General features: G+C 33.8%; 4 protein-coding genes and 1 long non-coding RNA gene across 9 annotated transcripts; 2 read left to right on the top strand and 3 right to left on the bottom strand.

Annotated features, from left to right (window-relative positions):
- Positions 1–3,136: 3,136 nt before the first annotated feature.
- LOC108219136 (uncharacterized) lies at positions 3,137–9,442 on the top strand. Its single transcript, XM_017392425.2, has 3 exons — positions 3,137–3,653; positions 7,511–8,161; positions 8,648–9,442. The coding sequence occupies exons 2-3, from the start codon at positions 7,572–7,574 to the stop codon at positions 9,327–9,329; spliced, it is 1,272 nt and encodes a 423-aa protein (XP_017247914.1). The 5' UTR covers positions 3,137–3,653; positions 7,511–7,571; the 3' UTR covers positions 9,330–9,442.
- A 6,742-nt stretch (positions 9,443–16,184) lies between these two features.
- Positions 16,185–17,739, bottom strand: LOC108215879 (xylulose 5-phosphate/phosphate translocator, chloroplastic). The gene has a single exon (XM_017388488.2). The coding sequence runs from the start codon at positions 17,560–17,562 to the stop codon at positions 16,327–16,329; it is 1,236 nt and encodes a 411-aa protein (XP_017243977.1). The 5' UTR covers positions 17,563–17,739; the 3' UTR covers positions 16,185–16,326.
- A 24,369-nt stretch (positions 17,740–42,108) lies between these two features.
- LOC108217063 (uncharacterized) lies at positions 42,109–42,831 on the bottom strand. The gene has a single exon (XM_017389914.1). It carries the CDS (start codon positions 42,829–42,831, stop codon positions 42,109–42,111), a length of 723 nt encoding a protein of 240 aa, XP_017245403.1.
- A 1,681-nt stretch (positions 42,832–44,512) lies between these two features.
- On the bottom strand, positions 44,513–48,435 carry LOC108216079 (uncharacterized). Of its 5 annotated transcripts, none has more exons than XR_010290979.1 (6): positions 48,169–48,435; positions 47,854–47,936; positions 46,920–47,053; positions 46,348–46,598; positions 44,994–45,391; positions 44,513–44,912 (listed from the first exon to the last, which is right to left on the bottom strand). It is a non-coding gene; the product is annotated as an uncharacterized LOC108216079 (long non-coding RNA). The 5 variants fall into 5 exon arrangements; XR_010290978.1 differs by having other exon boundaries at positions 46,348–46,586; XR_010290980.1 differs by having other exon boundaries at positions 44,994–45,068; positions 46,348–46,586.
- An 8,612-nt stretch (positions 48,436–57,047) lies between these two features.
- Positions 57,048–58,597, top strand: LOC135152267 (protein MAIN-LIKE 1-like). The gene is made up of 2 exons (XM_064092125.1): positions 57,048–58,177; positions 58,360–58,597. Exons 1-2 carry the CDS (start codon positions 57,048–57,050, stop codon positions 58,595–58,597), a joined length of 1,368 nt encoding a protein of 455 aa, XP_063948195.1.
- The last annotated feature ends 13,492 nt before the right edge of the window (positions 58,598–72,089 follow it).

Below are 72,089 nucleotides of genomic sequence, written 5' to 3'. Positions count from 1 at the left end.
ATCACATAAATCACGTTAAGTCATAAGTCATTTTAAGTCCTAAGTTATAAGTTCAGCCAAACTACTCAAATTTCTTACATGTGTTGCAAGGAACTTAATTTTGACACTCTTTTAGTATACATATGAGGCTCATGAAGGTTGAAGATCCAAAAAACTCGCAGTTACAAAAACTTGAAAGAGTAATAGTTGAAGAATTTAAAATAAAAACTATCGCAGCCACCTCCCTCCTCTCCTCTCTTCTATCAGAGTTTGTCTATTTTCAGGTAAATCGAGTGGCTTCCACTGGTTTTCTCCGACAGAAAACCCCAAGTTTTTCATTTATTGTTTACCCTCGTTAATTTCCTCTCAATAAAACCCAATCTTTTGGGTGTTTGTGTGCTTTGTCTCTCTTTTTAGAGTGTTTTGTTATGTTTTTGTGTAGTTGTGATTGGGTTTATTTAGTGTTGGATATGTTGAGAACGAGTTTATTGATATTTTTGGTGATCTGCAAAAATTGTATCGATTCTGGGATGGTGGTGATTATTGCAAGATCTCACCTTTCACAATCACAGATTATTCATCCTTCACGGGTTTACATTTTCGGCATGTCTATAGCTGGTATCCGGCATATAGATAGTTGTGGTGCCTTCGACATGTCTATAGCTAGTGTCCGGCATGTAGATAGTTGTGGTGCTGCTTCTCCAATCTTAATTTAAGCGATTGGTGTTTCTGAACATTGGGCTAACAATGGTTTTTACGTGATATGGTCAGTTGTGATGTTACTATTTCCAGAGATTTTGGTGCAATTTAGATCGCTTGGAATGTCTTTGATTTCGTTTTTACCTTCAAGAATTTTTAAATTCTATGTGTTAAACGATCAAGAAACAAAGAAATTGTGAGTTTGTCCCGGCTGTATTATATTTAAATTAATGAAATCTTCTTGCATTAAAAAATAAGTTTGAAGAATTTTAGAAATCAAGCTTACGTTCTAGAATAGTCTTGCTCTTGCATAATATTTACGAATTATTTGAGAATTTAAATTTTATTTGAAAAGTTGAATTTGAACAAATAACAGGTTTCAGAATATGAATTTTAATTTAATTTGAAATTTAGGAGATTCAAATATTAGTATAAATATAATAAATGAAATAACAATTCAAATCCTGATATTTGTAATCAATTATTTAAAATTAAATATTTGTTTCCAACTGCCCACTTATATTAATTCAATAAATCAAGAAGTTCATTTCGATTGTATTTTATTATATTATTCAATTTATATTTTATATTAGTTTGGAATTCGTCTTTTTGAAAATTTTATTTTATTTTTTCAGAAAATCGCGCAGTTTTAATCTTGGATTAATTTATTTATTGACAAGTTAGTAACCAGGTGGTATTTAGTTTGAGAATTTCTATTTTCATATATTAAAATTTTATTGTCTAGTCGTATGATATTTTGCATGTCCTTTAATTTGATAATTAATTTTCTTGAATGAAATATTTCTCTTACGAAATTACATTCTTATACAAATATGAATATATTTATAAAAAATTAGTATAAATTAACCATAATTCAATTTTTATAGAGCAAAATAAATTTACAAACCTACATTCCCTCTAATTTTTTATGATATGATATTTGACTTTTTGCATACATTTCAATATATCGGACCCTTAAAGTTATTATTTTTGATTTTCTCTGAATTAAAACGAGTGGAAGATAGTTTAATTCTAAAAACAATCTAAAAATAATAGAAATATTCAGTTGAAAAAAATTAAATATGTACAAAAAGATCAAGGAGAAAACGATTTTGGAGAACTGATTTGTATTTGTCATGTTTGAAACCGGGTCGGGCCATTACACGCCCACTGATGAGCCAAGCCTTGCCTCACCCACATGCTCTTGGGAAAACGATTTTGTTCGCTCTCATAGTCATCTAGTTGTTGTTTACAGCTGTTTCCATTTTTCTATCTGTTTATCTTAATCCAAGGTCATTTTGACATTCATATTTTTCTAATTTAATATTAAATTAATTAAATGTAAAATTCTTCTTTCCAAAAATTAGTGTTTGAAGAGCGACTTACTATCCTTTATTTTTTGTCCTTTTTCAAGCTGGTCGAGGGATTTTCATTGATTTTTTTCTCTCGATCGACAGTCCCAATCCATTTATCTTCTTTCACTTTGGTTGATTTTCTTTCAATAAAACTCAATTTTTTGTGTGTTCGTGTGCCCCTCTTTTGGGGTATGTTTGTTTTGTCACTCTCGAGTTTTTCGTTATATTTTTCGTTTAGTTACGTATGTGTTTATTTGATGTTGGATTTATTGAAAATATTTTTGTCAAATCTGAACTGTGGTGATAATGACAAAAGCTCACCTTTCCAAACCAAAGATTATTCATTTATTGGGAGTTTACATTTCATGAATGTCTATAGTGATATCCAGCATAATTCGAGAGGTATATAGTTGAGTTGTTGCTATTCCAATCTCACTTTTATATGATTAGGGTTTTTCAACGCTCATTTTTACGTGACAATGTCAATTATGATGTTGCTGCTTTTTAAGGAGTTGGAACAATTTAAGTGATTTAAAATATCTTCGATTTCATTTTCAGCTTTAAAAATTTTAAATTTATACACCAGATAAATCACGAAACAAATCAACTAATTATTTTCAGCCTGTTATCTCTTTCCAACCTCATTATATGAGTAATTAGGGTCTATCTTGATTATATTATATTCTGATTATTAAAATTACCTTTATTTTCTGACAAAAAAATAAGTAAACATAATAACTTCAAAGGAACAAATTCTATTTTTCTCTCACAATTTAGATGCTAAATCGCGAGTACATGTGCATGAATCTATCTTAATATATATATAATCCCCAACAAGAAAAATACTATATACTAAACACCACCTGCTCATTAAATAATTAGATATTAACTTCCTCAAATTTCATTTTCTTTCTCCTCTTAATTAAAAAATAAGCAAATATAATACAAACTGTACCTCTATATTTTATAATAGCGACACCTTAAAATACAATAAATAAATTTGGTGGTTTCTGGTTTGGTGTATAAGCTTTACACTAAAATTTAATATTTTCCCTTTACTTTCTCCGCCTGTTTCTTCCAAAATAATAATAATGCACTAGCTATTTTTTATTTATCTTATTTCTCTCCCCCTCTCTCTCTCAGCTTCAGTGTGTTTTTATTATTATTCAATTCCCTCTACGTTGAAATTTATATATACCCTGTAGATATACAGACATATACACATGTAAGTGCAAGTATGTGTGTGTATATATGGTGTTTCTCGTGATCTGTGCATGATATTATTGGAGGGTTTTGGTACTTTTACTTCAATTATTCATCACACCTCGAGTCCCAGCGTCAGTTTTCTCGATTTTCCATCATTTTCTTGATTTGGGTGTTTTTCATTTTTCATTTTTATATTGAGAAAATTGGTGGGTCAGAGCTTTTGGGTTGTTTTGGTGGCAAGAAAGGGGGTTTAATCTTGAATGTTGTTGGTTAGCTCATTTGGGTCATTGATTTTTGGTGATTAGATGAAGAAAGTATGAAGCTTTTTTCAGGTTTATGTAGGAATTGGAGTGATTGCAGGTTTGAAAGTGGCTTTGGTTGTGCTTTTGAGGAAGATAAAGCTTCTTAGTAAAGGTACAATATCATTTTTTGACTTTGTTTATTTTGTTGGTAATTTTTTTTGGGTATATTTGTGCAGTTGTGACTATTTTAGCTGCTTGTTTGAGTTCTTGCCTTTTTGGTTTGCATTCTGGAAGGGTATTTGTGTGTGTGTCTGTGTGTGTGGGTATATGTATATGTATGTGTCATGTGCTTTGCTTGCCTATGTTTGGAGACTTGAGGTTTGGGAAAGTCAAGTTGAGTGAAAGAGAAGACTGGGTACTTTATTGATGTGTGTTTAATGTGTGCAAAATTTAGGTGAGAATTTATGGTAAATATGTGATTATGTTTGTATGCGTAAGGATCACCAAATTAGTTGATATGTGAGAGTTGTTTTGTATGTCTCAGAAGATATAAAATTGGGAAGTAGGTAATGGGTAGCATAGATTAATGCATTCTGCAAGTCTTGCTGGTTACATCTTGTAAGTATATATTTGAGTCCTTTGGGTTTTGAAGGTGAATCAGAGAAAGTGAAGCATACACATACAAATACCAGATAACATTCTGTAATGGTAAGAAAGTAGAACTGGAAGAGGCATTTTCGTAGGTTTAGTCATTTATGATAGATCATAGAAGATAATTTTATTGGACAACTTGCAATGAGGCAGATATTATAGAGACTACTCCGTAGAAAACAAGACATGCTCGTTTATAGCGTAGTTTCTCAAGTCTTCTGCCAGTAGTATTATTAGTATCAAACTATCGAATGAAGAAGTTTACTTCACATAAATGACCAGTAGCACTGTCATTATTACTATGACTAGTAGTAATGACATTATTAGTAATTTTGTGGTCTTGTAGTATCTGATTATGCAAAATGACTGGTGGGAGCATTTTATTGATAAATGACGAAGATTACTGTTGTCCTGTTGAGAATTACCTTGTTGAGCAAAGCCTATGATAGAAGTTAAAATAGCTTGGATTTGCTTCATACACCTTTATCTCTTCTTTCCGTCAGCTTGTGATGTTTGAAATCTGGATTATGTATTCATATTGTTCAAAGAAAATCTAGTTTCTTTTCTACCAATTTCCTTGTAATACTTTAAGTCCAGGTCTGCAGGGTCTACTATACATTGGTGAGTCATTATCGCCTTGCTCCGGAAGGGCCCTGTAAAACACAGCTATAATGTTTCTTATTTGGATATCATTTGCTTAATACACACATATAAACTGGCTAGTAACAGTTAGAGCCACATGTGGGCACATGTTCTAGTATCAGTGACTAACAAGGTAAAGCAAAGAACTTTGGTTTGTATATTAGGAACTGGACGCTTTACGGTTTCTAGACTAAGTTACATGCATAGTGGATTGTAGTAAATGGTGTGCTGAGGGTTAGATTACATAAATTCATAGCTGATACGTTTCTATAAACATTTTGTTGTGCACTTGCTTTTTCTTCTAAATTGATCACACTACATAACTTGAGTTTTACGGAAACTATGAAGTAGACAAATATGGCCCCTTAAGTTGTGATAAAAAAGAAGGATCTATAGTGACGTGCGACACAGTCTCTGTTGGAATGATCGGAAGCCTTTAATTTATTAATCAGAATGCACTACTTCATCATAACAATATAATAAAATATACTCGAATTCAGTATATAGCTCTTACATATTGTATTGCAAATTACTTAAATTTTAAAATGGCGTACCTTGGCTATGTCAATTGTCAAATACGACAAAGTTTGCCATTACATTATTATTTTTATTGCCTTTTCTTGCCTATTTGTGGCCATATTAGATTAAGATGGCACAACTATGGTAGTAATGGGTTCCATGACATACATGCTCATGCATGTGTGTGCGTGTTCGTCAAACTCAATCGTTAGTCACTCCATTAATTATCTGGGATGGAGGAGCTCTAGTGTGATTGTGATGTGTGGGTCGAGCAATAGTCGTTGTACTGTTTATTAGTTCAGAACTCGTATGTTAAATCATTCTTTGTAGTAAATTGTCCGCAAACTTGTCGTATTCTAATATTATACTATAAGCTGATTTTCTTACAATTTATTTAGGGTGCTGGAAGTCCTTTATGCTTTCATGATTTGCCGGCTTCATAAACCCACTCTGTGTCATCGATTGGAAACATTGACATTAGGTTATCTTGATTTATTCATCACACTCACTATAGCAAGTGTAAACAAAATCAGCAGATGGTAGCAATAGGAAATTCGGAAGGAAAATATTTAATTTGTGACGTACAGTGCTCAATTTGTAACTATCTGGGTCTAGTGTTACTCTATCAATAAATCAACATAATAAATTTAAAGCTACCCGTGCTATGGTGGAAGCATATATAGTTATGGTGGTTACATGGGGACATAACAAAGATGTTACATGACTGTTTATGGGGCTAGCCAAATACATCATAAATCATCTTGAAGCTCATAAACTCCACTTGTATAAATCTGCATTTGACTCTAGGATAAAACTAGTTGGGACATGGCTGGGGAGTAACATAAAATTTGAGTTTTACAATAATGACGTGTGTAGCTAAACATTAAGCAATAATAATTGATATGAATACCATTTGATTTTAATTCTGCAATTATTGTATTTGTTTGCGAAATAGTCGGACGTTTAAGAAAGCAATTTAGCTAGAGAAGAGTGGAGAATGTCATTTCTGGCAAGTTTAGTTGGTTTTGTAAAGGAGATATTGCTCTGCTGAAATGAGGGAGAGGAGAGGCATAAACGATAATGACTGATAAAATTTGCAACAGGGCTAATACTGCTATGAATGGTTGAGAATTTGTGGAGAGTGCAACTGACACTTGCAAAAATAGAAATGATTGTATGTAATACCGGCTATATGTGTATATCGTAATTATTTGTCCAAGACCATATCATGTAAAATTAGGATTAGTGGTTTTACTTGATATTAAGCACTGGTGTTGAATATACAATAGCAACACAGCATTGTACCAATATATATGGTATATGTACTATTTTACTATCAAGTGATACTTAGTCCTTTCATGCCCTTTTTAGTATAAAATTTTTAGTCAATTACTAAGAAACATTAATATGAGGTGTGGAAGATTGCATTTGATGGGAAGGGCGTGACTCACCCATGTTTGGGAACGAATTTAAGGCTTCTCCATATGAGATAGATATGCATTTGTTAGGTTCTTATAAGCGCTTTTGTTTCTGTTGGCCAAGTCCAAATCACAGATTTCTTTAAAACTCTTCATCATGACATCAGTCAGAAATTGCGGACCGAAGCTAAAAAGTAGCCCTACTAAGCCATCTTCATGTGATTGTGATTTCCTTTTGTGTTGCTGATCTCTTTGGTAATGTTACTACTCAATTAAGTTATCCTATAAATTTACATTCTTTTATGTATGTAAATTGGTGGCTTTAAGTAACGAGTAACCCATATGGAATTCTCCACATGGTAGTTACAAAGTCAAGTAGCGGTGAGAATCGTACTCGTAAACTTGCAATGTGTCACTTCCTTGCACAAAAAGATTCTCATTTGTTATATCTGCAGTCTCACACATTAAAGAATCATTTCATTTCATGTTGACTTTCAATAATAAAAACATATAGTAATATAAATATACACAATAAGATGAAGTTATCTCACTCGAAGATATTGTATTATTTTGGATTAACATTTGCTGAGAATAATTCCTTGAAACTGTCTTTTCATGAAAAAAAAGAGTACAACCTCCTTTTTAGGAGGGATTACACTTTCCTTTGTAGGAAAAACCCCCGATTATACATTGATAAGTTGTGACCCTAACTGTGGAACAAGTTAGTTTTCCACTATCTGCATCTATACCAAAATGGGTTGACCTCTTATGTTTTAAGTATTTGTGACTGACCTGGCAGGTATTTTGGAGCTCAAATAAGATTAAATATTTGAAAAAATGTTGAAGAAATTGTGACTAGAATGGATCCTCAGGCATTTATAAGGTTGTCAATTGGTTCACTGGGGTTAAGATTTCCCGCGGCAACTGTAAATAATAGAAAATCAGGATTGCCGTATTCGTGTGAGATCCGGCTGAGAGGTTTCCCTGTGCAAACAGTACCAATCCCCTTTGTATCTTCTCCTGAAGCTGCACCAGATTCTCCTAGCATTGCCTCTAGCTTTTATCTAGAGAAAGCTGATTTGAAAGCCTTGCTGACACCTGGATGCTTCTATGCTCCTCATGCATGTTTGGAAATAGTCGTTTTTACTGTGCAGAAGGGGTCCAATTGTGGTGTAGGCTCCAAAAAGCAGATAGGAACCTTTAAGCTAGAGGTTACTCCTGAATGGGGAGAAGGAAAGCCTGCAATTCTTTTCAGTGGTTGGACAAGAATTGGCAAAAGTAAGCAGGACAGCAGAAAACCTGGAGCAGAGCTTCATTTGAGAGTTAAATTGGATCCAGATCCGAGATACGTCTTCCAATTTGAGGAAGAGACGAAACTGAGCCCCCAAATAGTTCAGCTTCAAGGCAATATCAGACAGCCAATTTTCAGTTGCAAGTTTACTCGAGACAGGTAATTTACATAATAACTCTGTACTATACGGTTTAAGCTGAAATATATTAAGGAACTAAGCTGTGTTCTTTATTGTAATAAATGCTTAATAATCTGAATCAACTATATTTATGTTGGCAAACGTAAATTTCCTTTGAGAAATGTTGCTCATTTAACTAGAACCCCGGCCCCAAAAAAGGAAGACGTTTATGTGTATATGTGCTAGGTTTTGATGTTATAGCATTTATAGTTTTCTTTTTATATTAATAGGCATGTTTGCAAGCAAGGTAAAGATGCTAAGTGTGGATGTTCTTGTATGTGTATTGTTTTAGTTTTCTATAGTAAACCGATAATTGGGTTTCAAGAGTATCCATTCTGTTCTGGTATTGTGCATTGATACCTATATATTTTTAATATGGTATTAGTGATAGCCTTCTATGAAGAGAACAGTAAATTAACGTTCAGCGAGTTCCTGTTGGGTTGTAATATTGTTAATGTGTTTTTTAGGCAATCTCAGGTAGATCCATTAAGTGCCTATGGGTCAAGTTCTCTCGATGGTTCCAACCAAGAAGCTGATAAAAGAGAAAGAAAGGGATGGAAGGTGAAGATACATGATCTCTCTGGATCTGCTGTTGCAGCAGCCTTTATAACAACTCCCTTTGTGCCCTCAACAGGTTGTGATTGGGTTGCCAGATCCAACCCAGGAGCTTGGTTGATTGTTCGACCTGATGCTTGCAGACCTGACAGTTGGCTCCCATGGGGTAAGCTTGAAGCATGGCGTGAACGTGGTATCCGAGACACCATTTGCTGCCGTTTTCACCTGCTCTCCGAAGGCCAAGAAGGGGGAGAACTTCTTATGTCTGAAATCCTCATCAATGCTGAAAAGGGTGGGGAATTTTACATCGACACAGACAGACAGGTTCGTGCTGCAGCTACTCCCTTACCAAGCCCGCAAAGCAGTGGTGACTTTGCAGCACTAAGTCCTGCCATAGGAGGCTTTGTCATGAGCTGCAGAGTACAGGGGGAAGGCAAGAGCAGCAAGCCATTAGTGCAGTTAGCCATGCGACATGTTACATGCGTCGAGGATGCTGCCATTTTCATGGCTCTCGCTGCTGCTGTTGACCTCAGCATTGAGGCATGTCGACCGTTTCGCAGGAGAATACGGAGAATTAACCGCAACTCCTGGTAAAAGAAACATTAGGTTATAAGATTATTCGCTCGATTAAAAGTATAACCTACTCCTTTCCTTTTCTTGACTGTTGTAACATTTGACGTGTACAGGATCATAGTTATTTTACATGATTACTCCTCTCATCTTTAGTAATTACTAATTAGTAATATCTGTCTTGGTTTTAACCCTGAAATTTGTATTAAGGTCTGCTTTATAAGTTGGTTTTCATTTCAAAAGGGGGTCAACAAGATGGATAGTGAGCAAATTATAAGGTAGGGAAAATTTTAGCTACTCATTGGCACATTTCTTGTCAAAATATGTTTCAAATACTTAAAAGTTGTTGATGTATTCATATAACTATAGATATGAAAATACATTCCTTTAAAGCAGTGTTCTAAAACAAAATTCCCGATCTATTAAATTTTTTTAATAATAAACTTATCACCGATGACATTCTGATTTGACAAAAATTCTCAATTTATCCAAAAATCTCTGATTCATCCAAAAGGTCTTTGATAAATTTTTAATCGATAATTGATTACCGATTTTTACAATTATTTTAACGTGAATACATGTTTTTTCCCCTTTAAGAAAGAGGGTATAAATGTGATTGTCCCTCCTCCCAAGTAAAGAGTTTAACAAGGGGTTAAATATCAAAGTAGTCATTGAAGTGAGGCCTATGTATCAAAAGCTTGATTGTTTTTAACGGGGTCTAAGTTGCACCACTTTAGTATAGAATAATGAGTGTCTCGTTAGTCAAGCTCGTTTGACTTGACGGATAGCTGATGTGGCTTGTAGCCGTTGGACACAGTGAATTGTAACGGCTAGGTGTTGTCCTACGTGGTTTTTGTGGTGTATCTATCGATAGATTACGGTAGTATATATAGTTGTTGCTAGGGTTCTTGTACCAAAACTCAAACCCCCAAATTCATTGTGTAACCTAACTTCAATATCTTATTCCCCAAGCTGAAAGTATCATGACGAGCCAAGAAGGAGGTTCTTCATCTGCTTCAATGAATCCGGAACAGAAGTATTGTATGTGTGGTAAGAGGGCAAGGATGAACACTTATTGGACTTACAGTAATCCAGGAAAGAGGTTCTTCGCTTGTGCTAGGCCCAAGTTATTAATCTTGAAGCTTTTTTGTATTTGCTTGAAGTTTGTAAGTATATACGTTATTAATTTGTGATTTCATAACAAATTCGTAGGAGGTCACTGGTTGTCATTTCTTTGAATGGGTTGTCAAAAGAGTAGTGATCAACATACAAATCTATCCTACCTAAGGGTAGGTGAATAGCTACCATTTCCCTCACAGCACTATCATCATACAACAACTTCACCCCATCCTCAATATCCATCCCTTTTTTATAATAAACCAAATCAGTATTCTCATAACCGTAACTCTTAGCAAAATCATCCAAATCTCTAAATGAAAACTCGTCCGTATCAAACCCAGGAATTACATCTACTACTCCACCTTTGTATTGAATCTAGGGTTCATACAACAGATCCCCATGGTAGTGCACAAACAAACTAGCCAACGAATCCATACTGTGACATTACAATAACACATAAATTAAACTAAACATATACATACGACTCAGTATACATGCGATTCAACAAATTAAAGTGCAACACACATCAATCAAACAAGCAAAACACACACATATATGTTAATACGGAAGGAAATGAGTTCATACCTCTTAGATGGTGCCGAATCTTAGTTAGTCTCGCTGCGATGAGGTGGTTCTTGAGTAATCGCCGGGTTAGGGTTTTTCTCCCCCAAATCTCCTTGGGCTATCCGTAACTGTGTTTGAATTAGGACTGAATCGTTTTGTTTGTTTTTATTTTCATTTTAGATGTTACAACACATCCATACATTTACAGCTGTGAAGCCACGTATGACCTAGTCAGCTGCCAAGTGAGCACCGTAATTTTTTCCACCGGGTCAACGAGCTTGACTAACGGGACACTCATTATTCAATACTAAAGTGGTGCAACTGAGACCCCGTTAAGAACAACCAAGCTTTTGATACACAGGCCCCACTTTAGTGACTACTTAGATATTTAACCCGTTTAACAAGAGTGTCTTGACATTTTGACATCCCTATGCTTCATGCCAGTATTCATAGGAACAAACTATATTATCTGTGGATAAGTCCATGTGGGTAAATTTAATTTTCTATATAAATCTAAACATACCGGACCAAACAAAACTGAAATTATGAAAAATAGAAATATACAAGGGAACTGGAAATGCGGTAGGAGGGAGTAATTGAGTAATGAAGATGGGCTATGTAAGCTTGCCCTTTATGAAATAAATTCCACTGGTAAGAGTTGCGTGTTTTTCAGGTCCATTGTTGCTCACAAGAATCAAGCAACCTTGAAATATACCCTTCTAAAATGACAGTAGCCCATACAAGCACAAACAACATCCACAATATACGGTGATTAATCACGATTAATTACCGAAATGATTAAATCTCCGACTATTCCCCGATCAATCCAATTAATACTTGTTCCGAACTTCACCAATTAGATTAATTATCGAAATAATTAAATCTCCGACTATTCCCCGATCAATCCAATTAATACTTGTTCTGAATTTCACAAATTAAGTAACCCATTAAGTCCGATTTCCTGTTTTAACAACACTGCTCATAACTCACCCAATATTGGTTTCATGGCCAAGATAAAAAAACCCAGCATGTATACCATTGACAGGTTTTTGCATGAAGGTCGCTATAAGAATCGGATAATTTACAACATAAAATAACTGGAATACAATAAAACAACAGCTGTTTATCGCATTAGAGGCGTTTGGCTGGCCATTAATAACCAGCAGCTAGGGATGACAACCGATTGGATCGGTTCGGATATTTGAGATATCCAAATTCAAATCCAAATTATTTTTAAAATCCAAATCCAAATCCAATCGGGTTTCACACATCAAATCCAAATCCAAATCCACGGGTTTCGAATCGGGTTCAGGTTTGTTCGGGTTTATTTAAAACTTGAATTCCGAAATTTATATAGTATTGTAAAAATATTAGTTTTGATTTTTTCGCCCTTAAATTTCATTATATTTAAAACTAAACTACTTTAATAATAAAGTATTACACATTAATAAAATCTTGAACCGTATTTACTAATTTCTAAATAAAAATCTTCACTATATGGAGTATGAAATTTTAAATTAACTCATTAGTTAAACAAAAAAAGTCACTATAACCCAATAATATACACATTCACACTTTACCTATATATATATAAACAAAATTTAGTAGATTTAAAATTGAAAAAAGTATATTAGTATACATATACATACATACATACATATACATATATATATATATATATATATATATATATATATATATATATATATATATATATATATATATATATATATATATAGGGATAAGATCAAATACAAACTTTTTTAAGTTACAAATTTACAAACTTTTTTTTATTCTCCCATCGTGTTAATCCTTAGTTATAGAATGTATTTATGTTGAAAATTCTTGAAAAATCATCACAATTTTTAGAAAAAACACGTAAATAAATCGTGGATTCAACACATTTGTAACTGGGGTTCAACATCGGGTGTTGAACACTAATTATCATTATGTTGAATATATCTATAAAGATGCTTAAACTATACCTCTGGGGTTTGGGTAGGATCTAGAATCATTAATTTTAGTTATATAATACGTTTAACTTAGTTATCACACTGAAAAAGTAGTTTATGTACTTTTCCAACACAATTCTAATCGATGCTCAACAAAATATGTTAAAAAAAATGGTTGAACTTAAATTATATATGTGTTGAACGCATAAAGTTTGTAAGTTTGTAAGTTTGTACCAGAACCCACCCCTATATATATATATATATATATATATATATATATATATATATATATATAGGCCAACATTCAAAAGAGGGACTCCTTATATGGAGTTACATAGCGCGCCACTATAAATCATCAATTTTATTATAAATTCTGTTATAGAATACATATAAAACGTGATTCTAATATAAAATACTATAAAATAAATCTATTTTAAGTAATTTAACACTTAAAATTTGATTAAAAAAAATATATTTTCGAAATTGATTCTACAACAGAATAATTCTGGATGATTATTATTCTGTTATAGAATCATGTTGAGATATTGCATAATTTTAGATGATCTTTGGAATAAAAAAATTGTATAACTTCGTTTTCGGTTTAATAATCAAAATTTGCAATTATATTTCATAAAAAATATAATAGAATATATATTATGTATATATTTATAATGGTGTGCTACGTAACTCCATATAAGAGGGTATGCTATGGAGTGCTACCCTATATATATATATATATATATATATATATATAAGTTTGTAAGTTTGTACCAGAATCCACCCCTATATATATATATTTGGATTTTTTTTGGGTTTCGGGTTTGGATTTCGGGTCGGGTTTCGATACGGAATACCTAGTATCCAAATCCAAATCCAAACTCGTTCGGGTCGAAAAATCAAATCCAAATCCAAAATATCGGTTTCGGTAAGATCCATTTGGGTCGAAACGGTCGGGTATCCATTCGGATCGGTTTTTTCTGTCATCCTTACCCGCAGCTAGGGATTGGCATTCACCCCGCCCCGCTCTACCCTGATCCGATCCCCACCGCGTTCGGGTCAGGGATTCAGGGAATTTTTCGGGGTCGGGGGATACGGGGAAGGTTTTATAGAAAATTCGGGGATCGGGGCAGGGACCCCACCCCGATCCTCGATGGTATATAAAAATAATAATATATTTATATATATTATACTAAATAAATTATTAATAATAGATACTTTTTATAATAATATTAAAATTAAAAATAATCTTTACTTTTATTGATTGATCATAATTATATTGTAATGCAATATATTTTATAACTTTGAAATTGTTGTTTATTTATATTATAAATCAATTTTATTATGATTTGATGTTGAAAATATGAGATAATATCATTTTATTAGTATATTCGGAGTTAGTAGTTTGTTTTTTTTATTAAAAGGTATGTTATATATTATAAAATTATTATTTTTATTAAAAATAAAATTTCCCAAATCCCGCGGGGATTACCGTTCCCCGTTCGGGGCGAAGATTGGAGAGGAAAAAAAAAAATCCCCGTTCGGGATTTAGGGCGGGATCGGGGATGAGTGTTGAATTCGGGTTTCGGGCGCGGGGATAGCACTGCCCGACCCCGAAGTGCCCCCGCCCATCCCTATCAGCAACCAAGCTCCTCTACAATTGACAAGCTGCCCTAACAATTCATTTTGCGCCAGTAAAATTAAACAGCTATTACCAAAGCAATTTATTTAAACCAAACAGACTTAATAATGAACACTAAACATCTTATGCCTACTGGCAAACAAAAAAAAACATCTTATGCCTGGCACTGCCGCACATGTACAGGACTTGTATAATGCTTTCAACTAAAATAAATGGTTGAAGCATATTCATTTGTGTTCCACAGACTTGACAACGCACCCAAAAAAACTTACAAGACCATGTTGAAGATTTGTATAATACTTGACCTGATTCAACAAAAACTGATAGTTCACTCTGATACTATATTTAGACAGCTAATATGCTACTTTTAAGGGAACAAAATCACAAATTTAAAGTGTTGATCAGCAACATTTACCTTATCAGATCAAGAGGAGCCTAAGAAGATAAAGCCGATAATTAGACTAAGCGATATCCAAGATATATGACAGCAAAAGTTCAAGTCAGATTCTCAGAGTATTAGCAAAAGTAAAATACTTTAGCAGCTCCAATATATAAGATCACGTGGACTTAACTACTACACATAATATCTCATGTTCTAATATATAGTGTAATGTCCACATAATATTTCATGTTCTACTATATAGGGTAATGTCCTAAGATAAAAATTCGAAAGAACATGTCAGATGTCAGACGAGGGTTATATAAAACCATAAGCCTTAAGATCACTGTTCCTCCCAATTAAAGTGTTGCTTTCAAACGACATAAGAACGAAGAAACTTGTATGGGCCAAAGACGGCAAAACTGCTCCAAGTAATAGAAGAGGTCTAGTGTTTGATTATCATCTTTCCCTCCACTCCTCTTTAAACTTCAATATTAAACACATTGAGCAATACATCTGGAAACCAAAACGCACAAGTTCTCAGTGTGGCCATGCTTAAGGAGTCGGGAAGGGATTTTCAAAGGTACCCTACATAATCATCTTTCCCTCCACTCCTCTTTAAACTTCAATATTAAACACATTGAGCAATACATCTGGCAACCAAAACGCACAAGTTCTCAGTGTGGCCATGCTTAAGGAGTCGGGAAGGGATTTTCAAAGGTACCCTACATATGGGTTTCTAAATCAGCAAAAGGAGGGGTTGCAGAAAGCCAGAAACTAAGAATTATCTACGGTTAATATCCTATATAACAGTTTGGCATATACCGAAATGATATCGTAATGAGTAATGTACTAATGTCTAGGCTGAATAAATATATAAACATAGAATCAGACATAATAATTTTGACATCGAAGAGAGCATAACATAATGATATGAAAATTTCAACACATCAGGACTAAAGAGAAAAATCAATATTAATATCAGGAATCAAGATGAAATGAACAAGGATGTCCAGAAACATAGAGAATTATTGCACTAGGTAAACATAACAATGTTAGATGCAAATTATGCACATCATCACCCCTGTATTTATAAGGCAACTAATGCTTAGAACTAATTCAGCATCAAATGAGTTCAAAAACAAATACAGCAGAACGTACATGCTGGTTTTGAATGATATGATAAACTCTAAGAACCAGTAAGCATAAAAGTCTTGCAAAGATACTTGACCAAAAGTTTCTCAAAATTCTAAAATTGAAGTTTGAAACATAAAGTAACATATATATTTTGTTCTACTTTGCATTAATCTAAACAAAGGAAAAGTAGAACACGACTTCAAATAGTTTGACAAGGTCTTACAAAAGAGACTATTCACTCTTTTCTTCAACTTTAGGCGTCTTCTTCTTTGATGTTGCCTGCGAATACAAGAAAGTCCCAAATATAGCAATAGCAGATCCAAGAGCGTTCAAAGGCCTAACTGGATTCCTGAAAACCAAAACAGTGGCTATAATAACCACCACTCTCTTCATTGTGTTCCCAACCGAGAATGTCAGCGGACTAATGTCATCCAGTGCTTGATAAGACGACTGGTTGTACAAATGATAAAACAACCCAGACACCATTACCCATAAATATAACGTGGATGGTTTTCCCACAGCTTCAATGGCCTTGTGATACCCACCAATCCATTGAGAACCTTCAACAAAAATTGCAACCGGAAATAGATAACACATAGAGATTATAGTGATCCATCCATACAGATTCAACCCATCGACTTCCTTAAAGTCCTGCAAACTCCTCTTTGAATAAATGTTTCGAAGAACAAATCCAACATTACTAATCATAGCACCCCATAAACCTCCTAAATTAAATGACACCTCTGTTACTGCAGCTAATGAACAACCAAACACAATAGGGAGAATCGAAAGCCAAACTGGTAAAGGATAGGTATCGCCAAGAATAGACGAAAACACAACAGTGAAAACAGGCTCGGCAGATTTTATAACATGAGTAAAAGAAACAGCCACTTTAGAGAATGAAACACAAGCAGAAATGTGACCAATGGTATGAAACAGTGCCGGTCCAAGAAGAGCAACAATAAAAGATTTTGATATTTTCGGGCAAGACTGAATCTTAGTACCCCATAAAATCATCATAAAAATAGACCCACAAAACAGCTGAAATGAAGCAAGGAGCCAAGGAAATGGAAAAACATTCAACACCTTCTTATTATAAATATTAAAAACAATGTTCTGAAAATACCAAAATCCAAAAACAAGGGCAAGCTTGAGTTTTTGATTTGGTTTTGGAACTTGAATCACCTCCCCATCTGGGCTTGACTCCGATGGAACATCTGAAGCAGCTTTCAGGACTCGGGGCTCCGATTTGCAAGAAAACCCAAATGGGTTTTCACTGATCAACCCAAACTTCGAGCTTGATTTGGAGATCTGAGAAATGGGTTTTGCTAAAGATCCAAAAGGGTTATCTTGGACCCTCAAAAAATGAGTTCTTGACCCAAAATTCGAGTCCAAGAGTGAAGCTTGAAGTGGTTTTTTCTTCAAAAAAGTGACAGGTGAGGGAGGAAGAAGATTCATGGAAAGCATTGTGAGTAGAGATTAGAGATTGAGTAGTAGGAATTTTTTAGCCCTAATTTAGAGAATAGTGAGACTAGTGCTGTGGCTGCTCTGAAATTGTTTTATTTGAGTGAAGTGTGCTGGTATGTGGGCTTGTGAGTTGTGAGTGTGATGCTGATATTATAAAATTCCAGATGAGTGTACTACGGCTGCAAGAAAATAAGAACCCACACATGGTGTATGAGGCAGCTGAGTAGGCTTCCCACTGGCCCACCCCTTACCCACCCCCAAAAGGCCACCTCATCCTTGAATTAACAATTTTTTCTCAATTTAAAAATTCTTGATTATTGGAATAAATATAAAAAAATATTGATTTTAATTGGATTTTTTTAATTTTTTCTTATGCATGAATATCTTGAAAATTTATTAGGATTTTAAACTTTTTTAATGTGGAGGTCTTTCTTTTTTGTTTTATTACAAATGAACTTGAAAATTTATTAATTATGTTATTATATATAAGTGTTTGAGATAATGGTCAACAAGATGCAAAATAAAAAATATTAGTAAAAAATTCATGCAAGGAAAGGTCTTCTTGATTAGATGATTTTTAAATATTATATGTTTGTAATTAATTATTAATTTTTTTGAAGTAATGTTTGTAATAAATTATTAGTTGTCATTTTAATTTTACTACAATTTTAAGGATTTATAATTTTATTGAATAAATCTCTGTCAGATATATCATTAATTTTGTCAATTATATATAATTATGTGATTTCAAATATAGCTGTGAAATTTATGTTAAATTTGATATAAGAAAAATAATCACTCATAAAATTATTCATATATAAAGATTTAATTGAATATATGTTTGTTTGCACAAATACGGCACACCTATGCATTATCTATGTAAATTTATACGGTCTTCACTTATATATAATTTATATGGTATTCACCTATGTAAATTGAAAAAGTACGACTTCATATGCACCATAAAGTATTTTTTTTTTTTTTTTTATCTTCAACACTTCAATACCAATCCCTCATATTTTTTCTTGACGGATTTCCTTCTTCTTACATTAATTGAAGCATTGAAATCATTACTACTATAAATTGCATCTCTCTCCCTCTTTGCACTTACCTCCCTCTTGCGCTTTCCGCCGTAACGTCCTCCGGTCACTCTTCATCTTCACTCCCCACCATCACTATTGAAATCACCCTCATCTATTATAGAACCCTATTCCGTTCCTCTCCCATCGCATCTGCTCGCTTGAGTGATGGCGTCGAAAATGTTCATATTCAAGCTCATGTTGTCTTGCGTCAGGCTTGGGATTGAAAAGCTTACGCCTTGTTTGGTGTCGAATAAGATTGACCGGTTGATTTTGAAATGAAATTGACTCTTATGGAGGCCTTTATTAGTTGATTTTGTGATTATTTTTAATTGATTTTGTGGATACTTTTGTGGTATTATTATTGGGTAGGAGCACTAATTTTCGTCATTTGCAACCACTTGCAACTTATTATGCAAATAAATGTAATTTTTAATAAATTTTTCAAAGTTAGCATTTGTGTATGCATATATGATTGCTAGTAGTTGCGGATATAGTTGCAAATGCAATCTCCGTATTTTTATAAATATTTTGTGAAAGATAGTATTTTTATAATTTGTTTTAAAAAATGATTGTTTTTTTTTTGCAAATTTTTTTTTAGACATGTGTATATATGAGAAAATTCCTATATTTTTATGGATAAAAAATCTCATATCATTAATTTAATTTATCCTTTAATATATTTTAAATTCATTACACCATAAAATGGCATGATGTGATGCTCTGTAATGTTGCAATAAGACTCATCTAGGGGTCATTTGGACGGTAGATGGGAATGCGAATGAGGGACATGAGAATGAGTAACCCAAAAGATGTGGAAAGAATGATATAGCCATCAAGTAGAAATGGGGTTACTATTCATACCATAAAATGACTAATCCAAACACCTACACATGAGTTTGAGGTTCAAATTTTCGTTAACTGGTCTCATTAACCATGAACCCGAAGCCTCTAAGTATTATAAACGATGTTTTTCAAAAATAAAAAACAATATTCTACACGTTGTGTTTTAGACTCTTGATACAGTGTTTCGTTCCAATATTGTAACATTGAATAAGCTATTGGCTTTTAGATTTGTAACGCAGTCCTTGGCACGTGATTTCTACGGACGTGTTAACTGGCATATATATATATATATATATATATATATATATATTGGACCATTCTATAACATACTTTTTATATGTTCAATAGTTTTTAACTATCAGAGGGGGACAATGACCCTGTACCGTGTTTAAAAAGCGCTGGACGAGTCCCCATCCAGTTAAAAAGCGTTGACGAGTCCCTATGCAGCGATTAAATATTGCTACAGATATTAAAAAGAAATTATAATCCTGGCCGCTAGATATTTATCCAACGATCCAAAAAATGTAAGTCATTTAACACGTCCCTGAAAATCACATGCTAGGGACCAATATCATTTGGATATAATGCAACAATGGATAAAAGATAGTAACACCAAAATGAGTTGTCTCGACTTTAGAACTTCGAAAGCTCAAATTAGTGGGATCCACATATGGGTTTAAAAAGTGAGGCCCATGGGGTTTTGTGCTACCTTGCATGTGAGTCCCAAATTCTAGGACCCACCTATGGGGCCCACATTTGAAAAGAAAGATAGTTTTTTGATAATGCAATACTAGTTTTTGAAATATATGGAATGGATGCAATACTAAATTTGAAATTAGATCGGTTTGCAAATTATTAACGAAAATATAAAAGTATCCAATTACAAAATTAAAATTAAAATACTTTAAAACTCTACTCTTGTTAGGAATATGTCATGCCTGATGATAAGTAAAAAATACTTGATGTATTTTTAAGTTGTATTGTTTTTTAATTTGTAGCTGATCAACTGATGACATACATGTAGTAATATCCGTTGATCAGACAACCCATCAACGGATGGTGTGGCACTAGAACCAAACTAGAATTTTTTTTCCAGCACTCGATAGTTTTTAGTTGATCAATTGATAATGTAATTGTTTCATCAACGAGTGTGTAGCTAGAATGATAAATTGTATATATTCGAAATCATGTGAAGTGCACAAGTGAGGTGGAGATAAAAAACTAATCAAGACATCAACGAATGAGAAATACAGTCTCTATCAACTACTAATTCGACTCATCAACGACTGAGTCAGATGAACTGTCAACTGATAATTCAAAAAATCCATCAATAACTACTAAATTAGTATATCAACTGCTAATTTGGTAATTATCAATTGATAGCAACTAGTCAAGAAAAGGACAGCAGTCACATGGGTTGAACAAAGATTTGTTGCAACAGTTTTGGAAGCTACGCTATAATAGGGCTTAGTTTAATATTGAAGACCTCGAAACCTACCAATTCTAGCAAAACACAAAGATATATACAATAATAATTTTTGTCACAGAGGACAAATATTTCCCGAAAATGTGGATGCAAAGAATGAAGGAGGAGCATGTTGTTGTAGACTAGTATAGAATATAACTAATCTTCCTTAGTATAAATTAACATTGTAATATTTTTCAATGTATCTATTACATAAGAACTGAAGATCAATCAAGATAGTTTAAAAAAGAATTTTGTGAGGTTAAGCTTTTCAGTCTTTGTAAGTAGCCAGGTATCTTTTTACTTAAAAGGTTCTTCAATATAAAAATCCTCAAGTGGACAAAATAATCCACTAGAAATTTTGAAAGCCTCGAGTTCTTAATTTATGTTTTGATAATACTTATTATTCATTAGTACAAACTTGACTTTCAGCGTCGGTCAAATAACCCCAAAAGCGTCAGTTAAGTGGCGTAGCAAATGTAGGAGATGCTATAGTAAGCAGGCGACGCTTTTGGTTGATTATTAACGTCGGTGGTCAATAAAGTGTTGGAATAATCTTAAATATTTTTATTATTATTATTTGTTTAGTTATTTATTTTGAGGATTAATTTTAGATTGTAGTAGTTGGATGATTGTTGGAGTTATAGAGAGTTTGTAGGAGGTATTGAGTTTATCTTATTTTAGGAGATTTATTAGAAGTAGCAGAGTATTGTTAGGAGTCAAGTACATTTGTTATAAATATGGATGTAATCTCTTTTTTAGAGGAACAAGAATTAATAAGAATCAGTTTTATATTCTACACTTGGTATCAGAGCCAGGTTTTGTTGTTCCGCCGCAGGCGGTGGTGAAGCCGCCGCCGGTAGCGGAGGCGCGGAATAAGTGTCCGACGAGGTAGTTTCATGTTGGCGTTGCGGAAGGATATATGGTGGCAAAGCTACATGTGTAGTATGGGATGCATGTGTAGTATGGGGCTGCTGAGAAAGACGTGGCGATGCTGGAGAAGCCTGTTGAAGGCAGAAAATGAGATGGATCTTGCGTTTTCTTTTTGACGGAGTAGAGGGGAGAACCTCTCCTTTAGAATCATGGGTGATTATATGCACCTGGAATAAACATTAGAATTATGGGTGATTATGTGCACCGGGAGAGAAGTGCTCCAGTGAATTTGGTGTTGATGAGAAGTGCATCAACAAAATTGATGGTGGTGAGAAGTGCATCACAAGATGAAGAGAAGTGCTTCATAACTTCTGTTAAGTAAATTTAAGATTATGGGGGTGATTGTTGGAATAATCTTAAATATTTTTATTATTATTATTTGTTTAGTTATTTATTTTGAGGATTAATTTTAGATTGTAGTAGTTGGATGATTGTTGGAGTTATAGAGAGTTTGTAGGAGGTATTGAGTTTATCTTATTTTAGGAGATTTATTAGAAGTAGCAGAGTATTGTTAGGAGTCAAGTACATTTGTTATAAATATGGATGTAATCTCTTTTTTAGAGGAACAAGAATTAATAAGAATCAGTTTTATATTCTACATAAAGCCGACGCTATTGTTCAACCAATTGCGTCAGTTCTGAAAAACGCCGACGCTATTAATCTTATTAATTGTTTCGGTCCTGAAAAATACCGACGCTGTTGATCTACCATTTGCGTCGGTTCTGGAAAATGCCGACGCTGTTTGTCTGACCATTTGCGTCGTTTCTGAAAAATGCCGACACTGTTGGTCCTTCCATTTCGGTTATATAAAATGCCGACGCTATTACTTGTTAATATATATATATATATATATATATATATATATATATATATATATATATTGTTTTTCAAATACCTTTATATAAACATGTTTCTTTAAACTAATACACCTAACATCACACAAATACAATACGCCCACCAATTAAATCACAACAAAGCTTAGAAATAATATTTAAATAAATTTAAAAAGATTTAATTCTATCCAAACTTCAAACAAAAGTACATTACATTTAAATTTAAATACTACAAAGTCTTGAAATTTTGATTGCATTCTGACTACTCAGGATAGGATCATTTTGTCGATGAGTTGAAACAAAATCAACAGCACCAGTGCCACCACTGCCTCGATCATCCTTCACCAACTCTTCATGTGTTCTGAATATTACATGAATATAATACATCATCAGTACAATACATAAACTGGCTCCTGCTGTATAATATTTTCCTACTGATAACAAACATAGAGTCCGGTTAAAATTGATTGATTGCTCGATGGTAATCCAACGGCTGAGAAACTAATTGATTGCTCGATGGTAATCCAACGGCTGAGAAACATAGAGTAGTTTAAGCCGGAAATACCTTCACTTATATGCAGTACCCATATATTATTACAAGATCCTCATAATGCATAAGCAGGCATTGCAGTCGAACAATCTTGTTAGACTAAGGTGTGGTACAAATTTTAGACTATAATCTAACTCTCATCTTAATAAGTCATTAACAAGATGATTGATCATATATCATATTTAATCACAAGAAATTTTTGTAATTCATGTTTCCTAGGTTAAGCACAAAACAAATACATAAGCTGAAAACATCTGGTATACCTGTTTGAGAAAACCAGCGCCAAAAGCTCTAGTAACCTTCAAAAAATCTTTCACACGATCCTTTATTATTGCCGAGGAATCATCCCGATGCTCACTTTTAATCCTTTGAACTTCCTGAAGAAGTTAGTGATAAAACTAGTTAGACAATTGAAAAGGCCAAAGAAAATTGCAATGGTGAAATGGAATAAAGGAAATAAAATGTCACCTCTTCCACTGATGTACTATGATCAACCGTTAACTGCGATGAAGCCAAGCTAGTGAAACTGCAAAATTCATCAACATCAATCCTATCAAGATCACTCAAAGTTTCCTCACTTATTCGTTCTAAATCAACCTTCTGAGCTAAAATAGCTCGACTATCTCCAACATTCATCAAGTAAACATCATCCCCCTTCATCAACATTGCCAAAAGACATGATCCCATCTAACTCGCGGTTTTCCATAACCATCATATCAGCAATTTCCAAATATGCCTCCTCTGTTTTCCTCAAGGCCTCAGAAAGTGCTCTCAACATATCAGAATGATTAGTGTTCCCCACTCCATTTGAACCACAACTCGAAAATTCCGAACTAGACTCTCACCAGATGCAAAGTTTTACTATGAAAAACAAATGCATAATTTCAGAAATGCAATGAATATGCATCTGATGTGTGTAGAGACAAAATGTCACAAAACTATTGAATACACATGAAAAGGAAAAATTTACTATTTATAAAATAGGAACCCTGTGTCAGTTGCATACAAAACATAATCACGAGTTATCATGAGATGACTAGGACATATCTAACAAATATGCAAAGACTGATAACAAAATAATTATTTGCAAATGATCAGCTATGCGGAAAGAAAAAAATAGGATATGAGAATGCAGATCTACATTACTAGAAATTCAGCAAATTCCCATATGTGGGATTACATGTACGTTTGTCCTTTTATTCCTTGACAACTTATCTTAGATAACAACCTTGGAAAGAAAAGTCTGCATTACCCCTAGCTATATTACTGGATAAATAGAAAGAGTAGATGGTCCCCTACTATAACAGAATAATAAAGTAATTACTGGAAAACATGTGCTCTTCTTGGGTCTACTTGTGCTCTCCTTGAGTCTTTCTTATGCTGGTGCAAAGATGGCATTCCCATCAGCATTATTTGCATTGTCAGCTGCATTTTCATCATTACTCCCCCTCAAGTGGAGCGGAGGTGAAACTGAGGCTCCAATCTTGTTAAGCAGATAGTTGTGCTGCTTCACAATCAATGGCTTCGTAAGTATATCAGCTAACTGCATGTAGGTAGGAACATAATAAGTAACAATGGAGCCATCAGAGATCTTGTCCTTTATATAATGACAGTCCAACTCGATGTGCTTCTTGTGCTCATGAAGAACTGAATTAGCAGCGATGGATAAAGCAGCTTGGTTGTCCGTCTTGACAAAAGTTGGTGGGAGATTTGAAAGTCCCATGTCTTTGAGCAATGAAGAAAGCCATGTGACCTCACAACAAGTTAAACCCATAGAACGGTACTCCGCATCAGCAGTAGAGTGAACAAAAACCTCTTGTTTCATTGTTTTCCACAAAACTGGTGATGAACCCAGTAGAACACAGTAACCAGTGGTTGATTTTCTGCTAGTGGGACAACTCGCCCAATCGCTATCATAGAATGCAGTAAGTGTGGCTGAAGAAGAAGAAGCCAATTGTATACCTGCTGGATTTGTGAAAAGATAGGAAGAATTCTTTCAGTAGCCTGCATATGGAACGTAGTGGGTTTGTGCATGAATTGTGCAAGATTATGCACAGGATATGACAGATCAGGTCTCGTGAGAGTAAGATAAATAAGTTTCCCCATCAAATGTTGGTAAGGCTGTGGATCATGCAAGAAATTCCCCTTTTTCAAAGTCAACTTGACATGCGGATCCATAGGTAACTTGAGTGGTGTTGCCGATTGCATGCCAAACTCGTCTATCATGTCCAATACATACTTTCTTTGGGAGACAAAGAAACCACTCACACTTCTGTCAATTTCCAATCCCAAAAAATAGGTGGCTGGCCCCAGATCTTTCATATGAAAGGCTTGGCATAATGACGCTTTAAGTTGAGCAATAGATTTCTCACAATTGCCAGTGATCAAAAGATCATCAACATAAACAAGTATTAGTGTAATAGTGTCCGATTATACCTTCATAAAGAGACTGTAATCTGCTTTGGAATGCACATAATCAGCAGCAAGCAAGGTATCAGACAGGTTGTCGAACCATTCTCTTGGCGCATGCGTAAGGCCATACAAGGTCTTTTTCAATCTACACACCAGATGTGATGTAGTTTTCAGATTGAACTCCCCGTGAGAATGGGGGATCCAACTTCCAATTCTCGAGTACCCTAGAGGCATCCCTATATAAACAATCTCATGCAGTGATCCATGCAAGAAAGCATCCGAAACATCCATATGATAAACAGACCAGTTTTGCATCGCCGCAACAGCAAGTATGGCCCTGACAGTTGTCATCTTGGCAACAGGAGCAAAAGTCTCCTTGTAATCTATACTATAGGTCTGCCTGCACCCCAAAATTACTAATCGAGCCTTGTATTTATCAATCGTTCCATCTGGTTTAAACTTTGTTTTATATACCCACTTGCAGCCGTTTGCTTTTCTGTTAGGTGGTAACTCAGTAATCTCCCATGTGTTATTCAGCTCCAGAGCGTCCAATTCTACATTCATGGCATTGATCCAATGATCATGGGTCACGGCTTGATGAAAATAAACATGATCTTTGTGGTGAGTAATAGATGCAAGAAAACAACTGAAAGATTTTGTAAGTAAATGGTGAACAACTGTAGAAGCAGTCACAACGGTGTTTGACACAAAAGTTCCCAGCCATTGTGGGGGTTTTGATTGTCTGGTGGTTCTGCGGAGAATGAGGGTTGGTCTTATAACAATTTGTTCAGTATGGGTGGGACTTTCAGTGGGTTCAGGAGTAGGTGATAAAGTAACACATGGGTGTTCAACATTTGTGTTGGAGTTTTGAGACAAATCTTGATCAAAGTCAAAATCAAGATCATCAGAATAAGTAGATGGGTTAGGCACATGCATATTAGTAGGTAAAGGGTGCACATATGTATTTGCAGAGTTTGTGTTTAGAGGGAATATAGTTTCATTAAAGACAACATGTCTAGAAACAAAGGTTTGTAATGTGACAGGGTTTAAAAATCTGTGACCCTTTGTGGAACAAGGATAGCCAATGAATACACAGAGTACCCCTCTTGCTTCAAATTTATCTCTGGTATGATCTAGATTCACCACAAAAGCTAGACATCCAAAAACTTTTAAGTGATCATAGGTAGCAGGTTCTTCATGCAATTTTTCATAAGGAATTGCAAAATCTAACACAGCACTAGGCAAACCTATTAATTATATGTACTGCAGTAACAACACGCTCACCCCAATATGAGAGTGAGAATCCAGATTGAAACCTCAAAGCTCGAGTAACCTCTAAAATATGCCTATGCTTACTTTCCACCCTAGCATTTTGCTGTGGTGTATAGGGACATGACTTTTGATGCACAATGCCATGCTTAGCCAGGAATTCATTACATGCTTTATCAGAAAATTCAAGTGCATTATCAGAGCGTATGGTTTGGACTGTACCTTTGAATTTTATGTCAACAAACTGCTTGAAAGTGACAAGAGTTGGCAAGTAGTCAGACTTCCTCTGCAATAGATAGACCCAAGTCACCCTGCTGTAATCATCCACCAAGGTAAAAAAGAATCTTTATTTTCCTCTGGTTGCTACCTTGTACGGTCCCCAAATATCCGTGTGAACAAGTGCAAAAGCCTTCTGTGCAAGAGAATGACTGAGCTTAAAAGGCTGTTTTGTTAACTTTGCCATTGGACAAGTAATACACACTTCACCTTGCTGTCCAATAAAAGGTTTAACACACTTGAGATGCTGCAATTTAGAATGTGAGGCATGTCCCAATCGTTGGTGCCACATGGTATATTGGTTACTTTTAGCAGTCAAACACATAGGCATGTCAGCAACCCTTTTATCTTGCAGATAATACAAGCCCTTCCTTCAGCTCTCCTATAGCCACCACTTCTTTTGACACAGAGTCAACAATAACACAACCTTTTAAATGAAATGTCACATTACAATTTGTATCTTTGGCCAGCTTGTGAATTGAAAGCAAATTATGATTAAATTGGGGAAAATATAAGATATTGAACAATTTTAGTCCATTAGGTAGCAACACATCACCTATATGAGTAATAGGAGTGCTAGCACCAGTAGGTAACTTTATAGTAAAAGAGGATGGGGGCAGCCTTGACATTTATCATTCTGTCCAAAGAGGAAACCATGTGGTCTGATGGCCCTGAGTCCATAATCCACTCAGATTTAGGGACCTTGACAATGTTGACATTGACCATTCCTGAGAAGCCAAAGTCCAACTCCTCATCTGTTTCTGATCCTTTCAGCACTGCACACTTAAGAAGAAGTTGCATCAATTGTTCAAGTTGTTGAGGAGTTATTTTCAAATTAGACTGTTCAGACGCACTCCCCTGCACATGATTAGCTGCCTTAGGAGAGAATGCTTTATGTGTCCTAAACCATTTACCTTGTTGAGAGTTAAATTTTTGACCAGGCTTTCGATACTTATGATGCCACTTAGGGTAGCTTGTAACAGTCCAACACCATTAGATGCTGCAGATTGGTTTAAAAGATCCCTCTGTGATTCCTCTTGCTGCATAGTAGCACATGCCATTTCAACAGAAGGCAAAGGCACACTCATCAAAAGTTGACTGCGTTGAGCACCATAAGTATCATCAAGTCCATTTAAAAACGGAAACAGCCCAGCCTCCTCTTTTACAGTCGCTATAGCCTGTAGTAGTTTTGAAACGTCGGGGGTCATAGTTGTGACTACATGAAGGATATTTAGAGATTCTAATTCTTCCCACAAACAGCTCAAGCCAGTAAAATAATCAGAAACTTTCATTCCATTTTGCTTAAAATCAAACAGATCCCTGCTTAACTTATATTCTGGAGAACCATTTGTCAACAAAAACTTTGTTTCCAACTGCTTCCATATATCACTAGCAGTAGTGATAAACAATACAGAAGTTTTAATAGCATCAAAAATGTTGTTGTGAATCCAAGAGATTACCATATTATTGCAAGTGTCCCATTGAGCGGCTTCTGCGGCATCAGATGTGCTCCTAGGAATAGATTCATCAACAAAACCAAACTTTCTTTTAGCTGAAAGTTGGATATCAAACTGTCTTCGCCAAGCTCTATGATCAACAGGCCCTTGCAGCTTGGACACACTCACTGAGGTTGGGCCATCTGAAGGGTGTAAGAACAAAGGGTTTTGGAGATCTGTGTATGTGAATTTACTACCTGAGGCCATGATTTATGGAAGACAATTGATAAGAAGTGCAAGAAACAAGAATGCACTGTACTAGAAATTCAAAACAAACACTCAGGATTTGTATAAAAAAACGATTCTCTTTTTTATCACAATCTGCTCTCCAGCTTTCAATCAATGCAGCTCTGGTACCATGATAACAAAATAATTATATGCAAATGATCAGCTACGCAGAAAAAAAGAGAGGATATGAGAATGCAGATCTGCTTTACTAGAAATTCACCAAATTCCCATATGTGGGATTACATGTACATTTGTCCTTTTATTACTTGACAGCTTATCCTAGATAACAACCTTGGAAAGAAAAGTCTGCATTATCCCTAGCTATACTACTGGATAAATAGAAAGAGTAAATGATCCCCTACTATAACAGAATAATAAAGTAATTGCAGAAAAACATGTGTCTTCTTAGGTGTGCTTGTGCTCTCCTAGAGTCATTCTTATGCTGGTGCAGGTGCAGAAGTGGCATTCCCATCAGCATTATCATCATTAAAGACCCGTGTAAGAAGTTGCAAATCCACAAGACAATTTGAGCTTGAAAACCCATACTAAGATCAATTCAATTCACAAGCCTCTAGTCTACAAAAAACACCACATAAATTCAGGTTTAAAAATCATGAAAACAGGGCAAAGAACACAAAAATTCATTATAGCATAGCCAAAAGAATCATAACCCTTTGTAATTTGAGTAAATCAAAAGTCAAAAACACAAAATAAACAGTATATATATTAAAATTTGAATTAATAATGTAAACATATTAAACAAAGTTGAGTACTCTCCAACTTATTTTTATTTCATTTTTTAAATTAAAACATAAACAGTGTTTAGATATTGAAGATGAAAAATAAAAAATAAAAATAAAAATTTGTTAGATTAAATATAGGAGGGTGTATTCAACTGAGATTTTAAAGGATCGTTTTTAATCAATGAATTTTAATGGATTGTATTTAATTTTAATTTTGTGCGGATTCATGATAAAATATCGTAGAGTTGATATATATTCTTTAGGATTTAAGCACAATACTTCAAAATCTCATGAATTTTGGCGGGATTTCAAAAAACTTAAAATACAATGAACAATCCCGTCTGATCCATCATTTTATTAAATCAAAAAATACATCACATTTGAATACCATCAAATTTTATGGATTTTAAGCAATCCCAATTGAATACCATCAAAATTTTAATCATAATGTAAAATCCTGATTGAATACCACCAAATTTTATAGTATAATTTAAAGTCCTAATTAAATACCGCAAGATTTTAATGAATTTTAAACAATCCCAATTGAATACCTTCGAATTTCATGAATGACCCTTTAAAATTTCAATTGAATACACACTACATATTATAGAATAGTTAGGATACTTTGCAAAAATAGTATAATGTGCATTAAATTATAAAATGGGTTAAAATATCATCTCTCTCAAAATTTAAAATATAACATCTTGCATTGACATTTCTGCCTTTATTGTTTATCCCTCAACCATAAACAAACCAACTATTCAATGTTACAGATAGGATTTTTGTCTTCTACCATATATTTTAACTTGGCTAAATGGTGCTCAAACACCTATATAATTCGTCATATTCAACGATTCAGCAAGCTAAAAATTAAGAAACTTGAAAAATTCATGGCCTCTCCCAAGTTTCTGCCTTTGTTTCTCTTCTTGGTCTTCTTTTCACAGTTTGCCATTCATGAGTGTAAGTACATTCCTTTCAAGTATTATCCACAAGAGTCTCAAGACCTTAAAATTAATGTAATCTATTATGCAAAAGTGTTAAACATTATCTTTCCGTTTATAAATATATATATATATATATATATATATATATACATATACATATATATATACATATATATATATATCCAATATATATATACATATATATATATCCAATATATATATACATATATATATATCCAATATATATATATATATATATATATATATATATATATATGATGTGCTGAAAACATGACAAATTGTAAAACCATATTTGTGCTTCCCCACATGTCTGCATATTATACTAATATTTTTGTGTTACAAACAGGCCGCACTTGGGTATGCATACCAACTCTCTCATGTTTCAAACTATTTCAACCATGTTGGTGTTGCCAGTGGTTCCCAGAGCAAATAACTCCAAACAGGGGTAAATGTTTCCATACAAAAGATGAGTGTCATGAAACTTGTAAATAGGCCAATTCTGGAATAATAATATGCGAATTTCAAAATAAAGTTGTATGCTTTTGTTTGATTCTATGCTTTTCAACGGAAAATATTTTCTAATTTGATGTGGCTCTGTTATATAGTTGAATGTGGAATAGATCTAAGTAAAAAATAAAAACAACATTAAGTTCAGGCATATTTTTATCAAATTCTAGAGTTTTGGTCAACTATATCATATATAGTAGTGAGGAAGGAGTAAAAAATATAAAACACAACATTTTCAGATTTGGAAGATCTTTGTTATTACTAAACATTGCGAGTCAGCCATATTATTGATAAATTATCATGTTATGTAAATTAATTTAAAATATTTAAGGAGGAAGACTTACCATATTACTCTCTCTGTCTCTTTATATTCTTAATATTATATTATATTACATAATATTATTTTAAGATGTACCTAAAATATAGTTTCATAACTTATTCTAATTTTTTAATAAAAATTTGAACATTAAATTTTTATTAAGAAAAAATTTAAAATAATTAATAAATCTACCATATTGGAGTTTTAAAATACGTGCCGAACTTTCTCTAAAAAATATTAACAATCCAAAGAGACGGATGTATTATATATTATTCAACATCTTTTCTTTAAGGATTTTTATGCACAAGTTTATGTTTAAACTCCATATTACAATTTACTACACATAATATGACACTATTTTATATATTACGACTATAAATAATATTGATTCATCGTGATTATATATTATGATTGTAAGCCATAATGTAATGTAGATTGTAATAACGATGATCCAACAATGTAAAGATAAAAAATGATAAATAAGTATGAATCATGAATCGACAGAATGCCGAACATGTACATACAGACTCAGAAAATCCGGTAACTGGAAAAATCATAGAATCACTGAAAAAAGTTCATTATATTTGAAGGTCTCGGTGAATAATAAAATGAAACTTATTTCAGGGATCAAAAGTTGTCTACCAATTCAATATGAAGTGCTAGTGGATTCCTGTATAGTCAACCTGATTATTCGTAATGAGGATTCGAAACATTTCGTCTAACCCAGGATTAACTTATCATAGTTAGCTGACAAAGATGATATGATATTCAATTTCAATCTTAGTCGTTTGTGAACGAGACCTGTATACTAAATTTCAATACGTACGAAGTTATTCGTCATCCTTATTAATCGAAGAATTGATCAAGTCAAAGTAAAGTCAAGGGGTCCAAGTCAAAACCAAGCATACCGAATGTTCTAGGAGTCAACAAGCTCCTATATAAAGTGAAAGCAAAAGGAGGCACAAAGAACTCAAATCAACATTTATTTAACTAGGAGAAGTAACAAGGGAAGCATGCATTAAATATATAATGGTATACATGACATATACATTAAATGAATAACGATAGGCATGACATATGTTACTAACTAAGACATGCTTTTTATCCTTAAAACATTATTAAAAAATATAGGTTTTGAATTTAGTTGAAAAATACTCACTCCGTCCCATGGGGTTGTTAACGTTCAATATTTGCACTCATGTTGAGACTCTTATAAAGTATAGTTATATAATATTTTTTTAATTTTTTTTCTAAATAATAGTTTAAATATCAAACTTTTTATTCAGATTTAAAAAAAAAACATCATGGGACTGTCTTTTAAAGAGGTCTTAAAAAGCGTGTCAAAAAGTGATGTTAACAATACAACGGGACCGAGGGAGTAGTTGATTAATTCATCCACATTTGTATACAGACTCTTGAGAATATAGGCTTCGAAATTAGAGACTTTAAAACTTCGGAGGATATGCTCTAATTCTAACTGATACAGTGTATGATATATGCTCTCGGATTTCTACCCTCTTTTTGATTATAGGAAGATAAGAGATGCTATTATATTTTTCTGTAGACTAAATTATTACAATTGTTTTATCAAATCTTTTTTTTGAAAGAGATCGTGAGTAATGCTTCCTTTTTCCATCAAAAGTTGCTGTCCCTTGGATTTTTATGTTGCTTTAGGTGTTAGAGGGAATATGCTTTTACTCTTTTTGTGTACTAGACTTGAGCAAGATTCATCTTGTCTTCTGCTTTTTGTTATAGTGAAGAAACCTTTCTTAGCTCTTGGTTGGTTTGTGGAACTTTTTCGTTATTTTGATTTAATAACGAATATAATGACTGGGTACAAAATATTTGTCATTATATATGTTAGTAATTTTCATCGACATTATATTTGTTAGTAATCTCTCTTTTCGGTAATCAATACTAACGATATATCTTTTAGCAAATAACAACAACAACAACAACAACAACAACAACAACAACAACAACAACAACAACAACAATAATAATAATAATAATAATAATAATAATAATAATAATGTCATGAGGAAAATAGAATTTTGGTTTTACCATTTAGAAGACAAATATTTACTCTCAAGGACAATAGTGTAAATGCAATAGTCCTTTAGTGAATATGTCTATAATCTAACTCTATAAATAGTCAAGGAAAAACATTGAGAAAGAGGAAAATGGGAGAAAAAACAAGAAAGAGAAGAGAAGAAAAAGGAAAGGAGGAGCGACTTAAAGGGAAGATGAAGGAAATATTAAAGGTAATTATTCTTCATCCACTTTGTTTATTCTTTAGAATTAATAAATGAAAGTGATTTAAAGAGAAAGTATTTTGATGCATCGACATGGATCCACTTTGATACTTTTGCATTAAATGTTTGTAAAATTAATTGTCCTAGCTAACAATAAATTTAAGCTTTATTTTCTTGTGAATGCATCTGATTGAATTTACAGTTAGTTAATCAGGGTAAGGGTTTTTACTTAAATCAGGGAAAAGCAATGAATTGATTTTATGTGAAATTGGTGTTGGATATGAGTTGTGGAGGTTGAAAGGTGGTGGGAGGAGATGCTGATTGAAAGGAAGGGAGAAAACGAAACCCCGCCGAGGCCACCTGCCTGTGGCGGTGTCCAGTAATAGTTAATGTAGAATAAGACTATTGAAGAAAAGGGTGGAGAGAAATGGAGGATTAATGGTGTTTTTTGTGTGTGTAGTGTAAGAAGAGGTTCATGTGAGTGCGGGGGGTCTGCGTGTGTTACCGTCGATGGGGGCCGCGCCACCGCAACGACAGGGAGGAATGGGGGGTAATGACATTACAAATTCAACACATGTGTCGATAGATCCTCATTTAAGTCATTAACGACAACTTCCATTTATCCAAACAACACCTTAATACTTGTAAACGTTTCTGTTATGTTGAGTGTGTTATCTTAAGTATTGTATATATAGACATCAGTTGTATCATTTCAGAGCAAATGGATTCAAGAACAAGTTCACTGTTTATCTTGTTTTATTTGTTCTATATTTGCGTAGTTAAGTAGAATAAAGTTCATATGTATCAGAATTGATTGAATTTCGTCGTAAATTTCCGCACCGGCTCATGGATTATCTAGCTTTCATTTCTCGTCTCTCGTCAAATTCAGATATGTGTTTCTTGTGTTGATTGTGATCTTCAATTCAATAGAGTTTTATTTTTGACTGAATAATTGCCTGATTGTTCGATTGATTGATGTTTCGATTTCTCAATTCTGTGGTTGTAGCGATTACTAGTTCGCTGATCTGAAGTGTTTTTTAATTTTCACTACAATTAAGTTTTTGTTTACTTATCGCGATTACAAGTCTTTTATTTGGATTTGTTGATTATTGATGTCATGAGGATTGATACATATGCATCAACTGTTTTGAACGGTGGAAATCACATTGAAACAATTCTCGTATGTACAAGTAGTGTTTCAAATATACTCGAACATATGAATTAATTAACATATACAATTCAAAGACAAAGATCGACATTATGAATAAATGTTATTTGAACCGATTGAATATTAGTAACAACACATATAATTAATATTTTTAGCTAAAATTGAATAATTTTTTTACGAATTATTACCTTTTTCAAATTTTTTGAATAAAAATAATATTATTATTGTCCACTTAATGAAACATAGCGGGGAGGATAAACACGATTATTCTCCCCACAATGAAACATAACGGGGAGTATAAGGACAATTATTCTGCCCTCAATGAATCATGGGGGGGGGGGACTTTATCCTCTCTATGATTCATAGAGGGGAGTATCTACAAGTGGTCATGATTTTTACCTGAGGCCATGATTTATGGAAGACAATTGATAAGAAGTGCAAGAAACAGGAATGCACTGTACTAGAAATTCAAAACAAACACTCAGGATTTGTATAAAAAACGATTCTCTTTTTTATCACAATCTGCTCTCCAGCTATCAATCAATGCAGCTCTGGTACCATGATAACAAAATAATTATATGCAAATGATCAGCTACGCAGAAAAAAAGAGAGGATATGAGAATGCAGATCTACTTTACTAGAAATTCACCAAATTCCCATATGTGGGATTACATGTCCGTTTGTCCTTTTATTACTTGACAACATATCCTAGATAACAACCTTGGAAAGAAAAGTCTGCATTACCCCTGGCTATACTACTGGATAAATAGAAAGAGTAAATGATCCCCTACTATAACAGAATAATAAAGTAATTGCAGAAAAACATGTGTCTTCTTAGGTGTGCTTGTGCTCTCATAAAGTCTTTCTTATGCTAAGTGGCATTCCCATCAGCATTATCATCATTAAAGACCCGTGTAAGAAGGTGCAAATCCACAAGACAATTTGAGCTTGAAAACCCATACTAAGATCAATTCAATTCACAAGCCTCTAGTCTACAAAAAACACCACATAAATTCAGGTTTAAAAATCATGAAAACAGGGCAAAGAACACAAAAATTCATTATAGCATAGCCAAAAGAATCATAACCCTTTGTAATTTGAGTAAATCAAAAGTCAAAAACACAAAATAAACAGTATATATATTAAACTTTGAATTAATAATGGAAACATATTAAACAAAGTTGAGTACTCTCCAACTTATTTTTATTTCATTTTTTAAATTAAAACATAAACAGTGTTTAGATATTGAAGATGAAAAATAAAAAATAAATAAAAATTTGTTAGATTAAATATAGGAGGGTGTATTCAACCGAGATTTTAAAGGATTGTTTTTAATCAATGAATTTTACTGGATTGTATTTAATTTTAATTTTGTGCGGATTCATGATAAAATATCGTAGAGTTGATATATATTCTTTAGGATTTAAGCACAATACTTCAAAATCTCATGAATTTTGACGGGATTTCAAAAAACATAAAATACAATGAACAATCCCGTCCGATCCATCATTTTTTAAATCAAAAAAATACATCACATTTGAATACCATGAAATTTTATGGATTTTAAGTAATCCCAATTGAATACCATCAAATGTTTAATCATAATTTAAAATCCTGATTGAATACCACCAAATTTTATAGTATAATTTAAAATCCTAATTAAATACCGCAAGATTTTAATGAATTTTAAACAGTCCCAATTGAATACCTTCGAATTTCATGAATGACCCTTTAAAATTTCAATTGAATACACACTACTTATTATAGAATAGTTAGGATACTTTGCAAAAATAGTATAATGTGCATTAAATTATAAAATGAGTTAAAATATCAACTCTCTCAAAATTTAAAATATAACATCTTGCATTGACATTTGTGCCTTTATTGTTTATCCCTCAACCATAAACAAACCAACTATTCAATGTTACAGATAGGATTTTTGTCTTCTACCATATATTTTAACTTGGATAAATGGTGCTCAAACACCTATATAATTCGTCATATTCAACGATTCAGCAAGCTAAAAATTAAGAAACTTGAAAAATTCATGGCCTCTCCCAAGTTTCTGCCTTTGTTTCTCTTCTTGGTCTTCTTTTCACAGTTTGCCATTCATGAGTGTAAGTACATTCCTTTCAAGTATTATCCACAAGAGTCTCAAGACCTTAAAATTAATGTAATCTATTATGCAAAAGTGTTAAACATTATTTTTCCGTTTATATATGTATATATATATATATATATATATATATATGTATATGTATATATATATATATATATATAATGTGCTGAAAACATGACAAATTGTAAAACCATATTTGTGCTTCCCCACATGTCTGCATATTATACTAATATTTTGGTGTTACAAACAGGCCGCACTTGGGTATGCATACCAACTCTCTCATGTTTCAAACTATTTCAACCATGTTGGTGTTGCCAGTGGTTCCCAGAGCAAATAACTCCAAACAGGGGTAAATGTTTCCATACAAAAGATGAGTGTCATGAAACTTGTAAATAGGCCAATTCTGGAATAATAATATGCGAATTTCAAAATAAAGTTGTATGCTTTTGTTTGATTTTATGCTTTTCAACGGAAAATATTTTCTAATTTGATGTGGCTCTGTTATATAGTTGAATGTGGAATAGATCTAAGTAAAAAATAAAAACAACATTAAGTTCAGGCATATTTTTATCAAATTCTAGAGTTTTGGTCAACTATATCATATATAGTAGTGAGGAAGGAGTAAAAAATATGAAACACAACATTTTCAGATTTCAGATTTGGAAGATCTTTGTTATTACTAAACATTGCGAGTCAGCCATATTATTGATAAATTATCATGTTATGTAAATTAATTTAAAATATTTAAGGAGGAAGACTTACCATATTACTCTCTCTGTCTCTTTATATTCTTAATATTATATTATATTACATAATATTATTTTAAGATGTACCTAAAATATAGTTTCATAACTTATTCTAATTTTTTAATAAAAATTTGAACATTAAATTTTTATTAAGAAATAAAATAAAATAATTAATAAATCTACCGTATTGGAGTTTTAAAATACGTGCCGAACTTTCTCTAAAAAATATTAACGATCCAAAGAAACGGATGTATTATATATTATTCAACATCTTTTCTTTAAGGATTTTTATGCACAAGTTTATGTTTAAACTCCATATTACAATTTACTATACATAATATGACACTATTTTATATATTACGACTATAAATAATATTGATTCATCGTGATTATATATTATGATTGTAAGCCATAATGTAATGTAGATTGTAATAACGATGATCCAACAATGTAAAGATAAAAAATGATAAATAAGTATGAATCATGAATCGACAGAATGACGAACATGTACATACAGACTCAGAAAATCCAGTAACCGAAACAATCATAGAATCACTGAAAAAAGTTCATTATATGTGAAGGTCTCGGTGAATAATAAAATGAAACTTATTTTCAGGGATCAGAAGTTGTCTACCAATTCAATATGAAGTGCTAGTGGATTCCAGGATAGTCAACCTGATTATTGGTAATGAGGATTCGAAACATTTCGTCTAACCCAGGATTAACTTATCATAGTTAGCTGACAAAGATGATATGATATTCAATTTCATTCTTAGTCGTTTGTGAACGAGACCTGTATACTAAATTTCAATACGTACGAAGTTATTCGTCATCCTTATTAATCGAAGAATTGATCAAGTCAAAGTAAAGTCAAGCGGTCCAAGTCAAAACCAAGCATACCGAATGTTCTAGGAGTCAACAAGCTCCTATATAAAGTGAAACCAAAAGGAGGCACAAAGAACTCAAATCAACATTTATTTAACTAGGAGAAGTAACAAGGGAAGCATGCATTAAATATATAATGGTATACATGACATATACATTAAATGAATAACGATAGGCATGGCATATGTTACTAACTAAGACATGCTTTTTATCCTTAAAACATTATTAAAAAATATAGGTTTTGAATTTAGTTGAAAAATACTCACTCCGTCCCATGGGGTTGTTAACGTTCAATGTTTGCACTCATGTTGAGACTCTTATAAAGTATAATTCTATAATATTTTTTCTAAGTAAAAGTTTAAATTTCAAACTTTTTATTCAGATTTTGAAAAAAAAAAACATCATGGGACTATATTTTAAAGAGGTCTTAAAAAGCGTGTCAAAAAGTAATGTTAACAATACAACGGGACGGAGGGAGTTATTGATTAATTCATCCACATTTGTATACAGACTCCTGAGAATATAGGCTTCGAAATTACACACTTTAAAACTTCCGAGGATATGCTCAGTGTATGATATATGCTCTCGGATTTCTAAGCTCTTTTTGATTATAGGAAGATAAGAGATGCTATTATATTTTTCTGTAGACTAAATTATTACAATTGTTTTATCAAATCTTTTTTTTGAAAGAGATCGTGAGTAATGCTTCCTTTTTCCATCAAAAGTTGCTGTCCCTTGGATTTTTATGTTGCTTTAGGTGTTAGAGGGAATATGCTTTTACTCTTTTTGTGTACTAGACTTGAGCAAGATTCATCTTGTCTTCTGCTTTTTGTTATAGTGAAGAAACCTTTCTTAGCTCTTTGTTGGTTTGTGGAACTTTTCCGTTATTTTGATTTAATAACGAATATAATGACTGGGTACAAAATATTTGTCATTATATATGTTAGTAATTTTCATCGACATTATATTTGTTAGTAATCTCTCTTTTCGGTAATCAATACTAACGATATATCTTTTAGCAAATAATAATAATAATAATAATAATAATAATGTCATGAGGAAAATAGAATTTTGGTTTTACCATTTAGAAGACAAATATTTACTCTCAAGGACAATAGTGTAAATGCAATATTCCTTTAGTGAATATGTCTATAATCTAACTCTATAAATAGTCAAGGAAAAACATTGAGAAAGAGGAAAATGGGAGAAAAAACAAGAAAGAGAAGAGAAGAAAAAGGAAAGCAGGAGCGACTTAAAGGGAAGATGAAGGAAATATTAAAGGTAATTATTCTTCATCCACTTTGTTTATTCTTTAGAATTAATAAATGAAAGTGATTTAAAGAGAAAGTATTTTGATGCATTGAGTACTGATTATTGACATGGATCCACTGTGATACTTTTGCATTAAATGTTTGTAAAATTAATTGTCCTAGCTAACAATAAATTAAGCTTTATTTTCTTGTGAATGCATCTGATTGAATTTACAGTTAGTTAATCAGGGTAAGGGTTTTTACTTAAATCAGGGAAAAGCAATGAATTGATTTTATGTGAAATTGGTGTTGGATATGAGTTGCGGAGGTTGAAAGGTGGTGGGAAGAGATGCTGATTGAAAGGAAGGGAGAAAACGAAACCCCGCCGAGGCCACCTGCCTGTGGCGGTGTCTAGTAATAGTGAATGTAGAATAAGACTATTGAAGAAAGGGGTGGAGAAATGGAGGATTAATGGTTTTTTTTGTGTGTGTAGTGTAAGAAGAGGTTCATGTGAGTGCGGGGGTTCTGCCTGTGTTACCGTCGATGGGGGCCGCGCCACCGCAACGACAGGGACGAATGGGGGGTAATAACATTACAAATTCAACACATGTGTTGATAGATCCTCATTTAAGTCATTAACGGCAACTTCCATTTATCCAAACAACACCTTAATACTTGTAAACGTTTCTGTTATGTTGAGTGTGTTATCTTAAGTATTGTATATATAGACATCAGTTGTATCATTTCAGAGCAAATGGATTCAAGAACAAGTTCACTGTTTATCTTGTTTTATTTGTTCTATATTTGCGTAGTTAAGTAGAATAAAGTTCATATGTATCATAATTGATTGAATTTCGTCATAAATTTCCGCACCGGCTCATGGATTATCTAGCTTTCATTTCTCGTCTCTCGTCAAATTCAGATATGTGTTTCTTGTGTTGATTGTGATCTTCAATTTAATAGAGTTTTGTTTTTGACTGAATAATTGCCTGATTGTTCGATTGATTGATGTTTCGATTTTTCAATTCTGTGGTTGTAGCGATTACTAGTTCGCTGATCTGAAGTGTTTTTTTAATTTTCACTACAATTAGGTTTTTGTTTACTTATCACGATTACAAGTCTTTTATTTGGATTTGTTGATTATAATTGATGTCATGAGGATTGATACATATGCATCAACTGTTTTGAATGGTGGAAATCGGATTGATACATATGCATCAACTGTTTTGAATGGTGGAAATCACATTGAAACAATTCTCGTATGTACAAGTAGTGTTTCAAATATACTCGAACATATGAATTAATTAACATATACAATTCAAAGACAAAGATCGACATTATGAATAAATGTTATTTGCACAGATTGAATATTAGTAACAACACATATAATTAATATTTTTAGCTAAAATTGAATAATTTTTTACGAATTATTACCTTTTTCAAATTTTTTAAATAAAAATAATTTTATTATTGTCCACTTAATGAAACATAGCGGGGAGGATAAACACGATTATTCTCCCCACAATGAAACATAACGGGGAGTATAAGGACAATTATTCTCCCCTCAATGAATCATGGGGTTGGTGGATACAAAAGGCTCCCCACTATGATTCACTGAGAGGAGTTTTTCCCCAAAATATATCATGTACAAATGTAATTATTAATTTCAATAATAAATGCATTGATGACAAGTTTATTTCATATTAATTTAATGTAAAAATAACAATGTTATTGATGGCAATTTTATTTCATATAAATTTGACCCTAGAAATATATGTTATTTTATTATACATATGCTATAAATTTGTTTAATATTTTACAATATTTATTGATCTAAATAATTCAATTTTCTTATATATTGAAATTAATTATGTAATTTCATTGTGGTTACTATTCATCATCACAATGATTCATTGCGAGAACTTTGATTTTACTATTCATTACCGCAATGATTCATTGCGAGGAGTTTGATATTCTGACACGCAAACATAAATTTTTACATAGATCAGTAGGTATGCCAAAACACAACAGTTTCGAGTTTAAGCTAGTAGCAAGTTTGTTATCTATATGAATAAAAAAGTTTGTTATTTTACAATTATATTTTAAATTTAAATTTATAATTATAAAGTTAAAATGAAAATATCAAAATAAATTTAAAATATAATTGTAAAGTTTTTTTGAATAAAGGAGATTTCATTAAGATCAAATATCCGACACAAGTGTCTCCAACATACATGACGGAGGACACAATAAATCAATGAAACCATTGAGCATACAAGGTAGTCCAGCCATCAAGTGAGCTACCTTGTTAGCTTGCTTCTTTACAAAACCCAACTCAATCCAATTCCTACTGCTAATGAACTCTCGAGCTTGCTCAATGAAGATCCCAGCTTCCAACAGATTTATGGATTTTCCATTAATTGCCTGGACACTTGGCAGCGAGTCGTTTTCGATAATAACAGAGTAGCCTTGGATGTCTTTTATCCACTGGAGAGCTTCCAGAATACCAATTAATTCAGCTTCTATAACTTCAACTTTGCCAGCTATCTTCAGAACTCTTCCTTTCACAAAAGTGCCATGATGATCTCTTAATACCATTCCCACCGAGAAGAAATTAGCTCCGTCTAAAACAGAGGCGTCAACATTGAGTTTTAGTTCTCCATGATTTGGCACTGACCACCTGGTAGTGTAAGCATTTCTGTCCCTCTCTAGCTGGTTACGAGCTGCCTTCCTTTTATCTTGAGCTTGTCTCCAGTTAGTGATTTGTTTCGAGCTCCAATGCATTGCTATAGCAGGGGACATCTTTTGACCATCCCATACGCATTTGTTTCTCGCCCACCACACTCCCCAGATCACTGATGCTACTTTGATTAGGTTATCACTTGTTTCTGAACAAAGTCTATTGAGAAGCCCATTCACGGGCATCCTCAACCTCTCTCATGTCGTAAGACAACCCTGCCTGCTGCCAACAAGACTTAGCAAAAGGGCAATCAAAAAATAAATGCAGCAAGTGCTCAACGTCTCCTGTACACATCACACATTCTATCAGAACAACAACTCCTTTGCCTCTCAGCCTCCATCTAACTGGTACATTATTGCGACATAGTCTGTAGAGCAAGACTCTGATTTTGTGAGGAATATCAAGGTTCCATAATCTACCACATCCCGCTGTTTGCTAAACTTCTACATTGTTTGACATGATTGCTTGCCAATAATGATAGCCAGATTTCACAGAGTATTGCCCATTGTTTGAATGGGACCAGGCTACCCTGTCACTTATATTACTTTGCTAAATCCTGACTTTTAAAATGGTCTCAGCATCCACACTATTAAACATGCTTCTGACTTTACTCTCATCCCAAGCTTTGCGACCATCTAGAAAGAAATCACAGACCTTGCATTGGATTCCATAACAGCGACATTGTGTGAATAGTCATCCACACGTAAATTATTTTTTCCTCGTAACCACCTATCGTGATAAATTTTGATTGATCTTCCATCACCAAGAACCTACCGTAGATCATTTTTGACAAACTCCTTCGCGTCCCAGATCCCAGACCACGTGAAGCTTGCTCCTCCTGTTCTTATAGCTTGGACAAAACTACAGTTTGGATAATAACGTGCTTTCAATATTCTCGAAACCAACGAATCTGGATTTTGTAAAAGATGCCAGCATTGTTTGCTCAATAAAGCCAGATTGAAACCGTGAAGGTCTCTAAATCCTAGGCCTCCTTTCTTCTTTGACATGCTCATACGTGACCAAGAGAGCCATTTGATACTTTTATTACTAGCAGAATTAGAGCTCCACCAAAATGAATTCATCATCCTTTCCAGTTCCTGGCAAAGAGAATTCGGAAGTAAAAAGCACGACACCGTGTAGGCAGATATGGTTTGAGCAACATTACGTAAGAGTACAGCTTTTCTAGCTCGTGACAACAGCTTTGTACTCCAACCTGAGATCTTTGTCCAAATCTTGTCCTCAAGATAATTAAAAACTGTTTTTTTCGACCTACCAACACTACTAGAAAAACGTCAATAAACATCAGTTAAAAACCGATGTTTATGAAAAAGAGAAACCGATGTCTTCGTGGGTGATGTTAAAGATCCCCCCATTTAACATCGGTTTCAAACTGATGTGAAAGATGTCATATGACATCGTTTCTTAATTTGAAACCAACATCTATATCTTGATGTTAAATTTTTAATGCACATCTATAATTTATATATTATTATAATATGATATTTTTATCAATTTAAAGATATGCAAGACAAGCAAAAATCTTCCATTTGCGTAGTAAACTGATGTTACTAACATCTCTCACATCAGTTTTCGAAGTAAACTGATGTTAGGAGAGCTTTTAACATCGTTTCTTAATTCAGAATTGATGTCACTCTATGATACACTAATGTCTATAAGAATTAATAACATCATTTCCTTTTTATACACCGTTGTGTAAAGTCATATTAATTTAACATTAGCAGAGCTTTTAAAATCGATTGCTTTGTAAAAAATGATGTCTGATTACCTGCTTTTTTTATGCAAATTTCAAAAAAAGAGGTGCCAAAAAAATTACCAAAACCAAAATACTGCAAATTAACAACCAAATTTAAAATCCAAACAATCTCCAAATATATACCAATTGTCATATTCTCCTAACCAACTTCTAGTACACATCCAAACATCCACCAGCATCCAAATTAACATCCACCAATCTCCAAATATCATCCACACTAATATATCCCAACATAGTAATACTAAACCATCAAACATCAACTACTACTACTTGACATTCATTCATGATCTTTTCTAACTTTATTAGCTACAATATATGAAAAAAAGTTCTTAGCTACAATAACACAATCCCCAGGTTGATATACTAGTGGCATAAGAACTTGGTTTGGATGTAAATTGACGGGACTTGAATATCTTCCGTTAGGTCCAATATTTTCTGGACAGTCTGAACAACAGATCACACCTTTTTCCTGCTTGTAGCCCTTGCGTAAACCTGTAAACCCATACTTAGTTAAAAAATTTAAAGAGAACCATCAGAAGCATCGATATGTAACTAAAATCGGAAACACCACACCTTTTTTTAGCGAGCTCTACAGTGTCCCCCCCCCCCCTCTTCCCTTCCCGACTAGTACTAGTACAAGACTTTGGCCTGCAAAGAGAAAGGAGAACAATTGCAGGAAGTAATAACTGTTAATGTGGCAAACAGGTTTATTTTTCAGAATAACAACTCAAATAAAAAGTCTCATAATAACACATATAATGCAAACATTTGCACTCAGTAAATGCAGGAGCTAGTCCCTAAAATAAGATGCAAGTAAAAGAAAGGAACACAATTACTCAGCAATAAAATTTATAGAGTTCAAACTTCAAGACAAGACTAAAAATAGGAAACGTATCTGTAGTTCCTTTTCCGAACCGCATCTTAACTTAGCAAATTCTCTCATAATCTTCTAGTCATCTCTGTCTCTAATTCTTGAAAAGCAAGGTCAATAATACGAGATTAGCATTAAATGGAAGCTTCAGATAAATGGTTTAAAGTGAAAATTTTGTATCCTAGTATGTAGTGGTTGTGTCAGAGTGGTATGGTGTTGAATGAATGTCAAGGAAGCATGCTGCATTGTATAGTGTCGGGATATACATGTAAGCCTCTCTTTCTCCCTTCTGTGTCATTTTTATTTTATGCTTAATTATCATGAATAAATGGAGCAGAAGTAATATGTGACCCAGTTGTGGAGACTTGATATTTTCTTGAGTACTTTTAGATATGTTTGTTCTCAATGCCAAGAAATAAGGTAGGCAACTTGAAATTGCAGGCATATGTCAAAGATAAAAAGCAACAATGTTCCTAGTCATTAGGGTGACTATTAGGAGGGTCAAATTACCTTATAATAAATATAGCAAAGTAAGCCATGACCTCATGTATGTTCTGAAGCCTGTAAATAAGGCTGGCCGTCCGACGTACGTAGTAAAAGGTAGTGAGATATATAGCAAGTAAAAATAATTAGAAAGGAAGGTCGTATTCTTGTGACTTGTGAGAAAAGAGCTGTAGCTCCTGGAGAAAATAGACGTGTGGTTTTTGCGTTTAAAACAGAACTGTAGCTTGTTGCTTATGAAATAAAATTTTGTTCGGTGAGTGTGTTTTCTTTTATATAAAAGTTTATGGTTTGACACGCCTATAGATATAATATATAGTAAATTTTATAGCAAATTTTATAGTAACTTTTTCTACTTGACCCCCGATGGATTTAAATCTTTGGTCACCCCAGCTTCTGCTAGTCAGTAGAATACATAAAAAGCAGTGTCGTAATTATAGTGAACACAATGTATTGTTTTGCTAGTGAATATCAACTAAAGCACAAAAGAAGCAAGTTGGTTTAATTATCTTCTCCTACAAATAGAACAAACCAATCATGTAAAGCCGACGTTACCTATCACCATATACTCCGGAGTTGCATAACCATAGGTTCCCATAACTCTGGTAGACACGTGGCTTTTACCATCCTCCGGTCCATCCTTTGCCAATCCAAAATCACAGAACCTTGAGTAACAAGTTCTCATTTTATAATGGGATTTCAAGAACTCTCTGAAAGATAGGTTCAAGACTTTTAATTCAACATTTGAAGAGGTTTGCCAAACGCAATCAACACGGCTTCTGCTGGAGCTTCACCTGCGAGATGATCTTCAAAAGTTGATACTAAATAAGCTGATCCCAGTTTATGAAACATTTTTAGAGAAATAAGGTAGCCGTGTATAGAGTGAAAGAGTCAAAGAGAGATACATCAAGTACTCATCCGAGGACCTCGAGAATTACATAAAAAAAATTGTTCTCAAAACACTAACTGTCTGCAATGGTGTTATAGACAGTGGCATATATGCCAAAGATTTCTCACAAAAATTAAATGCCAACTTAGTAGTATCTACATTGTTTCCCAAGTATGCAAAACATATTACTTATAACAGTATATGACTTCATTGAGTTTTATGTATCGCAAAATATTACCTTCAGGTTCCAGCCTCTCGAGTCTCCACTCCAAGGATGTAAGAATTGCATACATCTTAACCTCCCCTCTCAGTCTGTCTCAATGACTAGTATACACTTGTTTTGTTTACATAGCAACATTTTTCATTTCATCTCTAGAAAATAAAGATAGGAAGAAGGAAACCTTTAGAACTGTGGAACAGCCTTTCATAAATTATGTTTATTTGCCAAAAAGCAACTCACCCATGCTAGGAACAAAGAAAAATAAACATCCAAACATCACAGACAATAGGAATTGAATTCTCACTTTCTTCCATATTAGTTATAGGAAATCCACATTCTCACGCACTTTTAGCATTCAATCTATTAACCGGATCCATCAGGTCAATGGTAGCAGTTACTACTATCACTTGGCATGGCATGTTCTGTTTTGAGCTCTTTCATTATCATATTTCACAGCAATGTAAATATGAATATGTGATATACATTTTCACACTTGATGATGCAATTTTCATTGATTATGAAGTTGACATCACATCTTCTATATCTAACTGGTACACAAATTAATTTTACTGTCTTCATTACTCTAGCATTCTAAACTTATACATATCAGATACCCCTCTTCTCTAGGCTCTTATAAAAAAAATTACTGAAGTCTTGCCACTAAACCTGATTATTAAAATCAATCCAATCAACCATGACCCAGACAATCAAACATAACGTGTATATATAAACATAAATTAGAATAATATCGCATAACACATAAATCAAAACCCTAAAATCTAAAAATCCAACAAGTTAAATATAACTCAATCAAAATAATTAATCACAATCTGAATATAATAGAAGACAATTGAAACACCTTGAATATACACATACAAGTTAGAACAATACCTAATGTCTTTGATGAATGAAGTTGATTCGGTAATTGTAGACACGGAGAATATAAGGTTACCTTGTGTTGGAGTTATTCATGGCCAAAAACTCTGTTACAATCTTCATATGATGTAGCCAATTTTTTGTTCTGGTGGAGCGATGCTGCACAGATCAAAAAAATTTGTCAAAAGGCTAAACAAGATTATTAACAAACAGTTATAAGATTATACTCATCTCTCTCAAAACTCACCTTCATAATTTAACTATCTCTGAGTCCCTGAGTTAATTAGTAATTAGTAATTTAGGATAAGAACAATCACTCAACTAATTACAAATTAAAAATTAGGGTTTCAAATTGAAACCCCCAATTCTAAAATTAGGGTTTAAAACTTACCCAATTCAAACTTTAACCTCCGAATTAGCTCTAAACTCTGACTTGAACTCCGACTTCAGCTCCGACGACCCTTTAACTTTTAACCTTTAAGTCCCGACTGGAACTTTGACAGAGAGAGAGTAGACAGCCCAGAGAGAGAGCAGAGAGCAGACAACAGTGGGAGGAGAGTTTAGCAGTGAGGTGAGAGTGAGTTCTTCAGTCGACAAGATCGAGTGAGAGAGGAGATCGAGTGAGAGACAGCAGTGGTTTACGATTTTTGATTTTATGTTTTATGTTTTATGTTTTATGTTTTATGTTTTTGATTTTAATTTTTATTTATTTTTAATTTTTGATCCCTAAAAATAAAAAGGGGGGGGGGGCGGGGATTTTGCTAAGGCAAAAAACGGGGGAAATTTTTAAGAGGGAATGAATTATTTGGTTAAGGGGGAAAACGGAGAACGCGCGCTTGTTAAAATTTTAAAACAGACTAATAACATCAGTTCTTCTAAAATACCGATGTGTATATTAACCAAAGACAACAGTCGTTCAAAACCGATGTGAGAAAACCCTTTTACATCGGCTCCAGGAGCAACTGATGTCTAATAGGCGATGTCTATTCTACTTTTTCTAGTAGTGCAATGAGAGAAGGTAGGCCAAGATAAGTGCTATTACCAATCTCATTATGAATCTGAAGTATGTTTTTTTATCTCGAGTTGTTTGTCTCTTCGCACGTTCGAACTAAAAAACACAGCTGATTTCTGATAGTTCACTGCTTGGCCAAATAACAACTCATATCGGTTTAGGACTTCTTTGACAGCACTGGCCTCACTAGACGACGCTTTGAAGAATAGAAAACTATCATCCGCAAACAGGAGGTGAGTGATAGGTGAGTAATTTAGAATATTAATTATATCATATAAAAATAAATAAAATCGTTAATTTATTATTATAAATAAATGAAAATTATAAAAAAAATCTATTAATAATTTAATATTACTATACATTCAAAAAATAGTTTATTTTAATATGAATAATATGATAAAGAATTTCATTTAGAAAGTAATTATAAATCTTTTGCATTTAATATACACTTTAAATTAAAGATGGTATAATTTTAAAGTTAAAATGAAAATAAAAAAATAATTTTAAAAGATTATTGTAATGTAAAAATGAAAATAAGAATATAATTTTAATTTATAATAGAAAGAAAAAATGTTGAATGTAACAAAAAGAGATGTCGGGGTGGGCAGTTTGGGAAGAGCAACAAGCAAAAATCCCCGCAAGTCTCCTCAATGAAACATTGCGGGGAGTTTAGTCCCCTCAATGTTTTATTGTAGGGAGTTAGTATCATTAACAGCCACGTGGTTCACTATCCAACGGTGGCTGTGTAACAGTCCATGTATACAGGCTCATGATCAGATAGAAACCACTCTTAAAACTAAAACTAAAAACCACTATTTAAACTCTTTTATTACTAAATGCGCTCAACCAAAACAAATCTACATCCAGTAAAACAATCCATCTGGCCACCCAGATCTGCCCGATCAAATCTCACGCAGGCCAACACCACTACCACCCACCTAATGCCATCATCTGCACCAACTTTGTCTCTCCCTCTCCTCGTCATCAGTATCCTCGCTCTCGCTCCACTATCACCAACTCTGTCTTCTCTCCGTCATCACCACCTCTTTCCTTTCCCTTCCCCTCCCCTGATCATTTTTCGACGATCTCTCTCCCTTAATCTCGTGAACGACCAGATTCTGTAATTTTATAATGTTGTTAAAGTTTTGATATACACGTCGATATATTTACAAGAATTGATGATTTCTTCTGTACAAATTAGTGATATGCGCTTCAGAAATTAGTGATATTCTCTTCAGAGTTTAGTGATTTGTGTTGCAAAACTTGGTGAAAGCTCTCAGAAATTGGGAAAATCTGCAGATCTGTTCTTGTATTTGATTCTGGTGGTGGAGGTGGCGGTGTAGATGAAGGTGAGGACGACGGAGACGGAGGTGACGCAACTGGAGGTGGTGGAGGAGGTGAAGACTGAAGAGTAAGAAGGAGAAGGTGGAGGTGGGTTGGATTCGTTGGTTGTAGATATAGTGGAAGCGGACATGGAGGGGTGGCAAACATGGATGGGCTGGCGGCATGAAGTTGTTGGAAGTGAAGATGGAGGCAGGCTGGGTTGGAGGAGAAGGTGGGGTTGTGAGAGAATTTAGTGATATTCTCCTTAGAATTTAGTGATATTCCAGCTGGGTTTTTAGTTTTTAGAATAAGGAGGTTTGTAGTGGAGTAATACTCTATATAGGCTCATGATCAAATACAAACTAATCTTAAAATAAAAACAAAAAACCACTATTGAAACTCCCTAAATTACTAAAGGCACTCAGCTACACTAATAACCCACCATAGCAACCCCCAGGTCTGCCCGATCTTTCCCCTCCTTCTATGTCTACATCACACCCAGGCAAACGCTACCACCCACCTCACAACCCTGGTCCTCTTCACCAACTCTGTTCCTCCCTCTCCCCACGATCCTCGCCATTTCTCCACCATCACAACCTCCATCCGCTTTCCACCATCACCACCTCCGTCATTTCCCTTCCGCTTCACTAATGTTTTTTTGACTATCTCTCACTCTCTCAATCTCGTGAACAACTAGATTCTGTCATGGATTATAACGTTGTTAAAGCTTTGATATACCTGTTGATATATTTACAGAAATCGATGATTCCTGCAGTACAAATTAGTGATACGCGCTTCAGAAATTAGTGATATTCTCTTCAGAATTTAGTGATTTCTGTTGCAAAATTGGTGAAAATTTCCAGGAGCTGGTGAAAATCAGTGGATCTGTTCTTGTACTCGATTCCGATGCCGGTGGCGGTGGTGGAGGTGGGGGTGGAGATGAAGACGACGGAGATGCAGGAGGTGAGGCATGTGGTGTGGTGTAGGAGGAGAAGGTGGAGGTGGAAGTGGGGTTGTTGAAAGATTTAGTGATTTAGTGTTTATGTTTTCGTGATATTGCAGCTAGGTTTTTAGTTTGTAGAATAAGGAGGTTTGTAGTGGAGCATGACGCTATATATATATATATATAACTACTCCAATAGAAACTACTAGAATAGAAATTAAATAGAAACCAATGCCATTAAGTTGAATGATGCGGGTTTTAAGACCGGGGATGGACATCGAGATGGGCCTAGACGGGGCCTAGTAGGGCCGGGTCGGGGCCTGGTGGGGCCATGATTTGGCTCTTTAAGACTGTCTAGAGCCAGTCCAGGACCTGTAAGGAGCCTTGGCGAGGCACTAGCGGGCCCGAGGTGGATTGAGTGGGGTGAGGGTGGGCCTAGGTGGGTGATGACATATAGGGGGTGGGTGATGACATATAGGGGTGGGTGAGATCATTTAGGTATAGTTTCTCTTGGTTTCCATTTTAGTCTTTATTTTGGTGGTTTCCATTTGAGCTATTGCTTATATATATATATATATATATATATATATATATATATATATATATATATATATAGTCCTACTCCAATACAAACCAAATTAGCCTAAAAACTAAAAACCAGAATCTGATCCGTTTTTTATCACTAGTTTTAACTACAGAAATCACTAATTTGTAGATAACATATCACTAATTTATACATAGCATATCTCACGAATATAAATATATATACACACACATATATACAATGTATATGACCATCATCTTCCCCCGAACCGGCATAATGGACCTATTACCACTATAACCAGACGTTTCTATGACTTACCACCATTGTCTCCGATCACCAATAGTCACATACAGTTTCTATCATAACTTAGTAAAACTAACGACTACTTATCACCATCATATGACTTCTCTTGCGACTTCCTACTGCCAAAAACCTTCCTACGACTAAAATTGATCATCTATAATCGATTATCAATAGTTTAGGTAAGTAGATTTTCTCAATTTTGATGGTAAAAATCGTTGTTTATATACTGTACAAAAACAGTGATTAGTGTAGTATAAATTAGTGATACCCGTAGTTATAAATAGTGGTAGAGAAACTGGTTTTTAGTTTTTATTTTAATGGTGGTTTCTATTTGATCACGAGCCTATATATATATATATATATATATATATATATATATATATATATATATATATATATATGTAGATTCCGATTAAACTAATGGTCAAGATCAAATATTACATTTAAAATTGGCTATTTACTATTGTTTTTATACATGATTGTAGGTAATTAATGCATGCATTAACTTCAACAATTATATGTAGAAAAATTTTAAATTACCTTCTATAATTAAATGGCTGGTATATTGATTGATACAATATTTTCAATGTACTGCAGTAGTATCAGTATAATTATAAAATAATATAAGTATGATATTTGACTTCCTATAGCAGTATTTCTATTGTTTAAAAAAACTATATGTACTGCAATAGTATCGGTATAATTATTAAATAATAAGTATGATATTTGACGTACTATAGTAGTATTTTTATTTTTTTAAAAAAATATTGTATTGTAATACTATCTCCTTTTATATTAGTACAAGTACTGCAACAGTATCACGTAAATCTTTTATACATTTACATTTATAGAATTAAATCACGCAAATCTGTTATGCATTTACATGTATGAAAATAAAATATTTGATATTTTTTATTTTATTATACTTATTTATATACTTGAAATTTAATTGGGAATTGTATTAATCATGGAAAGTAATAAATCTGATCATTAACTCTCATTTATAATTGTTTTAAATATGCACACACATAAATGTCACATAAATATATGACATGTGATTAATACTAGTAATAATCTTAATCACACATCCTATTTACATCTAATGGTAATTTATAGGATCTAAGTTCTAAGTATAATGTGGTTCTAACTGGAACCTGACCCTATATATATGTGTGTGGGCGCGCGTGCTTGTGTATTAATAATTCAATATTTTGATGTTAAGTATATTTGTGAAAATAGTTGTTAAGCACATTTAATTAATTGTACTCAGAATAATTTGTAAGTTGTTGAATATGAATTATTATAAAATGTGGTTGCAACAAAAAAAAAATTGTCAAGCTAAGTCAATTGTGAGATGTTGTGTTTGACTAAGTTTTTTAAAATATAAAAAGGAATCAAATATATTATTTATATATTTGAAAATTAAATATATTATATATGTGGGAGTTACAAATATGTGTGTGTGTGTGTGTATTATGTGAATAAATTATTGAGGTTACAAATCAATATATTTAATATATTCATGGTGATATTAATTTGGGCTGAAAATATCCCTCTTAAAATTATCGAAAAACAAGATTAGACTCTCACAATCATAACTATATATCATTCTCTGAAATTTGAGTTTGGGAAGTATTTTAAACTATTGTTTTAATAGCTCATAAAATATTACTATATATATACATCAGTTTTCAAAATAATTCCTTAAGTTCATTTTTATTTCATTGGGGCCACCCAAACTTAGCCATTTTTATAATTAGTCTATCATTTTCGCTTTTGATGCTAGCATGCTTGTGTGTAAATGGCACATTTATAAACCAAGCTCAACAATAGTACTTTTAGAACAGTAGACATATCGATAATAGATATTATAGGAGATACCTAAGATAATTGAGTAGTAGTCTCTGTCGAGTCTAGCACTAATTCGTAGTTACTCTGATAGGTAGGTTCTTTACCAGAGTTTGTATCATCCCAGATTCTTTGCTCAGCAATGTATGCCCCTTCCTTTATGCTTGGCAATAATTGCATTAAACTTTAATTTCAGCTTATCATGCTCCTATTTCAGATCTTCATAGGAGTTCTTCTTCACATAAAGAACATTATCACTACTTTGTACATCACATATCAGTATATAACATATCTCGAATATAAATATATGCATACATATATACCACTTCCGGCGACCACTATAAAATCACCACCGGAAAACACAAAATGACCACCATCAAATTGAAAATCACTACCGAAAACAAAAAACCACCACTGGAAAAATGAAAATCACCACCGGAAAGCGAAAATCACTACACCCAGCTACTATCCATGCTCACCAGATCCAGCCACCAGCTCCATTCATCAACTCCAACCACCAAAATCATAATAAAATCATCAGATTTAAATATAAATCATTACAATAAAATAAAATCACCACCTCCACCGTCTAACCAAAAATCACCAAAATGAAAATCAACACCAAAAAACAAAAATCACTAAACCCAGCCACTATTAATGCTCACCAGATCTGGCCACTATCTCCGTTCATCAACTCTGATCACCAACATCATAATAAAAATCATCAGATTTAAATAAAAATCATTACAATAAAATAATATCACCACGACCACTTTCATGTACACATTCAGACTTCTCCTTAGGCACCAAACTACAAGAACTTAACTACTTGCACTGATCTGATTAATATCCACCACCCGTAGTTAAACGGTCTCCTCTTTCGAATGCTGCGATAGATCGTACAGCGTCGTTGCCGACTTAATCTCCACCGCCGACGCATTTTTGCTCACTCTGAAAATGTGGTACAGACTCGGAGGCCTCATGATCGACAACACCGGAGACTCCGATACGTCGACGACGTGAAGTGATTGGAAGAGGAGAGAGAAAAGAGCGGCGAAGGAGGACGGGATGGGCTGTGGGTAAGGATGATGGCATCTGGGGAGGATGATGGCGGCCGGAGATGATGGAGGGAGACAACCCCATTTAGCGACCAAAAGAGAGAGAAGGTAGGGGTAGTGGGTGGGTGGGTGGGTTATATTTGTGTGGTTGTGATTTAATTTGAGGATAAAAATTTGTGGATGAGTTTAGATCTCATATCTCACATTAGTTGGGGTTCTCATGTGAGCACTTGCCTATATATATATAGGCTAGTGATCAAATACAAACCAACTCTTAAATATATACAAACTAAAAACCAGTTTCCTTATCTTTATTTATAACTCCGGGTATCACTAATATATACTGCGATAAACATTGTTTTTACACAGTATATAAACAGCGATTTTTATCATCAAAATTCAGAAAATCTACTTACCTAAACTATTGGTAATCGATTATAGATGATCAATTTGAGTCATAGGAAGGTTCTTGACGGTAAGAAGCCGTAAGAGAGTTGTATGATGATGGTAATTAATTGTTAGTTTTGGTAAGTTATAATTGAAAGAGTATGTGACAATTGGTAATGGTAGACAATGGCGGTAAGTCATAGAAACGTCTGGTAATGATGGTAAGAGGTTCATTATTACGGTTCGGATGAAGATGATGGTCATATACGTTGCGTATATGTGTGTGTGTGTATTTATATTCCCGAGATATGCTATATATATAAATTTGTGATATGTTATGTACAAATTAGTGATTTCTGTAGTTTAAAATAGTGATAAAAAATTGAGCAGAAACTGGTTTTTAGTTTTTAGGCTAATTTGGTTTGTATTGGAGTAGTACTATATATATATATATATATATATATATATATATATATATATATATATATATATATATATATATATATATATATATATGGCATTGCTCAAAACAGAACACCCTTAAAAGAAGAACACTTTGGAATCGAATATAGAATCTCATCTAAAACTTGAATTAAATTCTAAATTTAAGCTAATTAACCATTTATTATAAATAATAATAGTATCTAGCATGTTTAACCACAATTATGGATTAAAAATAACATGATTCTATGTGATATTAGTCATGTAAAGAATATATACATGATTCTATTCTGGATTCTGTTTTGGATTCTGTTCTGGATTCTATAATATTTCATATTAATAATTTGGATAGATTTGGATGTTAGATTTCATATATTAAGTTTAGTTAGTGCTTAACTATGTAATTATAATCATAACAAATTATTTTTTATGAAAGAAAAAGTGTTATGATAGTGTTATGTGTTGTTCTTTTTTTAAAGTGTTCTATGTGGAGTGCATCCCATATATATATATATATATATATATATATATATATATATATATATATATATATATATATATATATATATATATATATATATATATATATATATATCACCTTCTGTAAACATAATAATGCTTCCCAACTTCGACTCTGCGAAAACTAACTCGTAGTCTCGAAGTTGAAATATATTTATCTTATTATATATCTTCAAAATTTATACTGGAATAATGTATAATAATCCGAAGTGCGTCTATCGAACAAATAATAGAATTTTGTGGTGTAATGTGCAGTTTAGGTACTTCGTGACCCATTTTATCCCTATCAATATGCTTAATAAGAATTTTTACAATCCACATAAAAAATTTATATGACAAGTCAAATCAATTGATCACATAGAACTCAAACTTCCGACTTCCTACGCATATAATATCAACAAATTGTTTTTATAAAATATTGATTTTCCTCTAATTTGTAATAGAGTAGTTGCCATACCACCCTTTCTGTATCTTAAAATAATTTAATATTTTTACTCAAATACATTTTTCGTTTCAAATCGTTATTCAAATATTTTCTCTATGAATTTTAATTCTTTTCTCTATGATTAAAATAATTTAATTTTGATTTTGATTTGGATTTGGAGTTTAATATTGTAGAATTTGGTGAAGTTGAATTTTTCTGTTGGATTTTTTGTTGGATTTTGAGTATGATAGTGAAGATTTTGGAAAAGTTGGATTTTGATTTTGATTTAAAGTTTAATATTGTATAATTTGGTGAAGTTGATTTTTTTTTGTTGGATTTTATTTGGATTTTGAGTTTGATATTGTAGATTTTGATAAAGTTGGATATTTTAGTTTGATTTGGAATTTAATTTGAAGTTTGGTTTGTTGACGTTGAGAATAATGACATGATCTAATTTTATTTATAGATATGACGAATGATGATTGTGGCCCAGTCGATGATTCTGTGCTCTATGGCCAAGCTAATCACATAAGCACAACAATCTGGAACAGGGAGTTAAGAGAAAAGCTGACAATCCGTCAGAGTACATCTAATCTCGGCCAATGGAGATTAAATGATTATCAAGTCCACCTATTGCAGCAATGGGGATTTGGGAAGTTTGTAAACCCAAAGTCGGTTATGCAGAACGATGTTTGCTTGATCACAGCTGTAGTGGAGCGCTGGAGGCCCGAGACCAACACCTTTCACTTCACTTTCGGGGAGATGACTGTGACCCTTGAAGATGTATACATGTTGATGGGTCTACCAGTGGTTGGAGAGCCAATTAAAGTCGATGATGAAATTCCGGGTAAGAAGACATGGTTTCTAAGATGGCACGATCCAGCACTTACAGACGAAGAAAGGAAATCGGCCTTGGACCGTGGTGGTGTGAAGTTGAATTTTTTGAGAGAGAAATATGGTACTTGCCCTTCGAGTACAGATCGAGATATGATGGTGATATACATGCGGGCATATGTTCTCTACTTGTGTGGGGCAATATTGTTTCCTACCAAGTCCAACAATGCCGTCCACCCTCGATTGATCCTATATCTAGAGGATTCGAACAAAATTTATGGATATGCTTGGGGGGCTGCAGTTCTTGCATATCTATATAGGAATTTGAAAGAGGCAAGTAGAAAGGATGTCAAGTCCATATCTGGTTGTACAACAGTTTTAATGCTATGGTCTCGTGAGAGGTTGCGCCCGGGACAACCTTTGATAGCAGCACATACGAGGATGATATGGCCTAGGGCATTAGCATGGGCGGTTGCTTTGGTCTCTGCAGGAAGGTCAAAGTACTACAACATTCATCACAACATCGATGCATACAGAGGGATGTTCGATAATTTCTATTTGGAATGGTTGCGTTGGAGGCCATATGAACGTTTCTATCGGAGGGATGATGAACATTTCGAAAGAGCTCTAATTGCCGGCATTGCCCGTGTACCACTCCATTATTTTGAGGATGTAGAGTACCAACTCCCCGAAAGGGTTCCAAGGCAATTTAATATGCCGTTTTGTATACTGCCATATCCCCCTACAAACATGAGAGATTTGAGGTATGAAAAATGACAATCCTTTCATACAAGTGCATCCATTTTACCGCTAGCAGTATGCAAATATGTGGAATAACTGCATCCAAAATATCATATTTCCATTTTACCGTTATTTTGAGTTTATTGCATTGTGTATATATGTTGATGAATGGTGGCCTTTTATTATTTTTTGTATAGATCATCAGGACTGCCCGAGGTATGAGCGAGCTTTGTCTGCATGAGATGCCCCCGGTTTTCCATGATTCCATATTACCTACATTTGTGAGGGGTTATGATGAGTTCATGCTAGAGACGTTTGGTCCGACCTATGAGAGGCCCGACTTCAAGAATGTGCCGCCTAAAAGGAAGGCAAGAAGGACCATGGAGTCAACGAGTCAACCGTTTGAGAGTGAATACTTTAAAGAGTACGAAGCCTATCAATAACCTACTAGTGCTCCTTTCGAGACTACACATGTTGATGTCGGGCCCATTGCACCTCAGTATGATGTCGGGCCCAGTGCACAGTATGATGTCGGGCCCAGTGCACCTCGTTTTGTTTATCGGCCGATAATAGATTTTGGTGAGGATCTTAATGTACCAATTTCACATCAGGATCCTATTGTTCCAATCGAGGACTTCAGGATGGAGGTGACGATCTGATTTTAGTTTGATTTTGTGTCACTTGTAGCTCATTTTCTCATCTTGTCTTTTTAAGGATTTTATCTCGATGCCGGTATCTCGATATGAAAAGGGACATCTTCTTAAACCCCTCAACCAAAGTAAGGTGGACTGGTTGAGAGCACATTTGTGAAGTGGAGAGCCAATTGATAAGGCTGATATGCCGACACACTACAACCGACTTTCTCTAAAATCAATAGAACCGGGCAACCTAGTCAAGGACTCAATCGTTGTTGAGTACTGTAAATTGCTCATGGAGAGGGATAAGATGTATTATAGTCAATCAGAGAAGGCGGCAAAATTTTATTATATGAGTCCATGATTTGGTCCATTAATGTGCTCATATCATATCAAAAAGAAGAATCTTTTAAAGAGGACGACCAGTGAATGGATACTGTTTGATAGTGATTGCGTGTCATATGGCACAATGGACAAAGGAGGGATGAAGTGTTGCGATTTTGATTACACTTTAATACCATTCACCACGGGGGGACATTGGATACTATTCTTATGGTCCGTAAAGGACTTTCGAATTACCTTGTTCGATTCTCTATATGACGATGCCGTGTGCATGTCTCTAAGAGAATTATATAAAAAGGAGTATCTTGTTGTGGTAAATTTCTAATCCTCTCTGTTATCTTTTGATTTACTTTCAAGTGCTTCGTATATTAATTAATATGGTTTAATTTCTTTCATGTATATTATAGGAACAATTGATACCTATCATGTTTCATCGCTTGGCTCCGGAGAGATTCCCGGAAGATGGTATTATATATCCATAAGTAGAGCATGTTGTGGAACGGCCCAAGCAGAAAAATTGTATTTATTGTGGCGTGTTCCTCATGAAATACGTGGATTGCATTTTGACTTGTAATTCTCAAGACTAGCTTGGGGCGGAATGGAATTAGAAGTTATAAAGAATTTCCGTCATCGCATTGCACATGATTCATCCTTTGAAATCATTGTGTGATTGTGTTTTAAATTAACCAATGTCACTTCCCATTTCTTCAATTTTTGCCTATGAACAACGTACATCCGCGCCAAGCAATGCGTTCTACCAATAGAATCCCTGTTTCTCCTTCTTTTTTTGAACATCCGTGTCTTCATCCAACGACTTGGGTACTATTCAACCACCCTTTCGACATATATATAAACGCGAACAAATTCTCCTACTTTTCACACGCCTATGTGTGGTCTAAATTATCACCTCAAAACCAACACGTCTACCATAATCTCTATAAAACATCTCCGCTTCATCTAAGATATCGAACAATTGACCAACACAAGGACAACTTTCATTCATATCATCATCTTTTGAATTTTGTTTGTCACAAAATCATCAAAACATTCATCGACAACCTCCTCCACATCATCATCACCAACCTCCTCAACATCATCATCACCAACCTCCTCAACATCATCATCACCATCATCAACATTCACTATTGGGGTCTTTTCACTAACATTTTCTTCTTCAATCTCAATTCGAGGTTTATTAGGTGTAATGGGCTTACTAAGGGATGTTAATTTTGAAAATATGTAAGATGCCATGAGATTGATAAAAATCTAACCTTAATAAAGAAGTTCAATAAAGCTCCAAGCTCCAAGCTCCGAGCTTCAACCTATAAGCTTCAAATTTTAAGCTTTAAACTCCAGTAAAGATCCGAGCTAGCTTTCAAACTCGAATATAAGCTTCGAGCTTCGTGTATATTGTGTATTTTGTGTGTATTGGGTTTGTATGCTCTAAAAATGGTGTATAGGAAGAAGAGGTCGTGTTTTTGAGGCTGTGGATCTGGACGCTATATAATGTAATGTATGTGTCTTTAAAACACAATATTGTATAGCGTAAACTGTTTTTACGCTACATTATATAGCGTATATGCTATATAATGTAGCATATATGCTCTTTGAAAACGCGTGAGTCCAGTATCTTCTTTGATTTCTGTGCGTTGATTGCCCTTTTTTGGACGGCTAGAGATCAGTTGGATGGATAAGCTAGTTATCCACCTTTGATTGTGGCACATTTTCCATATATATATACATATACATATACATATATATATATATATATATATATATATATATATATATATATATATATATATATATAGGCAATTGCTCAAATACAAACCAATAAAATAGAAACTTAAATACAGACCAAGAGAAAATATACCTAAATGACATCACCCACCCCCTATGTGTCATCACCCACCCCCTATATGTCATCACCCACCTAGGGCCCACCCTCGTCCCCATTCAATCCACCTGGGCCTAGGGCCTTGCCAAGGCTCCTCACAGGCCCTGGACACCCTCCAGAAAGTCTTAGGAGCCAAAACTTAGCGCCACCATAGTCCCACTAGGCCCCACCCCAAACCTACTAGGCCCACTTAGATACCGTCTAGGCAATATCGGGATCAATCACCGGTCCAAAAACTCTTACCATTCTACTTAATGGCGTTGGTTTGTATTTAGTTTGTATTTAAGTAGTTTGTATTGGAGTAGGACCCTATATATATATATATATATATATATATATATATATATATATATATATATATATATATATATATATAAAATATCTAAGACCGACTCATGATCATATTATAAAATATAATTCTGGTAATTATATATTATCTATTCTCTTCTTTCTCTTCTTGGAGATAAAGAAAATCCAAGCTTGGACCATAAGTAGATTTTATGACATCAACTTGTAATCTGCGCATTAAATATCTTCATGGAAAAAATCTACTATATATATATATATATATATATATATATATATATATATATATATATATATTTATGTATATATATAGGGTCCTACTCCATTACAAACCCTTCTTAAACTAAAAACTACAAACTCAAATTATCATTGAAATATAGCATATATGATATGGAAATCGATTGTTGGGAGATGGAAATATACAGTGAAGTCGGATTTTAAAAAAGGTTCACCTATTGACGAGAAAATTCAAATTAAAAACGTAGGGATTCTTTGGATCTGGGAGGGTGCATGTTTATTGTGTGTGGTGTATTCTAGACGGGGCAGGCTGAGATTAATTTGTAGATTTTAGTTTATTTTTTGTTTGTATTTGAACACTTGCATATATATATATATATATATATATATATATATATATATATATATATATATATATATATATATATATATATATATATATTTATATAAGCAATTGTTCATATACAAACCACTAAAATAAAAACCAAAATACAAATCAAGAGAAACTATACCTAAACAACATCAGCCACCCCTATATGTCATCATCAACCTAGGGCCCACCCTCGTCCTCACTCAATCCACCCTGGGCCCGCCGCTAGAGCCTTGTCAAGGCTCAGCACAGACCGTGGACAGGCTCTAGACAACCTTAAGAGTCAAAACTTGCCTCCACCATTGTCCCACTAGGCCCCACCTCGACCCATCTATAGACCCGTCCAGACCCATCTCATGGTCCATCCGCGGTCCCAAAACCATTACCATTCTACTTAATCACATTGGTTTGTATTTAATTTGTATTTTAGTAGTTTGTACTGGAGTAGGACCCCCTCTCTCTATATATATATAAATATAAACAATACAACAGTAATTATATATTATCTGTTCTCTTCTTGGAGATAAAGGAAATCCAAGCTTGGACCATATGTAGATTTTATGACATCAACTTTTAATCTGCCCATTAAATATTTTCATAGAACAAAGCTACTATATAGGTATATATGCATGCTTAAATTCATAGCATTCTTCAGTCCAAACCACTATTATATCCAAACCATATTCTTAGACAAGTACTCATGGCCTCCCGCAAGTTCTTTTATTTGTTTCTACTTGTCATTTTGGTTTCGGAGCTACCTACACATGAAAGTAAGTAAGTAGGTTGATTTTCAAGTTTCATGTCTTCTCTTGTCATGTTTCAATGCATGTTATAATATTAGTATACAAATTATAAGACAAACTAATTTATTAAATTCGAAATACAGGTTTATCATACTGTAGTAGGAAACTATTTTGCTCTAATACTTGTTGGTGCTGTGGTCATATTGGAGCTGAGGGAATTCATGCTCAACTTGGAGTGCAAGGACCCCATGATGATAAATGTTATGAAACAAGGGGCGAGTGCCGAGATAATTGCAAGGACAATGACAATATGTTAAAACCATAGATTTTTGTACTTAGTATGCATAATAAAAAAATTATCATTCAATTCTTGCTTGATCTCTTAGGAATTTAAATAAAAGGTTAACAACTTTCATCAGTTTTTTTCCACATCATGGATAAAATTTGATACGAAATTACCATGTATGTTTTCCATATGCCAAATAGACTTTAAGCTAATCACTTAAAATCTTCATTTTGAAATTCTTTTCTAATGAAGAGCCCTTTAGACATTGTGAATAATTGAAATAGATATGATATCTGATGAAACGATAAATTATTAAATTAATTTAGTGAGATGAGATAATATATAAAAGAAAATAAAATAATTTATCTAACTTGTGTAAATAGTCCTGATTTCACTTTATTTGTAATTTTGTCTCGAGTAGATTCCGAAATTTGACTTTGACATTGAATCAGTAGAAAAGGTTATGCGAAAAGTAAAAGGATATGTGTTTAATCATATTTTTATAGATATCAACAAATTAATAAAAATTTAGATATTTTAATGTATTATAACTGGTTTTGAATTAAGATGAAATCTGATGATGTTTGGCTTTTAAAATATAAGTAATTTTTGTGAAATCTCATTGATCTTATAGAAAATCATTCATTCTATAAATTTCAAAAATTAATTTAGCCTCACAAAAGTTTTTTATTATCTGTGATACATTTTTCGAATGATATTAACATTAATGTATTAAAATATTTTTTGTATTTTTTGTTCGTGACATTTTGAAGTACAAGCTAATCTTTAATTACCTGATATAGATATAGATATGACAAGCTAATATCACTACAAGAAAAACGGTTATTTTCGACCGGACACTATTTTCGACCGTTTTTGGTCGAAAATAAAGTCGGTCGAATATAGTTGGTCAAAAATAATAATTTCGACCGTATACTTGGTGGAGGGAATTTCGACCGTTTCTAGTCGAAATTATATTTTCGACCGTTTCTGGTCGAACTTATATTTTCGACCGTTTCTGGTCGAATTTAGCCGCAAAAAAAACAAAACTGCTTTCCTTTCCAGTAGCCGTTTCTAACTTGTCTTTCCCCCATTCTCTATCCCCTTTTGCTCCCCCAAGCTCATGGATTGCATATGAAACCTTCATAAATCATCAAGTAATTTTTTTTAGTCATTTATAGTCTCTATATACTTGTCTTTGTTAATTTTTGTAATTGTAGGATTTTTTTCACATATTTATGACTTTTTCTTGTTTCTATAGTTGTGATATATTTGTACATTTTAATTAGTGTATTTGTGTTGAAATGCATTAAAAATATTCAATGTATGTATTTATTGTAGATGGCATCCGATCGTAGTTGGATTAATGAGTCAAGACATTTAACGAATGAATACAAAAATGGTGTTAATGATTTCATTAAATTTGCTTGTGAGAATCTTCAAGGTGGGGTTATTAGGTGTCCGTGTGGAAATTGTAAGAATAAGCATTACAAGAATCATGTTGCCGTTAAACTTGATTTGTATCGGTATGGTATGATGCAATGGTATACTATATGGACTGAACATGGGGAGAAAATACCGGAAGAAAATATTGGGACGAGTACTAGAAATGTTGGTGATGAGGATGATGATAATTGATATGTATTATGACGCTAATGATATGTTAAGAGATTTTGGGGAGGGAAATAGGTATTGTGAGAATATGAATGCTGAACCGTATCCAGCGGCAAAAGAATTTTATATATAAGATGCTGCACAGTGCTTCGGAACCAATTAATCCAAGTAATGTCAACTATACAACCTTTGAGTTCGTAAACGAGTTACTTCATTTCAAGAAGAAGCATAATTGTAGTAACAATGGCTTTGATGAGTTGCTTAAGCTCATTGGACCAGTCTTTCCTGACAATCATAAACTGCCCCAAACCTACTATGCTGTGAAAAATATGCTTAAAGGATTGAATTTGAGATATGAAAAGATTGATGCTTGTGAGAATGGCTGTATGTTATTTTACAAGGAAAATAGAGAGAAGACGCGTTGTGATATATGCAATGAAAGTTGATACAAAGAACCAAAAGATCTTAACAAAAAAAAAGATGCCACGGAAGATCTTGCGTTATTTTCCTCTCACCCCGAGACTGCAACGTTTGTTCATGGCTGGGAAAACTGCAAAATGTATGAGATGGCATCATGACATAAATGTGGTTGAAGGTGAATTAAGTCACCAGACAGATGGAGATGAGTGGAAACAATTTGACCGCAGGTTTCCAAAGTTTTCAAAAGAGATTCGAAATGTGAGACTCGGACTTTCTACTGATGGATTTGATCCCTTCCGTGATGCGCATGCGAGAGATTATACAGTATGGCCTGAGGTGGTTGTTATTTACAACCTTCCCCCATCTATGTGCATGAAGGCTCCGTACATGTTTATGCCTCTTCTTATTCCCGAGCCTAAGGATTCGACAAAAGACTTGCATGTTTATCTTAGACCATTGATTGATGAATTGAAAGATATATGGCAGAATGGGGTGGAAACCTATGATAGGTTCTCACATTCCAATTTTTTAATGAGGGCAGCATTGATGTGGACAATCAGCGACTTTCCTGCACTTTCCATGCTTAGCGGGTGGTCAACTAAGGGAAAGTTGTCATGTCCAGTTTGCATGGGAGAGGTAAAGGCCAAACAACTGAAGTATGGTGGCAAAGTTACCTTTTATGGCACTTCTAGATATTTTTTAGAATCATATGATCCATTAAGAAGAAGTACGAGATTTGGAAGTGTTGACATACGATCATGCACATGTCGTCATTCAGGAATAATTGCAAAGGCCATGTGTGAGCAAATACAATTCCCCTCTCCAGGAAAGTCATCCAAGAGAAAAGGAAGGGATTATGGCGTGACACACAATTGGACTCATTATTCTCCATTTTTTGAGCTTCCGTATTGGGAGACCCTTAGTCTTCGTCATAACATTGATATCATGCACACGGAGAAAAATGTTTTTGACAACATATTCTACACAATTCTTGGTGATAAGCAAAAGTCAAAAGACAACTTAAACTTGAGATATGATTGTCAAGAATTACGTGTGCATCGTAAGCTGTGGATTCAAGAAGATGGAGCCAAACCACATGCACCTTATGTGCTTTCGAAGGAACAATTAAATAAGTTGTTCAAATGGATTGACACATTGAAACTTCCAGATGGGTATGTATCAAATCTATCTAGATGTTTGAATTGGGAAAAGAATTGTTTACATGGGATGAAATCACATGATGTCATGTTTTCATGCAAAAGTTGTTGCCAATCGCTTGTCGTGACTTGCTCCCAAGACATGTAGCAGATCCTATTATCGAGTTGTGCAACTTCTTTGAAGATTTGTGCTCATCTACTTTGAAATACTCCGATTTGGTCGAAATGGAGAAAGATATAGTGAGAATTATGGCAAAATTTGAAACAGTCTTTATTCCAGGATTTTTTGATCCAATTGAGCCTTTACCACTTCATTTGGCCACTGAGTGTAAGTTGGGGGCCCCGGCTAATGGTAGGTGAATGTATTTTATTGAAAGATATCTGCACAATTTAAAATTGAAAGTGAAAAACAAAGCTCGAGCCAAGGGCTCAATGGAAAAACGCTATATCAAGGAGGAATGCATACACTTTTGCTCATTGTATTTCAATGATGATTTCAATACGGTTCATAATCGTCTCCGTCGAAATGAGGCACCCCAATCATTTCATGATCCCAATTTGTTAGAAGTGTACACGTATCCGACACATCCTATTCTACGAATTGGGAGATAGGATCTTAAGTGATGATGAGCATAGACTTATAACATACTATATTCTTATCAATTCGCCGGAGGTCGGAAAATATTTACGGTATGATTTCAAATTATATCCATTACTAATAAATTTTTAAATTTAATTATTTATTAATATTTGTTATATGTGTAGTGGATTCAACAAGTTGGTGGATAGACATCACCCAAACTTGAATCATGCCGAAAGGAAACAATTTCAAAAAGATCAATTTCGAAGGTGGTTCCAAAAAGGGTGCAAGATGATGAAGAGCTCAATATTAAATTTATAGATTTAATCCTAAGATATGGCTATCTATTTTGACCTATTGGAATTTGGAAGACACCAAGAAAATGTCAAAAAATGTAAAGGAAGCACGGAAACAGCTTAAATGTTACTCGCGCAGCGGGGCATTGTCGTATGATGTGAGACGCGAGGTGTACTTTTACTTCTGTTTTCACATTGTTTTTATTTGTATCACCTGTCAAGTAAATTGGTGCCCTGATTTTATTTTATTTTAATATTTGTCCGGCAGAAAATTAATAAAGAAAGAGAGGCGAAAGGCTTGCCACCACTAACATGTCTAGAGTTTGTGGATATCGTATATAATCCTGAGGAACCAGCGGTGGAAAAACTGAAGGTTTGTTCATCTTTTAGCTTTCTCTTTTGTTGTAGTGAAATTTGTGCACAAACTTTAAGTGTCACATTAAAACTGATGATGTTACTGTTGTAGTCTCACTGTATTTGCCTCTGCTCATGGGTGGGACTACTTTGTTGCTCATCTTTGTTTCTGATTTCTCCTTTGTCTCGGATGATCCTTGCTATGCAGTTCCCTCCTCTTCTATGATCATTATTCTGAAGAAGAATGATATAATATGTCTATTACTTTCTATATATAAGGCAGGAGTTTGAAGAAATTATGAATAAATATAAGTACATTTTTAATTACTGGTAAACTTCTTTGTCTTTGCCTTATTATTTTTTTTTTTTTGAGAATATTTGCTTCTAATTTGTTTGCATTGAATTGTTCAAACAAGACACTGATTGAGTTGATCAGCATGCAAACGCGGGGGGATGATAGTTGACAAAATATTTGAGAGTTTATTATGTCGAGTTTAATTTTAATCAGTTCATCGTAATGAATTGTTTTTTTAATTTCTGTTCGTGTTTGTTTGACTTTGAATTCTAGCTGGGCAGCTTTTTAAGCATAATTTAAAGGAAAATGAAATGACAGTACTTTTGGTTAAAAAAAGAAAATTTCATATGTATTATTATATATTTATTATAATTGTAAGGAGCTCATTTGTCAGGAAACTCACAAAAAGAATAAAATAAATACGAGATTAATTTCTTTGTTGGAGTTTGTGTGATCCAGGCTCACTAGGAATATGCTCCATTATTAAAAATAGAAAAATAGAATAGCATATAAATTATTTTTGAAAATTATGCGATTGAACCTTACTGTTGATTTCTTGCTTGTTACATTGTAGGAGAAAATGCTTGAGGTCCAGTCTTCTCTGCCTGCATTGCCTCGAGATGGTGGAAAAATTTCTAAAGAAGTGCAGCAAAAGCGAGATCTGTTGGTGTTGCTCAAGGCTAAACCTCCGAAAAAGGGAAACTTAATCTTTTTCCCCGAAACAGCTTGTCAGAGCTTGTCGGAAGAACAGAGGCGGCACAGTATGCTGAAGGACAGCGCGAGCAAGTCAATGAGGTTTCCGATCATATTTACGGGATGATGTTCGAAATGTTGGGTGATTTGCAGCTGATGGTACTTGCGTTGCCTACACGTGAGGTCACACAAGCCGTACTGGATGAGGAGCTGAGCAAGTTGGCCACTGCAGCTTTTCCGAACCAAGCCCAGGAGTTATATCGGACTCACTACATCCGTGCAGCTAGGGGATTAATTCGCAAATTCCTCATTGATAATGACAAGGTCATTGTAGAGGTATGTGTAAAGCTAGGGGATTGATTGTTGTTTATATTAGCTGTTGGAGCTTAAATATTATGTGTTTATTTGAGTTATGAGTAGGTCTGTAAAAGCCTAATCTACTGAAATATTTCGATGTATGGTTTGCTGTTTTTAAATGCAGAAATGATTAGTGTAAGGATATTTCATGGTTAAAAAAATGAAATGGCTTGGTAGAATGAAAGTACTAGGACTAAGTTCCTGTGAGAGAGAAAAAAATGTGCTAGGATTAAGTACATAAGCAGCATTAGAGCTTTAGTCTACACACTTTGTGCTTCACTATGTACTGTATTAAAGCAGACTAAGCAGTAGTCAGTTCACATCACTATGGCTGGTGTATAGACATGAGGGGTCCACTGGTCAAAATTATTTCAATACTTGTCAAAATTATTTTTAGGATTCCACTGGTCTGGCTAGTAAATATTTTAGAAATTGAAATTGTGAAATCAGGACTTGTTTTTTAATATGCATTTTAAGCTTTGTACTCGGAAGGATCACATCTAAATAATCTTGTTCAAATTTAAAATGCTAACAGAAAATCTAAGTTTTACTGTCCAACACAGTAAAGTAATTAACGCTAGAAATGCATGAAGTATTTAGGCCCAAGTAAGCAAAAATTAATCTATGTTTATATGAACTAATTAACTCATGAGTCGTGGCACATACTCCCCAAGTCATGTAATAGTCATCTTTTTTTTTTTTTTTTTTTTTGTCACATGTAATAGTCATCTTTGATCTCACTTACAACCATTCTTTGATGATGTTGTGTTATCTGGTTTAAAGTTATAAACGAGAAAAGAATTAAAGATAGCCGATAATTTTTTTATTGAGCTCTAAAGTGTGTGTGTGCAGAATGTGCTATTGCATGCCTTGTAATTCTTTAAGTGTCTCATTTCATTTTGTGGAAGCATATTCTTATATACATTTTCCTATATACACATACATATAAGCTGCGAGTGCACGATATAGTCCTAGCAATTGATTAAGTTGAATTAGTTTATTAATTCGGTGTCAAACTTAATTTTTTTTTTTAAATAAGCAATTACCATTTTAGATATTAATATTGTTGCTATTCTAAGGCAGAGCCGGTGGGGAAGGAGATTAGTCTGCCAGATCCAGTGGGGAAGGGGAAGTGATATGGAAGAGCCTACTGCGAGCGAAGAAGAAGATGGGGAATTTGATGTGAATGCCTATTTATACCCTTTACCTGAACAAGGTGATGAATGAGGTAGTTTCCTGGGATTTGACTTATATTTTGGTGAATGGCAGTGATGGAAATATCACTTATATTTTGTTGTCTACTTGTACTTTGGATAATGGATTGTCATGGCAGTGTGCCTTCTTAACTCTTGTCTGGTGAATTTGGTTTAAGGATGTTTGTATGTTGAATTTAGTTTAAGGATATTTGTATGTTGAATTTGGTTTTAAGGATATTTGGACGTTGGCAATTTGTGTTTGTTGTTTTTTTTCATTTCTTGGGTTTGTACAGGTAGGCAGAGGTGTATATGACGAGAATATTTTTGATAATTACATAATAAATTCGATCGGAAAAAATAAATAGTAAAATATTTACGATCAGTTAATTTTAACGAATAAAGGTAATTTCGACCAAAACTAGTCGAAATTACATCCGACCAGATATGGTCAAAAATAGAGGAATCGGTGGGAGTTTTAAATTGCGGTCGAATTTATATTTTCGACCAAATTTCAAAATTTTGAGCGGGAAACAAAAAACTTTAAATTTTTTCAAGGCGAAGGATGAAAATTTGGGCAGTCAAAAATAATTATTTTCGACCGGACACGTATTTTCGACCGCGTAACTGTGGTCGAAACTACTTATTTTCGACCAACTATGGTCGAAACCATTTTCGACCAGATTTTGCCGGTCGAAAATGACCGCTTTTCTTGTAGTGTATGTTGAATCGTGGGTTTGCTGTTGGTGTTGGATAGTGTGGCCGACATGATTCTAATATAACCTCTGTCACTTGTTATTTGATTAACTACTTACACGGGCTCCCTCACATATCTAACCACTTTGAACGCGCTCTTTTCAAAAACAACCAGTTTTTTTTTGAGTTTTCAAAAATAACCAGTCTAATTATTATGAACACGGGCGACCCTAGGGTGAATCTGGAGAGAGCATGGGTCGCCCCTGCCATTGGCGACCACTGCTTCATGTTTTTACTACATGGGTCGCCCTATACACGGGCGACCCTGCCTGTTAATTTTTAATTAAAATTTGAATAAGCGGCATATTCTTCGATGTGTGGTTATTATATTATTTATATTATTATATTTTATAATATTATATTATATACTCCCTCCGTCCCTCTGGGATGTATACATTTGAAATGGACACGGAGACTAAGAAAAGTGTATAAAGTAGTGTAAAATAATGAGAAAGAGAAAGAAAAGTAGGTAAAGTGGTGGGACCCATGCATATTTAATTGATAGATTTGAAAAATAGATGGAAGTAGTGGGTGGGTGAGATTTTTATATTATAAAAGTTTACTATTTTGGAAAAGTTTTAAATGTATAGAATTGAATGGGACATCCCGAAAAGGAAAGTGTATATAATTCAGAGGGACGGAGGGAGTAATTCTTTAATATTATAAATTTATTTTATATTAATTATAAAATATAATATTATAGATTGTAATATTCAAATAATTAAACTCATATTGAAGTATAATTTACAAGGTACTTAATTTTTACCTTTTAGTGCTTGTTTTATTATTGTTAATCCGAAAGCGTCAGTTAATATCTTGTCCCAAATGCATTTGACAAAACAACACAAAGTTTATTCATAAAGGATAGTAAAACGACGATAATACGACTTAAACTAAAACGCAGAAAACAATCATGACGCTACTACAAATCACTTATTCGTCATCGGACATTACGCTGTCAGAATAATAATCCGCGCAGGCGACCAATGCAAGGTATTGTTGTTCTTTAAACCAGTCCCCTTCTTCCCGAAACATCCTAGCATCATCGTATAGACTCTGACGATGCAGTCACAGTCTCATGCGGATCTCCTTTTCTCTCGCTCTGAAAAGGGCGGCCTCCATCTCTTGCGGTGTTTCTCGCGGCATAATACGAGCCTTTTGTTTGGGAATTGGTAGCCCTGCAACTGCACAATGTTCCCTGCACACTAGAAGCATTCGGACACGCCACTCCCACTCATCCAACATGGTAGTAATCGACTCAGGTGAGTAGCGTAAATTAGGGTTTAAAGGGTACCTAAAGTCATCATCATACCACCATTTTCTACCCATGGCAACAAACAAATCACCTGGTGTGTAATTCATGATTTATGATGAACTATATCTTGTGCGAGTTCTATGGTTGTG

This window comes from Daucus carota, chromosome 4 (assembly GCF_001625215.2).
Source record: "Daucus carota subsp. sativus chromosome 4, DH1 v3.0, whole genome shotgun sequence".
In the NCBI taxonomy this organism is placed as follows: domain Eukaryota; kingdom Viridiplantae; phylum Streptophyta; class Magnoliopsida; order Apiales; family Apiaceae; genus Daucus; species Daucus carota.
The sequence above is the reverse complement of the archived record's forward strand: the minus strand, read 5'-3'. Positions and strand labels throughout refer to the sequence as shown.

What these genes read in the sequence shown, in the direction of transcription:
- LOC108219136 (XM_017392425.2), top strand. Translation starts at nt 7,572, where the DNA reads ATGGATCCTCAGGCATTTATAAGGTTGTCAATTGGTTCACTGGGGTTA. An exon ending in TGCAAGTTTACTCGAGACAG is followed by an intron (nt 8,162 to 8,647) that starts GTAATTTACATA and finishes TGTGTTTTTTAG; the next exon opens with GCAATCTCAGGTAGATCCAT.
- LOC108215879 (XM_017388488.2), bottom strand. Translation starts at nt 17,562, where the DNA reads ATGCTTTCCATGAATCTTCTTCCTCCCTCACCTGTCACTTTTTTGAAG.
- LOC108217063 (XM_017389914.1), bottom strand. Translation starts at nt 42,831, where the DNA reads ATGCCCGTGAATGGGCTTCTCAATAGACTTTGTTCAGAAACAAGTGAT.
- LOC135152267 (XM_064092125.1), top strand. Translation starts at nt 57,048, where the DNA reads ATGACGAATGATGATTGTGGCCCAGTCGATGATTCTGTGCTCTATGGC. An exon ending in ACAAACATGAGAGATTTGAG is followed by an intron (nt 58,178 to 58,359) that starts GTATGAAAAATG and finishes ATAGATCATCAG; the next exon opens with GACTGCCCGAGGTATGAGCG.